Source organism: Haemaphysalis longicornis, unplaced genomic scaffold, assembly GCF_048455015.1.
Source record: "Haemaphysalis longicornis isolate Haplotype H1 unplaced genomic scaffold, Haemaphysalis longicornis Haplotype H1 scaffold_10, whole genome shotgun sequence".
NCBI lineage: Eukaryota > Metazoa > Arthropoda > Arachnida > Ixodida > Ixodidae > Haemaphysalis > Haemaphysalis longicornis.
Genome location: NW_027526204.1, coordinates 43,431,482 through 43,503,043, shown reverse-complemented (window position 1 = coordinate 43,503,043; position 71,562 = coordinate 43,431,482). Strand labels below are relative to the sequence as shown.

At 47.8% G+C, this 71,562-nt stretch overlaps 2 protein-coding genes across 2 annotated transcripts; one reads left to right on the top strand and one right to left on the bottom strand.

Annotated features, from left to right (window-relative positions):
* The first annotated feature begins 484 nt into the window (after nt 1-484).
* LOC144157714 (uncharacterized) lies at nt 485-3,916 on the top strand. The gene is made up of 3 exons (XM_077688494.1): nt 485-617; nt 2,102-2,176; nt 3,590-3,916. The coding sequence occupies exons 1-3, from the start codon at nt 536-538 to the stop codon at nt 3,838-3,840; spliced, it is 408 nt and encodes a 135-aa protein (XP_077544620.1). The 5' UTR covers nt 485-535; the 3' UTR covers nt 3,841-3,916.
* A 20,070-nt stretch (nt 3,917-23,986) lies between these two features.
* On the bottom strand, nt 23,987-53,893 carry Arl8 (ADP-ribosylation factor-like protein 8). Its single transcript, XM_077689285.1, has 5 exons — nt 53,663-53,893; nt 53,474-53,554; nt 44,500-44,735; nt 37,557-37,627; nt 23,987-24,183 (listed from the first exon to the last, which is right to left on the bottom strand). The coding sequence occupies exons 1-5, from the start codon at nt 53,783-53,785 to the stop codon at nt 24,134-24,136; spliced, it is 561 nt and encodes a 186-aa protein (XP_077545411.1). The 5' UTR covers nt 53,786-53,893; the 3' UTR covers nt 23,987-24,133.
* Nucleotides 53,894-71,562: the final 17,669 nt, after the last annotated feature.

The following is a 71,562-nucleotide window of genomic DNA, read 5'->3' as shown; positions in this document are numbered from 1 at the left end:
TGTGAATTGCGCAAAGAATGTTTAACTCCATTGCGAATTGATCCTTCATCCGAAAGGTATGTAAGGTGGCAAACGTTATGAAGGTTTCCATGAGGTGAAACGCATTGCATCATTTCTTTATGTGCGCGCGCATGCGCATGCACGCACCGTTTCGATTGATTGATTATGGGGTTTAACGCGCCGACGTAACGCGCCGTAGTGGAGGGCTCCGGATTAATTTTGACCACCTGGGGATCTTTAACGTGCGCCGAAATCTCGTACACATGGGCGTTTTTGCTTTTCGCCTCCATCAGAAAAGCGGCCGCCGCGGCTGGGAATCGAACCCGCGTCCTCGTGCTCAGCAGCCTTAGCCACTGAGCCACCACGGCGGGTCACACCGTTTCAAGAAAACAGGGAGGCGCTCGCTGGCATTTGCTCGGAATTTAAAACGAAAAGACCATCGGTAGCCAATTCAAGCCGCCGGTAACAAAATGAGCGGGTCACGAGAGAACGAGGCCACGCATGCTTCATAATATATAATACACGCGCACGCAGCATGCAGCTGTCGGTGCTGTTTTCGATGGTGGTGACGGTGCTCTACCTGTTCATCATCGCCTTCCTGATCATCGAGAATAGAGGTGAGTGCACGCAGCACGGAGGGAATACGATGCATACGATTACTGATGACCTACCCTGGAGCGCAGGAAAGCCGATGTCGGAACGGGAAGTTCACAACTGCGCTGCTATATCAGTCCGCATCTCGACATTTGGGCCAGTACTGGTTTCTGTAGCTGCCTTATCTGTATTGTCACAAATCCAAAGACGACGCAGTTGTCTTAAAGGAACACAAGTTTATTGGAGCGAACTTGTGCTCCCCTAACAACTCAAAGAATACAGAGGCGGCGAAGCCGCAGTCAACAAAGTGCGAGCGTCGGCGAGTCGAGTGCCGCGACGTCCGCTCTGCGGTCGTTTATCTCTCGGCGCGAGGGCTTCTCGATCAGTCTAATTGCATCCAGAACATTGTGGATCATCGAAGATTATTCTAGGCTGGCGGCGTTAGTTCGCGACACTCTCTCTATCAAAGGAGATAACGCGTGCGGCATAAAGAATAGAACATGCGCTTCGCTTGGCCCACGGATAACAGAGATAACATAGCCTGGCGCAGCCGGACGGCAAAAACAAAACACAAACAAAGAGACCCAAAACGTGGTTCCTGGCAATATGACGGCTCTGAAGCTCAGTCAGATTTAGTAAAAAAGTCGCATAGTTTTGTACGTCGAATTTGATGGGATCTAGAGCGAGCTTGGGGTTTTCTAGCCACGGTCGGTATACTCCTGCCTCATTGTGCAAAACAGTGATTAAATGGGAATGTCAACGCACCGGGGCGAACGCCGTTTCGGGCATGTGCGTACGTGCGTCTGTATCTGTGTGTTGAGAAAGTTCGCTGTTTTTCCAACGTTTATTTGTTCTTTGAACACTATTGCCTCTCGAATAATACGTATCCTCTGATAAGCGATGGAGTTACGAGAACGGCTCCTCACAGCTCTGCTTTATTTTGTCGCCAAGCTGAAGCGACGGTTTCGAAACCTACATCACTGCAGCCTCGCAGAAATCGGCGGAATTTGTACAGGCCATGTACACGTGTTGCTTTATGTATTCAGTACAGTAACTAATCCAGCACGTAAGAACTAGAAGAAATCAGAATAAATTAGGAATTAATATTACGGACTGCCTCATCAAACCGTGTAAAGACACCCATGGCGTTGGTTCAAGAAACATTTTATTCTTTTGGTATCCTTCGCGTTTTAAATTGTTGTTTGTGTGCGATATACATCAGGGCTAAAGCTGCGTGCACACTAGCGTCAAACTTGCCGTGCCGCCCTGCCGTCGGCCGCCAGCGGCGTCGCTCCGCAGCCTTCACCCGCAGCGCGGGCGACGCCGCTGGCGGCCGACGCTAGGGCGGCACGGCAAGTTTGACGCTAGTGTGCACGTACCTTAACATACGCAGTGCATGAAGCATCGCCGGCGGGGAAAATGCGTGCCCCAAACTTACTAGCTAATGAGCGTGTGGAGTCCCTAGGGCCGTGGAAGCGTGCTACATGTTCCCTCTCACTTGGTCCAGATCTGCCACGGGACGACGGGCAGAAGTACCAACCGCTGCTCAATACTGCGGTCTGGGACAAGAACAAAACCACTGGTAAGTGGTATGCAGCTTGGCAAGCTTTCTACTTCCTTTTATAACACTACGCATACAAAAAAAAATAAACGAAAGTACCGGGTTTGTAACTTATAAGGAGCCAATCAACCATTTGTAGTTCTTTTTAAGCGAAGCATATCTGGCTAGGCAGATAGGTGGCGATGGGTGGAGTTAGGTGGATATAGGTGGAGGGGGGCGGATATGGTAAGCGAATATATCTACTTAGGTCAAGTAGAAACTCCGGATCGCAACCATGAGGTAGAGGTAATTAGAAGGATAGGAATGGGGAGGAGTGCATTCGGCAGGCATTCCCAGATAACGAATGGCAGCCTACCACTGTCCCTGAAGAAGAAAGTGTATGACAGCTGCATCTTACCGGTACTCACCTACGGGGCAGAAACTTGGAGGCTCACTAAGAGGGTTCAACTTACATTGAGGACGACTCAACTAGCAATGGAACGGAAAATGATGGTGTATACGTTAAGGGACAAGAAGGGAGCGGAGTGGTTTAGGGAACAAATTCGTGTTGAGGACATTTTAGTAGAAATTAAGAAGGAGAAATGGACGTGGGCAGGGCATGTAATGCGAAGGCAATATGGCCGTTGGTCATTAAGAGTAACTGAGTGGATTCCTAGAGAAGGTAAGCGTGGCGGGGGGCGACAGAAAGTTAGGTGGGCAGATGAGATCCAGAAGTTTGCGGGGATAAATTGGTCGCAGTTAGCACACGAGCGGGATAATTCGACAATAATGGGAGAGGCCTTTGCCCTGCAGTGGGCGTAGATAGGTTGGTGATGATGATGATGACGATCTGGCTAAGTTCCATGTTTTCTTGATGTACGAGAACAACAACTTCCTTCCTTTCAAGTCAATTACTTCTGTCATGTGGTCACACGTACGTTGGCCAAACTTGGCGATGTGTAAATATATGATTGCGAGAGCACTGAAGATCTATAGGGTCAAAAGATGACAGGGAGGCTCACACTTGCCACAGCATTGGTTCAAGTGTGGCTGCTCACTCATTTTTGGTGATGCGTCCATTTACGTACGAACCGGACAGCTTCGCTGGTCGTCTATCTGCCTTTGGAATGTCTCCTAATTTTTTTCTACAAACCCTTGGTTCGAGTTAACCCCATATCGTCCGTTTCTTCCCTCGTTCCTATCACTCGAGCGCTTCTCAGGTCATTTCAAGGAGAAGCACGTAGTAGATGGAATGATTGTGCACGGTTGAACGCGCCGAAGCACCACTATGAGGAGGCGCGCCGTAGTGGAGGGTGCCGCATTAATTTTGACCACCTGGGGATCTTTCAAGTGCGCCGAGCACGAGGACCTGCCAAAACCTACCTCCAACACACCACACCCGAGCCACGCGTTGTTGCCGCGTGTACGCCTGACAGCCGCGGTGCCCGTTCGCAGATGCGGGCGCCAACAGCACGACGCCGTCGAACGAGAGCACCACGGAACACTTCACCTACGAGCGGCCCCGCGATACGTACACCGTCAAGATCCCGTTCAAGTTCCCCGCGCGGCGGGCCAAGAAGGACTCCGACGACGGCAAGGGCAGGCGCTCCGGAGGCGGCAAGGCACGAGCAGGCCACGTCACGAGTCGGCCGCTGGACAACGCCCTCAAGCGGACGGTGCCGCGCCACGGCGACAAAGGCCTTTAAGGCCGTCCTTTATTTAGCCCGGGCTACGGGCCTTCGGGAAGAAAACGTACCAATTAAAGTTGGCGACGGAGTTGAAATTCACCGCAATTGGAAGGCGAGATTGGTGACATTGTATCGCGCCTTTCTGTACTGAGCACTGTGCCATTTCGTTTCGTCTTCGTTGTCCGCAAAATTGTGGCTCTCGCGTGCGTAGAATTAAGAGAGGGGGGGGGGGGGGGAGGCACAAAAAGTAAGTGCTGTGTATAAAACGGTGGCCATGGAAGCCCAGGTACGGTCATCTATTTTACAGAATTGGATATTGTTAACGGTCGCTAGGTGTTTATTCGTCAAACTGTAGCGCGCTATACATGTTTTGTTCTTCCAAATTTGTGCTAATAGGCAGAACAAGATGGTGGGCGAACTAGAATATGTTTGTTTGCGAACACTGTTTGGCCTCAACGACCTTAGAAACGCTTTATTGTACTTCTGAAACGCTTTTGAAGTCCTTATGATTGGTGCCCTCAGAACAACTGAGCAAATTATCTTCACACACGTAAGGTAAGATTAAAATTTGCTCAAAAGGTGGGTGCCGTCCCTGTGTTCTTGAAGGTCTGGTCACTTGGATTCTATGTCGGCACGTCAAACGTGCAGCCTCCATTGGCCGGCCATTTCAGGCGATTTGATTTGGGCACACACGTGTCACTGCTGCTTGGTAGGACAGTCGACTCCCGGTAATACGAAGTCCACAGGGACTGCAAAAAACTTCACTTCCAATTAAACAGAAAGCACACTATAACAGCGTTGTCATTAGTCCGCAGTAGGTCTCCCTTCTTGATTTCATTCATAACCTCGACTGTCGTTGCAGTTCGAGCGCCTCAGGCTTCGATTTTAGAAGTCAGAACTATCAGGACAAAGTGTCTTACACGAAGCTGTGCGCAATAAAGAAGGTTGAGGACCTAAGAATAGAGACAGGCGCATACGCTGGCGCGATTCTCAGCTAACCTGCTGCTTTACGACTGTGAGCTGCCTCAGCTGCGATGTTTTGGCGCCTAAATGTTTTGAATTTTATATAGATATATTACGGTCACCTCGATGATTCATACCCCTGTCACACGGGCAATTTCAATCGCGGTCGAGTCGATCCGGATCGCGCGCTGCTACACGGCAGTTTCGATTTTAGGGTTTAACGCGCCGACGCAACGCAGGCGACGAGGCACGCCGTAGTGCAGGGCTCCGGATTAATTTTGACCACCTGGGGATCTTTAACATGCGACGAAATCTCGTACACACGGGCGTTTTTGCTTTTCGCCTCCATTATAAAAGCGGCCGCCGCGGAGGGGAATCGAACCCGCGACCTCGTGCTCAGCAGCAGAACGCACCGTGGCGGGTACAGGGCAGTTTCAATCGCGATCGAGCCCGATCCCACTCCAACTCAATCCTGGTTCCCCAAGCACGATTGAGCTTTCCAATCACGATCGGACGAAAGCGGCGATACTCTCGTGACCATTGAGTAATGGCACAGAAGTTGACAACTTCAATTAACGCCACAAATTGTGTCAAATAACTTCACCCAAATAAACCTGCGATAAAATTTATATAGTTAGGCGCAACGTTCCTAGGCGCCGGCCGCGAAATACATTTTTGGCCCCATCTAGCGTGTGTGAGTGCAGCCGGTGCAACGTCGGGATTAAAACGTGCCGCGCAGCTTCGGCGATGCGTCGAGCGCGCACGAAAGGTCCATCGCGCTTCGCTTCAGTCTGGTTAAAAGAGCCCGTGCGACAGGGGCATAACAACTTCCAATTAACCGATATATTTCGGTTTCGGCTTCGAATTGTCGAGCTATTTGTTCTACTGAACTGCATGTAAAATTGCCGGGACCAGAACATCACTTCGAATTAACCGAAAATTTTAATTAAGCGACTGAATTATCGAGAGTCGACTGTTCGAGAGCCAAGGTATTATTTGGGGTGTGCAGTAAGTCTCGGTTTTGAGAGCTTTCAGCGCATACACCTATACTTCACGGTCAGCCATGGACGGTGACGTGAAAGAACCCTGATAAGGTGGTTGGAATCCTAACCCTGATATCGAAACATTTTGTCTGCTTTGGCGAATCGCTATGCGCAAGTGCAACTTAGGGGAAATGGGTAAATTGATGCGCAGAGTGCGTGACTATTAAAATAATCTAAAAAATCAAAATCAAAGCCCCTGTCTAAGAGAGAAAAGGTCAGAACGCCAAGCTTTGTCCCGTGCAACCTGAGTGAAAGTCAAAGTGCAAAATCCAAGCTGCTTTGACGATATCGGAATGGCGGAATCGGCGGATAGACGTCTGCTTCAAAACGCGAGGGACTTACGTTTGATTTCAACCACGGGAGACATTTTTTTTCTTTTTTTCGGTTGAGCCGCTTAATGCCCCCCTCCCCCCCCCCCCCAAAAAAAAAAAAAATACGGCGCAGCTTGCACTACAGTTCATACCACAAGCTAGCTGCAGCACTGTGGAGGCTACATTGTTGTCAACAGTGCGCCCACAGAGGGCGCCTAACTCACCGTGAAGGGGGTCCTGAAAGGACATTCCCTTCTCCTCTCTCTGCAAGTGGTACCGCAAGGCCCCGGCGCCTTTTGTCGCTTCCTTCGCGGTGAGCTATAGGCGCCCTTAGGGGGCGGGCTGTGGACAACAATGTAGCCTCCACAGTGCTGCAGCTAGCTTGTGGTATGAACTATAGTGCAGTGGTTCTCAACAATGAGGGTACCGGGGACCCCTTGCGGGTTTGCAAGAGCGACGGGGGACCCCCCGATGAACTATCTTGATTGTGTCATAATGTCAAATAATTTACACTTGCAGCTTAAGCCGACAACGTACTTATTCAATGCCCGCCTTTTATTTCTGACTATTACGCTTATGCGTGTCAAATTTCCAACAATTTGCTTTTGCAGCTGTCACCCATCCTCTTGCGTGTCTGGCTTTGCCTCATAGCTGGCGTGTCGTGCAAAAAGCCAACGCTAGAACATGGGCTACGCGGAGAAAAACGTACCAGCCATGTAGCGAAACCACCTTTCTTCCATTTCCAGCAAGGTATAGCAAAAAGGAGAAATGAATGTGGGGTGTAAGAAATTGGGGTAGGGCTTCGTGGATCCCTGAAATGCCCTCTCGTATCACCTGGGGTCCGCGGACCCCTATTTGAGAACCAGTGCACTAGTGGTCCAAGGCTGGCGAAACAGCGCTAGCAGCCCCACCTAGCTTATTCTTGGTCCGGCTAAGTTTATGCGAGGTTATGCCTGGAGACTCGGCCAAATATTCTGCCTGGTGTCGTCGTTAGCCCCCCAAAGAGCAATGAACACTCGGTCATTTAAGTATGTGCAATGCACGCGGGCTCGTTACTCCGGATCTTCTGAAACTCGCTGACGTTTCGCCGCCGCTTCACCGGCGCGATATTCGGGGTTGCACCGAGGTCGTCACATGCGTTCTCGAGTAGCGGCGCGGGGGCCTTCACGCCGCTGTTTCTCCTCTTCGCGAGTGACCGAACTTTTGAGGCCCCATCCCTCCCGGCTGTTGCCCCTCGCGTGGATTTCCGAACTTGCCGCTGAAAGCTCTCCATGACTGGCAGGCCCGGATCGTTTTGTCCGCCGCCTTTCGCATCTCTTCAAGGTGGCCCGCGTTTGCACGCGCTAGAACCCGCGGCAACCGGCTTCGCGAACTTGGCGTCTGTGCTCCACACTTCAAGCGCGAATACATGTGAACTGGCGAGAAAAACAGTACCCGAGATATCACGCCACGAACGCTGGGCAGAGTGTTCTCGAAGGTCGAGCTGGTTGACGCCGGGCTTTCCTCACGAGGCGCATAGTCACGTGCGCTCAGTATTTTTTCTTTGTATTTTTTGCTGATAACGCCGGACGGCGAAAGTAAAAGCTCAAACAGCTCCGCAGTTAAAATAGCGAAAATGAGCGAACTGCGTAACGCCCTGCATTTCCGTAGAAATGCAGATTAAAATAAGGTGGCGCCTTTAAATAACGTAAATTGAGATAATTGGCTGGACAGAGTTACGAAAAGAAGAACAAAACAACAAAAAATAGAAATTTAAAAACGATCTCACAAAATAAAATATATGCATCTCCCCCTCAAAATAAGAAGACTAAACAAAAGAAGACTGCGAAAGAACGCTGGTAATATGCATAAAATAGCGTAAACGGGCCAACATTGCAGTGCGTCTTGAGTTTTCGAAAAAAAAAACACATTAACAAAGTAAAGGCACTTCATCGCTGTAATGGTATACATTTACAACATCGGCAAAAAAAGAAACCCCAAAAAGATAAAATATTCCAAAGTCTTTCGCTACCCATAGGCTGTAAAGAACTCGCACTCTAGACAATTAAGCGGCATAAGAATTGTATACGCATTAGAAGACAGTTATCTCAATTTCTGCAGATTCTCTAAGTTGCGGTTCCCTGAAACACTCAACAGAGACACTTGACAATGCCAGCGGATTACTGCCCGTTGGCGGGCATTCAGCATACGCGGCAGCTGGGCGACAGGAAGCCTCTTTTTTAGTCTACATTACATAATTTGCACGCATTGTTTCACTTCAGCTAACAGCTTACTCTTTTGTACAATTTTACTGGTTAAGCCCGCTGGTAGACCTTTCTTTCCTTCTTTCCTTGACAATAAATTCATTCATTCATTCGTATACCATTAGTTAGGTTTTCCTGCATATGGCTGCAGAGTCGTGGGTCGAAGCTAGCCCAAGAACCTACGCAGACCTTTCCTTTTCGCGATTTTCAAGCGACCGTTTTGACACAATGGAGGTCTTGTTTCACGCACGCGCCTAGTGTCCAGAGATCTTATCAGAGCTTTTCGGTCGACCAACCAGTCTACAGGAAAAGCATTAGTTTTTAACAACGAAGCTGTTTAGCAAATCGCAATTTTTCGTGTCCGTAGTTAAGAATGTCAAGAAATTCCCGAGCGCGCGCACGTGAGAGCGGGCCTCGCGGCGACCGCCCGCAGTTAACAAAACCAAAAAAAAAAAAAAATGCCTCTACTGGGGTACAACTGGGTACAACTCAAGAACGGCAACGGAAGTTGCCGGTGTGCCTCATCACCGCAGCCGGATGTTAACAACAGGGAATATTTTGAACATGGCGTGAGCCGTTTCCGTGATTTTTCGGACTTATTATGCTTGTAAACTATTGCAGCGACGACAAACTGCATGAGAAAAGGTAGACGATATCAGGCATTCATAGCAGACTCCCTTGGAAACGCACGCGCCCGTTAATATCCAGGTCCGTCGCTTCGGCGGAGTGGTACCGTGCATGAGCGACTGCCATTCTTAATTTGTTCCCGAGTAAATATTGCTCGTGTGTAAGTGCCTAGCGATGACCGCGCAGCGCCCCCTGCGCACGTTTGTCGAGCCAAGCTAACTCACTTAAAAAAAAAAAAAAAAAAACTCCAGCGTTCGCCGTAATCGTGATAAAACTCGCTCGGAACGAGAAAGACGCGTCATAGCGTTCCGCCCTCCAAGGTACAACGATTATCACTTCAACAAAAATGAAAAAAAGCTCACATTTATAGCAACAGTGATTGAGTAAATGTCATTGCGGCAGCGAAGAAGAAGCAAATGGGCTGAAATCGTGGACCTAAAGTTCTTCATGATGGCCGTGAAGGTTGCGTACAGCTTCACTATACCTTCAAGTCTTACGCGTTAGTGTGAGCTTCGTTCATTTTCTTGACGGAAGGACATCGGTCCCACTATGAAAGCTCTCACTTTAAATACAAAAATTGCGCAGCTTCTACCAGCGGTGCAAGGCTGAAGAAACAGCGGAGCTGACGGCCCCTCTCCCTTAATCGGAGACCCAGCCGTTGAACTTGCCGCCGAAAGTTCTCCATGACTGGCAGTGGCCGGATCGTTTTGACCGCAGCCTTTCACGTCTCTTCCAAAGTGGACCGCGTTGGCACGCGCTAGAACCTGCAACAACCAGCTTCGCGAACTCGGCGTCTGTGCTCCCTACTCCAGGCGCGAACTCCCGTAGACTGGCGAGGAGAAGAGCACGCGATAGATCACGCCCCGAACGCTGCAGGGCAGAGTGTTTCTCGTAGGTCGAGCTGGCAGACGCCGGGCGCTCCCCGCGAGGCGCACGATCACGTGCGCTCGGCTGGACTGAGTTTTCTGGTAACGCTCCACCGCGCAACTAAGAGCTCAGCTGTAAAAATCCCTGCGGCTCAGCTCAGCCAACCCTGGATCTGTATAGCGAAAGCGTGGCTTAGGCTGGTTAAGTCTTGGTTATCTCTTGGTTAACCTTCGATTTAGCTGTAATTATTATACCAGTCGTCCAGAGCCCGCCTTTGTCTACGATTGTGGTCCCACGCATAGGCGTGCGCACAGGGGGGGCAGGGGGGCGGGCGCCCCCCTAATCAGCTTGGGGGTGGGGGGGGGGGGGGCGCCAAATTTGCCCCATACCTTTACTCAATCGAACCTGTCCCGCAGGGTTACGACCACGCATGTGTTTTTACGAGAATAGTAGCCGAAGAATCCTCACGTTCCGTTCCAAGAGCTGTTTACTTTTACGCACGGAAAGGCAGGGACCAAAAGCAGGCCGTTGTGAGAAACACGTTATCACTTAATTTTCATTTTTGCTCTATTGCGTAGCTTGTCCTCTTAATACTTTTCATCGTAAATAACGTGCGTAGCACCGAGAAAAACATCCGCGTAAAAAGAGTTTAAGAATAGACAATATAACTTAATAAATTCTTGCGCATTTAAAAAGCTACCGTTTGCACAGTGCACATGGGAACCACGGTGCTTGAACCAGCCAAGCCGGGAAGGTCCACGCCGCCTCGAACCCAAGTAGTAATCTCCGCCCGTGGCGCTCTATAATTTCATAATGGAACGGTTATAATAATTTTATAACTATTCCTCGTCTTTGCACTGCGTTCTGACCGTTAGGCCTTCAGTGGGAAGAGGTCGGGAGTTGCCGGAGGGGGTGGGGGGCGCTGCGGTAAGATTTCACCCCCCCCCCCCCCCCTTCCCCAATCGAGAAACCTGCGCACGCCTATCATCCCACGTCCGGCGTTTTAGGAGCCGAACGGCTCGCCGGCGATGTCCGCGGGGTGGTCAGACGCCGCTTGCCGTCGACGGCTCAAGGCCTCCAGCGCCCGTGCAAAGCTCAGTGGAAACCGCCCGGCCTCGCTCTCATTCATGCCCAAGCTCGCATGCACGCGGCGAGCCATGCGGTCAGGCGCAAATGAGTTGCGGAGAACGCATGCGCCAAGCCGGCAGCGGCGCGGGAAAACGCGGCCGAGCGGGTGACGCGATGCGTTGCCAAGGGTACGGCCAGAGTCCTTCAATGCTTTACATTGAAGGACTCTGGTACGGCGCAGCTGCGGTCAAATGAAGGTCAACTTTACCGCGACGGCTAAACCGCTCCAGATGATTAAGTAGTAAAGCTCTGCTTCAAAACACACGCAAATTACAGTCGTAGTCAAATGAAACGCCAACACGAAAATGTGAACCTGAACCCAGAAATAGCGCAATTTCTTTCCATGCAAGTCAAAATGACGCGTGGCTTAGTTACAAAAACAAAGTTGGGAAATGTGAATTTCCAAATTTACCAATAGCGTGCCATTATATGAACTCTACCAACAGTATTTTTCAATTTTGCACGTTCCGATTCATATTTCCGTGTTCGCGTTTTATTTGCCCATGACTGTACATACATCGTTTTCGACGAGAGTTTGGCACCAGACGTATCGTTACTCGAGTGTTTACGATTGACCGCGGCCAACATGCACTGGTTTTCTTCGTGACAGTGACAGGCTTTTCCGCACTGCGCCGGTGACGTGCGGTCAAGCGGCAAGAGAGGGGCACGCTTTCGGGCGACGAGTCAAATTCTCTCTCTCTCTCTCGAATCCCCTTCGAACTGGGCCAAATCCGCCCTCGCGCTTCTCTTGTCATTTAACGTGGTCCCGCTCGACCGCACACTCTTTAGTTACGAAAGCCCAGCTACGTACTGTCGTAATTTTTGAGCCCCCGTTTTTTGGCAACTGATGCGCGAAGTTGATTTTGTTGAAGCCTATAATGTTCATTTTTTATGCGGGACATAAGAAAACCATTAACGTGTGTAGCTTCGCGCTCCTAGACAACCAAGTAGAGGTTTCCTTAGAAGAAGGCGTTGACAATGCGCCACTCGTGGACCTGGTTTAGGAAGAATGCACATTTACGATGCACTTTCACCAATTTTGGCCTTAGCTCTCTGTATTGGCTTATATTAGCATATATTTCACTGATCCAATATTTGTGATTGTGGTATGCGCGAGCCACAGCGTTCGCAGCAAAGCGCCTTTAAAAATAAAATTCGTGCACTTGTTAGATTAGGTTACTTTTGTGTGTCTCGAGCTGCCCCTATAACGGATGATGCTGGAAACTTTTATACAAGCGGAATGTGATATAACCGCTCGGAGTTTCTACCTAAAACTGACATGAATATCCCTGAAATAGCAGTTTTTTTTTTCAGCTTGTCAAACCAAACACCCTCTGCAAGGGTGAAGTACCTAAATTAATAAGGGTAGCCAGCAGCTCGTTTATTTTTGTTGTTTAGCTTGTTCAGTGTCGTTCCTTTGTTTCTCAGTCGGCAGGGCTGTAGTGTTCCAAGTGCAACTGTGCGATCCTTTACCCTTTGTGTGTTCGCCCAACAAGTACGCTCGCAGGGAATGAAGAGAAGTCTTTCTCTGCGACCATCGGTCACGTCATTTGAGAGGTCAATACCCAATAAAGTATGAATGGAAACTGCAGTGTACTGTGAACTGCTGTTATATTGGCCAATATTAGGTGCACATCAATTTGTTCCACGTCTTTGCGCGCTGCCACAGTGGTGGGGACATGTCAGCCAACAGATGACCGTCCTATCGTAGTGGCTTTATGATTCATCATTGAAGCACAAAACAGTCGGGGCGCACAGACAAAACACAGGACAGGCACTGACCAGCTCCTGTCCAGTTTTTTTTTTTTTTCGCCTTTGTCCGTTTTGACTGCGAAGATGAACATTTACCAATTTGACTGTTTTTATAGGGACCGGGCAGCTGGACGGGTGGCGCCACCAATCGGCGCTCCCCTCGTCAGTGGAATGAGCCGGTGCATTGGACTACACAGCCTCCCGTTGTTTTTGTCGTGTTTGCTTCGGTGCTTTGTAGGTTTTGGTGGCGTTGTGAGCAGACATGTGAGATGAAACGAAGTCTAGACAGATGTGTTGGGTTCGTAGATGTAGTAATGACTACGTAAACTTGTCGGACGCTTCTAAAGTTGGGTATCGGCTGCAATGGCATGAGCGCTTTTTGCAGCGATCTGCACTTGGCTCCACCCGTTCTGAGTACGAATAAAACTATTATTAGTAGTATTATTTTCTTCTTTAATGCACTAACAGCTACGCAAACTTATTGGATGCTTGTAAGGTTGGGAATAGGCTACATTGACACGAGCGCTTTTTGCAGCTCTCTGGGCCTGGCTCCGCGCGATCTCAGTAGGAATAAAAGTATTACCAATATTATTATTCATTTCTACCATTTTAAATTATCTTCACTGGTTTCAATTACTACGGTTTCCACGCCAGCCTTAGCGCTGGGATACCTCGATACGTGTGCTTTAAATAGAAAGGCACCTGCATACGAGATGGATTACCGTGTAGCCGTAGAAATGTTGCGGTAGTTTACACTTTCTGTAACCGTGAGCTTTGTGCCTTCGGTTTTGGTGAGCGACACTGTGACAGCATGGGAGTCTGAAAGCCGAAGTGGAAATCCTTGCGGTGGTCATTTTATCAAGAGCCAAAGTTATTCACCAACTCAACAGCCCAAGCTACAAACCATCCACCATCCCTCCTCCCCTTCCCGTTTTACCACCTGCGTAGAATAAAGGCTGGCACCGATAGTTTAAAAAATGTGGCAGCGTTAATGTCGGCCGGTGTTTTTTAATGCTTAAGTATTCTTTACAGAGTACCTTAAAAATCGTGTAATGCTTGGTGAAGACTCCAAAAACGCGCGATTAGTTGCCTCAAATATGGGTGCATCAGCCCGAGTCCTCCAGCACAGACACATTTCCGACACGCTGGACAAAGTTTAGATTTGGAGAGGGGGGCATGGAAGTTCAAAATTAAACAGCAAAATCATCTAGCTCTCCGTCTAATGATTATGATGGTTGATCGCAAAGCTTTCTTCTTGCGAAATCGGATGGGAAATGGTCAAAGTCAAAGACGCTGCGATCAAAAGACCAAACTGCGTGCTGGTCAAATTCGACGCTCAACTAGTCAAAGTTTAAATCCAGAAGGCAACCAAGGAAACCCATACGATAGAGCTTTGCGATAAACCCTCATCGTCATTAGACGAAGTGGTGTATGATTTTTCAAGCGTAGGTGGCAGCTTGTAAACCGACCGCAGCATTTAGTTGTGAAGCTGAGTACAGGTTTCGGGCACCCTCCTGTCTTGCGTCCTTCAGCTACGCAGGAATTGGTTTTTGAAAAACCACCTACCAACTAGCCAGCAACCATTGCAATTCTTGTAAAGCAATGCTTCTCCACGACAAGCAATAGCGTTCTACTATCATGCGGTATTTATTCTATCAACGATTCCCGATGACTGTAGTAAGAGCATTTCTGTGAAATTAAACATGTTTCAGCCGTAGGTATTGAAGTTACGGAAGCGTCGTCCATCACAATTTCTGGTTTGAGGTAAATCTTAGAAGACACCCCCCAACTTTGCCTTTCGCTTGTGCAAGACGTCGACGCCGTTTCGTCATCAACTGCCCAAGGCCAGCGCCACAGCATTCCTAGATCGGTTGTACACACCGACTTTGTGGGAGCATTTAGCTGCAGTATACTCCTCGATACACGAAACTGCATGCAGGCATCAAAAAATTGCATGAAGCAACAAACTTTCACTTCCAGCTTGACTTCCTGCTTGGCGCATTGAGCGTCGTCTGCTATTTGTAAATACTGTGTATGGGCGTAAATCACACACATGGCATGCCTCGTAAACGTCACATCCACGCTCAAGATTTACCGATCTGAAAAATGCACGTGGGGTTACGTACGCTTTAAGCCGCACCGCAGAAAAACGACAGAAAGCCATGCACAGTTACGCTGCGCTGACCGCCACCGGCATTCCACTGACGAGCGGTTCGCCACGGGCGGCGCTGTTCGCTGAAGCGACGGTGGTGCCATACAACGGCCGCCCGGTCCCTATACGCCTCGAGATTCGCGATCGCTGCGCCGCCTGCCGCCGCTTCTCCGCGGCGTTTGCGGGATTAGCGCTGCGTGGGTGATAGGTGGTCATGCAGTGTGTTGGTTCTCTTTCGCTTCTCTTTGCCTTTCCGCGCACTAAACAACTTGTTATGGTGACGTCTGTAAGCTAACTGCACGTTTAGGGTGCTTAAAAAAACAGCTGCGTCTTGGTAGAGCGCTCGAACGCCAACAAGAGCTACCCGGGGAGGCGGTTCTGCGCGCTTCTTGGCCGCTCTTGCGGTCGTCGGCGACGGCAGCAGCATATCACCGCTGTCACCTTCGAACACGTCAGCACAAGTGAATTCTATTTATTGTCACCTCGTTTAGACCTGACATTGGCACTGTAATAGGTTGGTTCGTTTTGCAGCGCAGACAACAAATGCGGCTTTGCTTCGAATATGTACGTCGTAGAAAAATATGTTCCGGGGATGTGACAACCCAATAGCTGACAAAAACTTGTGCCTTTTATGGGAATATAAGCCAAGCGAAAATGTTAAGTACACTCAAAGGCTGTGCATTGTCAGATATGTGCCCACTCATGCCTTATAGTAAGAAACAAGGTATATGTTAATGAAACCACGGGAAAATGAATGGTCTGCAAGTCAGGAATAAATAGAATAGTCGTACGGGAATGAAAAAAACAAAAACGAAAGCAGCTTCTGAAATGCTAAAGACGTTTGTTTGAGCAAGGTAGTATTCACCAGACCAACTAGATGCGAAATGCACTGATATTTCGCTAGACATGGGTGGGTGGGGTGGGGGGGGGTGAGGAGGAGGACGCTCAATGTTTACAAATGCGGAGCGAAATCAACGAATGAATGTTTTAGTAATCACACACACAAGCTGCGTGTTCACTTTTCATTTGTTTTTCGCCTTCAACGAACGGCTGATCACTCGGCGGACGCATTTTTTGAAGAACACAGGGTAGGCAGTTTACAAGAAATACGAGGTGTCGTTGAAAGATTTGATTGATTGATTGCAGGGTTTAACGCGCCGACGCAACGGAGACGATGAGGCACGCCGTAGTGGAGGGCTCCTGATTAATTTTGACCACCTGGAGATCCTTAACGTGCGCCGAAATCTCGTACACACGGGCTCGTTGGAAGAGTGTCGTGTCTCTGATTTCGGTTTATGCTAGATTCTGCAGTCTCCCTGTGTCATACGACGATGTTTCGAAGAAGAGTTTGGTCGCGGGCGAGGATTACTCTATAAGCCCATTTTCGCGCTTCTCGTGGAGGATAAATGTAACAGATGAATCTTTGCGAGCGCTCACCTCCGGAGTGTAATTTTGCATTATCCATCGTACTTCTTTGATACATTGCGAAATTTATGCCGCATTGGCTTGTTCAGGGTACTGATCAATATCTGATATGTGATATTGGCAGGCGTAACTTGCGTGCTGTCAGGTATGAGTGCTCCGCTGGATTTTGTAGTGCACAAAGTCGATTTACATCATAGTGTGTATGGCCGCAACATGACCATCGGAGGAAACACTGCTTACGGAGACACTGCCACTAAATTTCAGGGCAGCGGAATTGCAATCAGCTACATGCGAATGCTCGCTTCGGGACGCCGGCCTGTGACACACGCCCGGCACATAGATCTTTCTAAGATCGCGTCATAAACGTTTACACTCTCGTGAACACACCAGGCTTGCAAACAGAGTGCCTGCTCCACGTTATTCGGTATTTCGAACGCGGACAAACGGTAAATCGCTGTCTTGAACGAGCCCCAAAAGCAACGGCGACAGGGGGGAGCGGGCCGGGGACTCCCGCGCCTGCTTTCGAAACGGCCCGCTAGGGGGATTTCAGTGGCGCCCCTACAGGCCGCGCTCGAGGCGTATAGCGAAGGCTTTCTTAGTGGGACCGCTGGCGTTCTGCCAAAAAACAATGCATCCCCATACATCGGTTGGTCGACCGAAAGCTCGAGGACGAGGAGGAGGAATAACCGTGTCTCAAAAACAGTCCACCCTGGGGAAGAGTCCTCATTCCAGGACCCCTCGAGTCCGTCCGGCTTCTTGGGCTCTCTGCACCAGCCAAAACTGGTCGTCAGGGTCCGAGCTGGACAGAACTATCTCCCAGTGCTCAGGGGAGGGCAACGTTTATAGAACCAAGGTCAGTTTTAAAACTCTCCGCCTCCGCCATACCAGCAATACGGCGCCCGAGCGACCCACAGCGCCAGGTGGCGTCGCCGTCGCAACCGGCTCCTTCAGCCGCTGGGGAAGCACGAGCGAAAGCAGCGCGGGCCGCATCTGTACTGCCGTTGCGAGCGTTATTGCGAAATATGCCGATCACCGTGTTTATAACCTTTTATTTACGCTTGTAAGTGGTAAGTCTAGCCACATGTCACCGGTGCTACGGCGCTCAATCGGCGTCAACCATTGCGCAGTAGCCGCTTGCATTTCAAAGGCCGCGCTAGAGTGTACTAGAAGTTTTAGAGTGGCCCGAGCGGCGGCCTCTCCCATTGCTACGCCGGGTCGACTTTCGCGCAGAAAATAAAACCGGTATAGCGGCGGCGCTGCTGTCGTCAACAACTGAACAGCCGGCGCTCCCCGGCACCAGCTCCCAGCCTGCGCGCGGCAATATTTGCGTTGCTCGCTGCGGTGTTTTGCGCTTGCGAAGCTGATTTATTTTGGATTATGAGGTTTAACGTGCCGGCGCTACACAGGCGATGAGGCAAGCGCTACTGGAGGGCTCCGGATTAATTTTGACCACCTGGGGATCTTTAACGTGCGCCGAAATCTCGAAGACACGGGCGTTTTTCGCTTTTATCCTCCATCACAAAAGCAGCCGCCAAGGCCGGGAATCGATCCTGCGCCTTTGGTCAGCTGGCTTAGAAAGTAGACGCAGAAACGTTATGACTCCGCTTGAGCAAACTTTAAGCTAGTACGACCCGCCATAAAATTATCGACCTCCCCTCCTCCCTCCCCCCCCCCCCCCAACGATACTTTCTCATTTTGTATGCGTTTTCTGAAAACGTTAATTGTTGATATACAGTAATCTCTCGTTAACTCAAAGTCGTAAAATTAGCTGAAAATTTTCAGATAAGCGCGGAGTTTCGAGTTAAATCAAATGCAGAAAATTTGTAGCCAGGTCCCTGAAATAACAGCTATATATATAGTGCTGCTAACAAAAGCACTATTGCACAGGGGAGATTTCGTAATAAAGGCAAAATAATTCGCAAGAAAAAGAAACTTTTATTATTGCAGAAGAAAGAAACAGCTGTGTTGCGCTCGGCTGATTCGCGTTCGCATCTGCATCCCAGAAAAGCGTACCCGAGAATTCTCAACGCATCGCATGAATTGGTGGTCGCCACCGCTACATTCTACCTTGTTACAAAGCAGACGCAGCATGTATGTTGTTTCTGCCGTTGTAGGCCCTTCTGGAGGCTCCTCCCCGTCCGCATGATCAGCTGCGTCGTCCACAGCTATCTTATCCGCCAAACAGCATTAATTCCTGTAACGGGGACGCGTAGTCCGCGTAAACTTGCACTTCACGACCGCGTTCGGCGGGTAGTGGGAGTAATCATTCGAACGGGGACCTTATCAGCTGCCTGCAGCGGACTTAGCCTCGTGTCCTCTCTTCCAGTATTTCGAGACATCCGTGGTCCTCCGAAAAAACGTTTTGAGATAAAGCGGGCAAATGCGTACCGCCTATGGGAGGTAAACACGGTGAGAAAAAGTTTCGAGAAGATATTTTGAGATATAGCAGAGTTCGAGTTAACGAGGGATTAATTTGACGGAAAGCACCAGGAATGTTCTTCCCTTCCCCTTCTTGACTGCGCATGAAGCAAAAGCGGCGGGGCGCACATTCTATGCTGCAAAAAGTTTACTGTTTTTTACGTTCCTATTTGGAACGAAAATACCAAAAGCCTTCTTCTGGGATACCCCTACCGTTGATGCGTGTACTGTCGTTAGTGGGCTTATTTTATTAACCTACTTTGTCGCAGGCACTTGGTAAGAAAGTGGGTACTGAAAACGAAGTGCCAAGTCTGCGGGACCAACTACTACTCCCTGCATGCCAGGGGACGATGCCGCTGTGTTTACTACCTCTTGTAATTTGGGGGGACTTCTGAATCCTTCCGCGCATTTTTTAAAGTTTATTAGCGATCTCTAGGACGTTTTTACCGGTTGCTTCAGCGACAAGGAGCTCCACCATGACAGCGTTATGGATGTGCTGCAGCCCTTATTCACAACAAACACCTTAACGGCGTTGGTTGCGACCAGCACGTGAGACCTTGACCGCAAATTTGGTTTGGTTCTGTATACATTTCGACTCGGATTCATTTCTACATAAAATGTTTAAACAAGTTCCGTGATTACATGCGAAAGTGGGAGCAACACCTTAAACTTAGCCGTCGCTAATGATCGAGGGCGAGTTATGAAAATGCATTGACCAAAAATGTCAATTTAAATCTCCATGTTACCGTTTTTCCTAAACCTTTACATGTGTAGACTTTGTGCATGATTTCCCGCGTTACATTTCATTTGCTGGGCTATTGAAAATGAAAACAAAATGTGTATTTGTTCCAGTTCCGTTTATTTGAACCTCCATGTTAGCCTTCTTCAACCTTTACCTCTATAGTAGACGTGTTATATTTCATTTTTGTCGCGGTCAATATATCTTCTGATATATGTTTTGCATTTGTTTTATGTGCGTGTAATTGTACTCTCAGCATACTTGCGAATTAAATTTGTGTTAATCTGATTCAACTCCTTTCTTGATCGAATCAGGTGAAAGGTGGTGCCATTAATAGAACGTTGCGGGAATAGTTCTCTGAAAGACGGTCATTGGGACAACTGAGCTAACTGAGCTAACCACTCTAAAAAGATCTCTCGCTTGCGCGTGTCATTTTCTGTTCGGCCACCACGGTGACCCGTAATTATCCCAAGCGGGCCACTGCTTAAATACTGCTATAATAACAACTTACGCAATAAAAAACAAACGCAACAACTTACGATAGTAACCCACATAACTGCAGTCCGAGCGTAAATTGCAAGACAATAACTAAGAATTTTTTCTGAGAAGCTATCATCCCAGTCCTCATATTTTTTCGTGTCATGTCCATCAAGAAGCCCAATAAGGACACAATCATAAAGCAATCATAAACTGGTTCATATTAGTCAATTCAACGCAAAATACGTTTTTATAGGACATTGGAATAGCGAAAATGTCGCTGCAATTACTTTATTTATAATTCGTTACGAATGCTGCACTGAAGGAAAATCCGTAATTTTCCTTGTTGTCGAGCGGGAAAGGCAAAACTAACGCAAAATGAGCTGCAGCGTTTATTTTTCATTTCGTTATCCACAGTCCACTGTACCTACAGTACATTTCAGCAATTGGACGACCCGCAGAAAAAATTTCCAGCGCTCCACGCGTAAAGCGTTTCCTGGCCCGGCTGGGCGCGCGGCCGTGCGCGCGGCCAGCCGCCGCTTTCGCTTTCAATGGTCGTTGACTACAGCGCCGCCGCTATTTTCTGCGCGAAACGAGCACCTCTCCGGGCGGCCGGTCGGGCCACTCTAAAACTTCTAGTTCACTCTAGCCGCGCGGCTTTGTGGCTGCACTTCCGCGTTCGTTTAGAGCATCGTCTGCCATTTAACATTTGCGTTTCTTGTTGAGGCGGCTGCATATTCTAACCCTCTAGGCAGGAAATGTGGCTGGTGCGTTTTGCAGAGACATTAGTGAAGGCTGGCAAACATATCGTCATCATTTCGTTAAAAAAGCTTTATCGGTTGAATAAAAGAACCAAAAAGTGGATATTTTTTTTTAGTTTCAATGTAACGAGATATTTTCACGGGATATCCCTCTTGGCGAAAAGAATAGGCTGTCAAGTATCAGCTTCGCGTGGTAATGGGACGACGATCGCAGTGCGCCCGGCACAAACCGTAGCTCTGTCTCCGCTGCAGTGCCTAGTAGCTCTGTAAATAGTGCAAATACCGCTAGCTATTATAATCTCCTCTACCTCGTGTCATTCCTTCGTGCCGGTAAATGAGATTATAGTAACTGTATTTACGCTATTGACAGAGCTTCTAGGCACTGCAGCGGAGACAGCAGCTGACCGAAATAGTTACTTCTTCCCCGATTGAAACACTTTTAAACGAAAAGAAGCTATCCCCCTATTTTCTGAACAACAACAACAACAACAACAAAAAACCAACATAACTTCTATTGTAATCTCTGCCAACATTCTTTCGCCAGCTCGCCAATGAAAAACGAACTCCTTCCATGTCTCTGAACGAAGGTTTACTGCTCGCTGCCAGCACGTCTAAATTTGCAGCACTTTCTTCGGCTCCACCGTTAGCGCTTGTTTTGGCTTTCTGTGCAGACGAGGTCTGTGCAACAATCTGCATGTTTCGGCGTGGAAATTTCTTTCTATTCGCCGGTGGTTTGGACTAAGGAAAGGAAGCAGGTTTGGAAATATTTTCGGGACACCTCCTTCGACGAGGCTCCACTTTCCTCACTCAGTTTCTACTTTTTCACTGTTAATGAAGTGGGTGTAGCTCTTTGCTATGTCCTCAGGGTAAAACTTCACGCCACACGCGCGATTTGGCTGAGAGGTTTCGGTCGAGACACGCATTGGCACGGTACCATATATCTACACGAAGGCCGAAGTAACTTGAAGTGCGAGAAAAGCGCCTTGCCTTTGAGTTTGGTTTCCCCTGTAACCACCCGTGCAACCGGGCGCCGGCATAGTGCTCGCCTAACCATCTACAACTGGAGTGCGCACGCACGCACGCGCACGCAAGCACGCACGCGCGCAGACGCTAGCCGCACAACGGCAAGTGTATCCCTCAGAACGTGCTGACCTCAGCCACCCGGTGCTCCGCGCGGGAGCCGGGTGCGACTGCAGCGCCATCAATGCGGCATGGTGCGGCGGCGCCGGGAAACACTTCGAAGTTTTACAACTGACCTTGGTTCTATAAACGTTGGGGGAGGGGAAAGGGCAGGGGGTGTAGGTGGGGGTTCTTATAACAGCCCACATGATATGGTAGAGGGTGCCCGGAGCCTCGCAGAAGCGGCATTGTGAGGAGTACAGGGTTGGGGCCAGAATGTGAGCTCTAGTGGGGTGGGGAAAAGTGTTTGTTCGGATGCCTCGGAGGTGGCGCTCTTGTTCTTTAGTGAGGCTTTTGTGCGCAGGGGTCTATAGCGTTCGTTCCAGGCGGTAATGCTGGGTGATTTCGTGGAACGACAAGAGGGGGCGAATTAGGCCTCTGGACACACGGCGCATGCATGGTCAAAATGGTTACTCAAAAATCACGAAAAAAAGAGTGCTTCCAGACAAGACAATAATGCATCGATCATAAAGAATGCCTTCATCTCATAAGCCACGTATCGGTAACATTTAGGCCGTTTAAAGGTGGGTTTCTTTAGAGCGCGAAAAATCGTTGCATGGGTTCGGTCTTCATTTGCAATTTGAGTCTTTAAAGGTTTGAGTCTTTGAGGCTGGACGTACTTTTAGTGAAGGTTTTGCTGCACTTTTGACGCACTTTTCACGCGAGGAAGCTTTTGCATTTCTCTGAACTTTCTTTATGATGGAATGGCAACGTTTTTCAACATGGTTTTACGGAATGAAGATAGATAGAAGATTCATTAACCATGGGATGGCATGGATGAATCAGCCGCCTCGGTCCAGAAAACCACTCAGGGCTCCGATGGATGGAATGAAGAGAGCGCTCACAAAGAAAACTAATTTTCAATGCGGAGCGTTGTCATCGGCATTCCTTTCACTGACGGCATGCAAGACAGACCACCGAAGGTTTAGTGTAGAATGTAGAAAGAGTTTGTCCGTTCCATTTTCTTGTTAATGTTCAGTGAACTCCTTTCAGTTTCTGCACGAGGGAGGAGTTGGGTGGTGTGACAATGCACTCACCTGTGATTGTGGTTGTGGCCAATCAGCAGCACCACATGGATTGGCAGGACCTTCCAACTCTGTTGCAACACCCGTTTTGGAGGCATAGGTTTTGTAACGAAACCAAGACCTTTGGGGTTTTGATAAGGGGCACCTTGCTGGATGCGCAGCACCACATGGATTGGCAGGACCTTCCAACTCTGTTGCAACACCCGTTTTGAAGGCATAGGTTTTGTAACGAAACCAAGACTTTTGGGGTTTTGATAAGGGGCACCTTGCTGGATGCAGGCTCTGCCTGTTCTCTGATCTTGTATGCTAGTAGTTATAAATAATTTGCGCAATTTCGGAGTAGACCATCGGCTGCCAGGTGCTGTCAGTAATCGTAAGCGATCGACTGGTCCAATCGTCACACCTGTTTTAACCGCTCGTTACACTGATGCTGAAGCGCTTGAGGTCACTACACAAAATGCATGTTGCCTCCACGCAAAATATTTCAGAAAAGCCAAAAGCAACAACACAGCTTCTATAAGTAAAATTTTGCGAACTTTTTAAATTATTCTTTTATTTTTCTTCAGGCTATAGTTGACTGAAGCACACTAGCAAAAGGGTAAATGTCTCCTCACTGGAACTAGCTAAACATTCACTCTGATTCTCAACTACTTCATTAATGCATGCCCAACGTCATTATGGCATAACCACTAAGACACAGCACAGTTAGCACAGCACAGCAGCTTGATTTTTTACTCGCAACTTGGGCACTCCAATTGCATTGAATAGGAATGTTGTGTTTAAGCTCACCCATCTTTCTTTGCAGAGCCAATGCAGCATAAAAAGCAACAACAAAAAACATGAAAGTCATGTTTCGAATAACTCAAATCTCAGCAGCCAAGGAGGCCACAACTTCACAAGTAAGCTACCACACGTGGCAAAAAGAACATTGGCTTTATATCAAGTTTCATTTTTACACAACTCAAAAAAAAAAGGAAGCAATTAAGAGAGAGACAAATGCCCGCCAGAGAGGCATCACCTGAGGACCACGTCTGCCGCAGAGACGGACAGGGCAGAGGAGAAAGTGGGTGCCGCACGCAGGAGGCGCTCCTTTTATTAAACACGGGCAGGGGGGAGGAGGAGGAGGGGGAGAGGGAGCAGGGTCTATGTACAGAGGGGCCGAGGCGGAGAAGGGAACCACCACGCTGGACTCCCCAGGGCGTCAGTGACTGGACGACTTGGAGTGCGAGATGAGCCACTGAAGCGTGATGTCTGCAAGGGAAGAGGAACAAGCAAGCGCCAACTCAGGTCTCAGCAGCAGCTGCACAGGAGGGCACGCTGCACTAACGAGTGTGCTCGTAAACTGATTCACTATAATTGATTTGATTGATTGTGGGGTTTAGAGCGCCGACGCAACGCAGGCGATGAGGCGCGCCGTAGTGGAGGGCTCCGGATTAATTTTGACCACCTGGGGATCTTTATCGTGCGCCGAAATCTCGTACACATGGGCGTTTTTGCTTTTCGCCTCCATCAGAAAAGCGGCCGCCGCGGCCGGAAATCGAACTTGCGACCTTGTGCTCAGCAGCGCAACGCCTTAGCCACTGAGCCACCGCGGCGGGTAACTGATTCACTATAGCTTCTTCTCAGAATACCGAGTGGTTTGGCAGTGTTTGCAAGCATTGTCATGAAATGAAAGTTTGGGGACTCCTTGGGGCCTGAAAAGGTGTCTTTAGTGTGTATCGCAAATGATGTCCTCTCGTCAAAATCAACAGCCAAGGGGAGGGGGGGGGGACAGGGACAATTTCCTCCACTTGTATCCACCACTACTCAAGATTTGATCCTCCAATTTCTGCTTTGTCAGTCTTGTTTTTGTGACACAGTGAAGTCCAAATAAAGCAACACAGCACTTCCAGATACACGAGTTGATTTAGAACCATTGATTTGCATACCGTAAACGAGGCATTTACTGTATTTATTCGATTATATGGCGGTCATGATTATAAGTCGAAGGTGCAGTTTGGAGAGTCCAAAAAGAAAAAAAAAAAGCGTATTTCTGAGATTCGAATATAAGGCTGCGTATGATTTTGAGACGGCGGATTTTGGAAAAAAAAATATCGCCTTATATTCGAACAAACATGGTACGCAGATAAATTGTGGCCTCTGTACGAGAGAAAACAATTATACACTCTTTTAGCCGTTTTATAAGCGTGCAAAATTGGCACAATCTCCCTGCACAGTGATTGTCTAAAGAGATGGCATGGAGCAGCGACTACATGGAGAGCTTTGCAAGTTTTACCCCTGTGAGTTCACTCAGCTGCACCACTAGTTTCCCTCTGGCCACTTCACCGATAAGCCAGTCTCCCTCCCCCCCCCCTCCCTTCCTCCCTCCCCCCACACGCACACACACACACACAGAGAAAAAAAGAAAAGGCAGAGATGGAAAGACGGAGTGGGAAAAGTGCAGTGCACAGAGTGACACCCCAGCTCGCTTCACTTAACCCTTTGAGGGTCGAATTTTTTCGCCAAACGCGACCCCCCAGGGTCTATTTTTGTTATTGCCGATTTAAATTCTTCGGATGAATCTATTTCGAGAAAAAGTTATAGTAATTTTTTTAGGGTGACCATAAAGTGACAAAAAAAATCATTTGTATTGTTACATATATGTATATATGCGGTTTATTCATGAGTAACACAAGAAAAATTCGAATAAAAACGAGAGAGTAACAAGCCGGCACCTTTTGAGTGTATCAAAATCAGATAGACATCAGCTTCGCGGGCGCAAAAAGCAGGAAGCGCCCGGAGGACGATATGGAAACCAGCCGCTGCGCGTGCCACGCTGGATGCAGGAAGGATATACAATGCACCGCTCATATATATATATTAAAAAAAAAAAAAGGATAAAGAATAGAGAGAGAAAAGAGCCTCATCAGTTTCGCAGGCAACCTTGGTCTGTGGCAGGCGCAAGAAGTGAGAGGCATCCGGGCGCCAGGTGGGCAATACCCAGCGCGCCCCCTAGTTAGCGGATGCGCAAACGATAGCCAGCGCGCCGAAGTAAATCACAAAAAAAAATAAATAGAAGAGCCATCGGCGCAAGAAAAAATTTGACATATTGCCAAAGTGTGGTGTCACATGCCAAGCAACAGAAGTTGGCAAAAAAGAAACATCCCCCTCGCGAGGGGCACGATCAAATGCAGAGCATTTCCGCGGGGGGCGCGCCTGCAAGTCGTATGGATTACGTATTGGTTGTTGTTGTTGTAATCGTTGTCTTCCAGCGTAGACATTGTCGATGAAGTCGATGGTGAAACGTGCCGTGAACCCCCTGCCGCGGCTATGATACAACGTGGCGCGGCTATGACGCAACACAATCCAACACAATCCACTTTAATCCAATCCAAACCAATCCAAGCCAAGCCAATTCAATGCAATGCCCCTCGCGAGAGAGTGTTATAGCGCCGAAATCGCGCCATCACACAAACGCGTGATGTTGACGTCACGATCCCGCCACAGATGTTAGCGACCGGAGCGCGCGCGAACGACATGTGGTTTAAGCGCGAACTGACCGCGGCGAGAGAGCGCGATGCGAGCGCCCCCACCTGTTCTTGCGCGCAAACCGACTGTTGCTCAGCACGAACCCAACGCGGCGAGAGAGGGTGTTGCGCACGTCCCCACCTGTTGTGCGCCCGAACCGAACGCGGCGAGAGAGGGTGTTGCGAGCGGAGAGAAGGCGAGGAGGACGCGGGGGAGAGGGCGCACCTGTGGCCGACGGTTGAATGAGTCAAGGATATAAGGTGCGTTCGTAAGCTTCTATTCTGTGTTGGCTTTGTGGCGCAGTGGGTAGAGCGCCGTGTACCTTGCGTTCCGCCCGCAGAGTCGTGGGATCGAAACCTGGCACCGGTAAATATTTTTTTTTTTTTTTGTGTAGGGGGAGCGATGCGGACTACGGACGTCAACGCGGGTGACATCGTGAGTTACTGAAATGCTCTGCATTTAAAAAGGCGCGCTTTTCAAGGATACAAGCAATGCCGTACATCTACGTCATTGACTATTTTGAAAGTGTTAGCTGATGCCGTACAAGTACGGCCATGACCCTCAAAGGGTTAAATGGTTAGAGTACAGTCTACGCTCGTTACAGCGGATCCGGCAACAACGGACTTTCAGTTACAACAGACCATTTCTGTTGGTTTGTCTGGTCCCCATGCATTTTAAATGGAGTCCACTGCGCTCATAACGGACCCGGCTAGAGCAGACTATCGGCTACAACAGACTAAATTTTAGGCGAAAATTGTTTCGACTGAATGTTTATAGCGGACCAGAGTTACTGGATATAGACAGTTGTGAAACTCCCCATAGGCCCCATGTATCAAAAGCCGGTCTTCGGTTGCCCCCCTGCGCCGGGGCAAGCACGGGGCAAGTTGACTAGCCTGTCTGTCGGCAGGACGTTGAAGCAGTACTCAAGTGCTTGCGGCTGCTGCCGTAAGTCATAAAAAGAAAAGCCGCAAAAACACAAGTCAATTTTACGTAATTATTGTGTTTTAATTTAAAAAGCAATCTTTATTTTACAGAAGAATTTTGAATAATAATAGTTTAGCGAAGTTTCGTTTTCATCTCCTAGGTGCCGCGCGCGTCGACTTGCCCCTCAGCTTCCACGGAGTGGGGGGGCTAGCGCCGCCCAGATTCCGAAGCGGAGTTTCGCAACTGTCTATATTGAGTAACTCTGTAGCGGACTTCTGCGGGGCCGACACCCGATTTACTTTTTTTTGTTTATTTTGGCGAGAAAACTGTTATGTCTGGCAACATTGCTGGCAGCCGGGTCGTTGGCACAGCCAAGCCAAGCCAGTGCCAGTGGCTGTTTTTTGTGTGTGTGTGTGACCAGCGGCATAAGCGGCAGGGTAGCTGATTTCACTGTCGGATAAATTAAGCGTAATTAACACTGTCGAACATGGGAAAAAAACAGGCCGACATCGCCAGAAGTACAGGCCTGTCTAAGTAGATGGTCCGCTCTACCGTCAAGAACAAGGCCGCTGCCGATAAACGTGACTCCAGTGAGATTGAAAACAGGGCTATCGAGTTGTGCACCCGGAGGCGAGGGTGCCCTCGTCAGCTATTGATGTAATAAAAAACTCGGGTTCAGTGAAGTATGGTCTTTATTATTCCCATGCATGCATCGTTCCCGTTACGTTCGGTGAAAAAGGTAAGAAATGCCTCAAGTAGGGGGGTTGTTTCCCATCCATTGTGTGCAATCTGCCGGTACCGTGCGCAGTCCAAATGGTCTAACTTCCAATTTCACAGCTGTCCGTCATCAGATTATTTCATTACAGCTGTTTCAATGACCAGACTAAAATCGTTAAAAATGTGGAAGCTGCCTCGGGGGAACATCAGGCAGAGATCCGGTTTGGTTGACAAACGGTTTCGGGAAAACCTGCCTCGTCGTGGAGGGATTTAAAAGAGCCTAGCTAATTCAGATGGCCATGACTGATGTTTTATAGCTGGTTAATAATTGCGCCTAGTTATATTCTTGCTTTATTTGCTCAGCTTATCATGCGTCTTTACACGCTTGACCGCATGCACTAGGTCTTTTGCAAGTGCCGGTGCTAAGCTATGGAAACGGTGTTTACGCGATTGTTTGCCCTTGCGTGAACACTGTGCAGAGGTGCTGCAGGCGTGTAGAAAGAACAAAGTGATTGTACTATGCATATGCAATATCGTCAAAGTACCCACTTTAGGGCTCATCCCCCCCGGTCGGATACTGCATACTTCAGCCGGACGTTTTTTTCCGGATTCAGAGGGTCCGTTGTAACGGGCGTAGACTGTACTAAGAAAAAAGAAGCGCAAGCCCAAGTGGCAGGACAAAGCTCAGTGGGCAGTGCCTACTCGTGTAACTGGCACTGGATAAAAAAAATGGGGGGGAAGGGGGGAAGAGAGGGGGGTGCACGGGAACTGCAGCTGCAGTTCCTCACATTTTGTGCAAGTTTTCGCAACAACTGAGACTGTTTGTGTCTGTTACGCCATTCTACATATTCAGATGGGTTGGGACATTCGCGAAGCATGTTCGCATTCCGGAACAGCTCTTAATTTTTTACCAGAACAGACACCACTGAGCGATTTATGCTCCACTGAAGGGAAACAAGTGCAATGCAAGCACAGCCGTTCATTTTTTTTTTCATGTTGTTAAGCGGTCTGCTGTCTTCTCTAGTTGGCGAAATTGCGCCAACTGCACAGGATCAAGAACCATACAAAGCACCACAAGGAGGGCTCAATCAATGGGGCAGACACGGCTTAGATCTTTGGCAAAAACAAGTCAATTACTCATTGCCAAGCGTCGATCACAGCTCGGTTACCAGCGCAAACGAACACCAAACCACATCTGTGAAATCATTGAGGCGTATGCGATGTGATATTCCGTTGTGAGATCGGTACAAGCCAGGCACTTCTAGTGCGATGCACAAACTTGAATAAACGTGTTGCTATGTGGCGCCCCAACCCTAAACCGACCTCGCAGATTGATTGTAGGGTTTAACGCGCCGACGCAACGCAGGCGATGAGGCGCGCCGTAGTGGAGGGCTCCGGATTAATTTTGACCACCTGGGGATCTTTAACGTGCGCCGAAATCTCGTACACACGGGCGTTTTTGCTTTTCGCCTCCATCAGAAAAGCGGCCGCCGCGGCCGGGAATCGAACCCGCGACCTTGTGCTCAGCAGCGCAACGCCTTAGCCACTGAGCCACTGCGGCGGGTCCGACCTCGCAGATACCAAACCACTCATGCTCACACAGAGAACGCATACAGCTGAACCCAAAAAAAACTTTTACAAGAAAGAGAGAGAAACTGCAAACTCCCCGTCGGGGGTGGGCTCCGCTGCGCGACACGCGCACACTTGCAAAAAGCCGAACTTTTCTGGAACGCAGTGGAAAAAAAAAAAATATATATTTCAAGAATTTTCGGAGCCGAACGGGATGAACAATTTATCAAAAGTTTTGGGACTACTGGGACTCAAACCTTGGTTGCTCGCACTAAAAACCAGAATTCTACCCCTAGGCAATCCTGCCAACCTGGCACTTACGTGACCTGTCTAGCCTACAGAAGATCAGCCTTGATTTCAACGCCACAATAATTCTGGAAACCAAGCAAGTTCAAAATGACATCTGCTAATGAATTTTGTGGAGAGTTCACTGAGGCGAACTTTTGCTGCCTTTAAAAACTTGTCAGAGTAAGGCCGCTAATGGCGCTGCACAGCGGTGTGAACAAAGTTGCAGTGCTTGGTCGTTGCCGAATGCAGCTTCCCGCCGTGTGCCACGCTCGCATCACGTACAAGCCATGCAAAATCCGAAGTACTCGCTGTTCTTGAACGGCACAAAACATGAAAATTCCCTAGCATAAGAGCTCAGGGAAAACTGCGCATACAGTTTGACCTCGCTATAACGAACACTGATATAGCGAATTATCGGCTGTAGCGAACTAAATACAAACTTTGGTTGGTCACGCTTTATTTCAGTGACACTTATTCTTTTATAACAAAACTTAAACAGCGAGAGCTGCTCACGATATCAGATATAACAAAGAAATATTTGACTAGGAGTCTGAGCAGCTACCTGAACAAAAAAAAAAAAAAAAAAAAAAAAAAAAAAAAAAAAAAAAAAACCTCGTGCGAAACTGCAGAAGTGAACCTTGTTCTGTTCTAATTTCACGTATTCATGTTCCAGTTCATTGAGGTTGAAATGCAACAAGGAGAAAGGTAAGGGTTACCTTGCTTATAGTGGATTCCAAGCCTAAAAAAATGCATTCCTGTATTAAGTGTATTAGCGTGAGTGAGATTTTCGATTTGATAAAGCCGATTTTTATTTTTAGTGTTACAATGAATATCGGCTATAACGAACTAATTTGCAGTACCGATACTACTTTGTTACAACAACGTTCGACCATATTTCTTCTTCGGCTTCAACAACGCTGTGTTGTCAATGGAGTTAGCTATATAAAACCAACCTACACGTTCACTGAACTCGTACAGCTTGGACACAACCTCTGCTGACCTCACCTGGCTACTGAATGCATGATGGTAGCTATGATGCGGCGGTGCTGCCTAGCCATTTCTGTTTAACTGGGAGAGTCGGTAGGTACGCCTCTGCTACCGAGTCCAAACAGTGCGGCCCCTTTAGCTGTTGCTCAAAGCAATAGTATCAGTGTTCAAAATACCGTGTTTTCACGCATATATCCCACGCCAAAAATGCGAAAAATTAATTGGCAAAGTAGGGGTAAGGATACCCTGCGGGGTTTTCCCTTTAGTGCAGCTTCACGGCAATGCGCGTTGTGCCCCGTGAAGATCCTACGGAGTAACACTGATTAAGCCTTCCATGGCAATGAATGGAAGGCAAGATGACCTTGTGTACAACCATGAAGACTGCGGCTCAAGTGATAACTCTAGCGAGAGCAGTGACACTGTGTGAATTGAAACGTTTGCCTTGCAGTTAGTGTATTCTACTCGCTGAATATATACTTTTTCTGTCTACATAGTATGCGATGCATTGCTTGAGCAGTAGCTTTGGTGCAGCCTTTCCTGTATCAAATGTGTGGGCAATACGAGAGGATTTTTTTTCCTTTTCGGCGGGCTGAAAGTGGGGAGGTGCGGATTATATGCAGGGGCGGGTTATACGTGCGAAAATACGGTAATACACCGGGTGGTGCTGAGTGCAAACAGGAAGCGGCAGGCCTGTACCGACAGAAGAGCGGAATCTTGCATCTGACATGGTGTTGCAACGGCGTACAATGTGTGTCAGCATGCAGTCCACTTCCCTGTCCACACAGGAATGGGATTTCCTGCATTTGCAGTCGCAAAGGGGCACTGATACACGTACGCGACGTTGCTGTGAGTGTGTTCTTAACAATGTTCTGTGTTATCACAGAATTGTTTTTGCACTGCTTTTCATTGTTGCCGTTGATAGCTGCGTGCCAAACAATAAACTTTTACTTGTGAGTCAGTGCAGTTGGGTTTGAGCCCTCCTTCCTGTCGTGCGTTCAAACAGTTACTCCGTTTTCTCGTTACGCTCACGTGTGCACAACAAGGAAGTGTCCAATGCGCAGCTGAACAGAAGTTATCAGAACCAATAACCGAACGACTCATCACAGATGTTCTGCAGTGAGGCATCACTTGGAACCACTTTCGGTGCAATGCTGCACTTTGGAGCAGGATGGCTGAAATGGTGCAGCACTTCCGGCCCTGATAACTCATGCTACTTGTTGACCTTTTGTATCTGTGGGCCTTGCACTGTGGTCCATCCCAATGCAGAGGCAATGACAACGGCAATTCATTCTGCCGGACATTTACATGCAAGTGTATACAAAGTAAACCAGTGAGGCAGAAAGCTGGTTGAACATGCGCAATGCAGCATTCTGTCATAGATGCACCTCAGCCCAGCCAATTCCGCCGCCCACTCCTAAACATGCATGGAAGAAAGAGTGCGTTCACCTAACTTGCAGCCTCAACAACTTATTCCATTCCCTGCCGATTCTCAGGGTGCAGTTCACCCCTATGCTGCTGCTCTGCACTACCAATCGCTCACACTAGGTTCTAAGAAACCAACTTTTGTGAGCTTTTCAAATTATTTTCGTCTCTCCGAAATCTCGAGTTACATACAAAACTTCAGTACTACCGTATTTACACGATTGTAGGTCGACCCTTTTTTTCAAATATGACAATCCAATGTTGGGGGGTCGACTTAGAATCGAAATGGAACCGTTTACCAGTTTACCGCTAGTAACGGCAAGAGAAACGAGAAATCGGGAGTGCTACGAGTTGGGGACAGCTTTGCACCCTCTTTCCCATGGTTATGGTCTAAAGTATGAACCGCATGGGGCGTTTTCTGCTCACGAAAATGCGCCGCGCTGACACTGCCGCGAATGCCACCCGCGCGCGCTACGCGATCGGCGGCGGCAACATGGCGGCGTCACCAGCCGCGAAGAGGTGCGCGTAGCTTCCGCGACCGCTTCTAACCGCACTTTAAGATATCACTGAAGGCACAAACAAAGGCGTTTGAGCAGGAAAGGAGAAATGCGGTCGAAAACGACACTAGCATCATCCGCGCCGCCACCGTGGTACAGTGGTAAGCCTAAACATCTCCGGCGGCGCCAGCCAGCTGTCCCGACTCCCGAGCGCTTTCAAGCTGCCGGCATGAAGAGGCCGCCTCCCCAATGGGAGGCGCGCTCTTCGTCAGGCTTCTCCCACTGCCGCGCTCGTCACGCGTAATACCGAGGTAAAACCAGTAGAAGCTGCCGCGCGCGCTTCTGGAATCGTTGACGCGGGCGTCGCCGCGCACGAATCGCGTGCAAAAACGCGTCAAGCAGCGTTTTATTCGTCTTTAATAAACAAAATGAGTATTAGCAAATCCTTTGATTCAATGCGCGGCGCTAACGTAGCCCAAATCATATCAGATTGTTCAGTACACTTCCGAACGCGATGGTGGGAGGTTAGTCGCTCAAAAGAACTCGCGAGCGGCCGCTTCCGTCAGCCGCCATGTTTGTTTTGGTATCGCGCGGCAGTGGCGGCAGTGGCCGCTGCCGGTTGCTTCGATGGTTGTCATCTCGCAGCGAATGTTTTTTCCCGCTCAACCCACGGCGCATGGTTATTCCGGGTGCCTATACAAAAGCTTTTCTTTTTTAACAAATACCGCGCATACCGCGAGCGCACCACTCTTGTGGAGAGCCGCCGTGTGGGTCGACGGAAAAGCTTCTCTTTGTGATACGATTTTCTAAGCGGCGCTGGCATTTTTTTTTTTTTTTTTTTTGAGAGGTGCCATTTTTGGGGGGTCGACCTACATTCGAGTCGACTTACAATCGTGTAAATACGGTACAATCCGGTGAGGATCAAACGTTTCACAGTAACCAGCGTTATGACTGACTCATGCCATTTTAGTAACATCTCAGTACTGTGAATTTGTATTCTAGAATCTGTGGAATCGGAAATTATGTCAGCATCCTTGACCACGAATGAAGCTGTGGTCTGGCCGTGGCATGGTGTGCTTTGTTAGGTACACTGCACTTATTTTCATGGGTGGACAATTCATGGAAGTAGACGGAGATGGATAAGTGAATAAAGGAGGGTGACAGGACATTAATTCAGGCTCACTATAAGATCTACTGCAACAAAGGGGAATGTCCCAATGCTTCTAGTGTTCCGTCTTTTGCCTCCATATACTGCACAACCACAGTGGCAGCCCCTGAGATGAAGCCCACACAGCATTGCGGTACTTCGGTGTTCAGCTGCTTTGAGCTACGGCTGGTCGGAAGGCATGGTCTTGAAATGTGCGTGTCTACTCCATTTGGCGCTGTTGTATGAACAACAGCTTTAATGCAGTGGTTCTGTTTGATGGGGGAAAAACAAGAACTTGTTTCTGGACACGCAACGTCCCATAAGCAGAAAGCGTAACGAGCCCAACCGGCAGCCATTCTGCAGAGCTTAAAATTTTAAAATAGCACCATCGATAACTCCACAATTAAAAGGGCAAAATTTGAGACAGCGCAGCTCAAAAATCTGTCCGAGGTTATGTAAAGGGGGCTGGGAACAGCATGCAAGAGCACCATTGGCGGATCCAGAGGGGGGGTCCGGATGTCCTGACCCCTCCCTTAATTTTTGAATTTAAACCTCCAAGAAGATGACCACTCAGGTTGCAGAAAAAGGTGAATTGATGACTTGTATTCCTTGTGTTTTTGCTTTCCCGAAATTTCAGTGAATAAATAAGGCTCCTCCTCCTGCTCATCATCATTATCAGCATCATCATCATCACTGATAGAAGCTGACCCCCCTCTCAGAAAAAGCCTGGATCCGCCCCTGAAGAGCACCAAAATATTCAAATTCGAGAAGAATAAAAAAGCATCAGAATTTGTTTTTATGCGTCTCTTTCTGGCGACCACAATAATGTTTCAGGCTTGAGAAAATTTTCCCTGTATCCACTGAAGTCTGTTATAGTGAGGTTTCACTATACAATCGCACTGTGTTCTCCCAATCTTGCTGTGGGATTGAATTTATAAAACCTTAGCCATGCAAAACTGGAGCCTGTGATGTGTGTAACTGAACACTGATAAAAGGTGCATAAACTCGCCAATTTACAGTATTTTCCGGTGTATAAGTCGCGTTTTTTTCTGAAATTTTCGTTGGTGCGTCTTATCCACCGGTGCAACTAATGCATGGAATAAATCCGGTACGTGGCGGCTGCGCATGATCCCCGCTCGAAAAGGTGCCTGTGTGCTGCGTGATGCCAGCACTCGTTAAGATACACTGTATGGTCTAAATGAATGAATTATTTGTTAGTGAGACGGAGGAAGAAGGCTTCGATGGTTTTGCCTAAAAGACATCTGTAAGTACAAGCCATGTGTGTGTATCAATAAACCATTTTTGAGAAGTTAGTTCTGTGTAGACTTTGGATGGTATATGCACGTCTAGCACTGTTTACCGGGGGGATGCATTCAGAGGCGGCGGCCCCCGCAAACACGTACTTTCGCCACATTTTCTAACGAACCGATCCTCTACGAGTTTACCTCATTAACAAGTGCGTTTGGTACACCGGTGCGTCTTATACAGCGGTGCGACTTATACACATTTTTTTTTTCCCATAAAAACTGTTGTTTTGAGGGGGGTGCGACTTACAGACCGGAAAATACTGTAAATAAAGACTCCCCGTAAAATAATTCGGCTACTGCAGCAGTGTACTAATACTGTGTAGCGCTTGCACAACATTGTTCCAAGCTCGTACACTCTTTTTGAGCAATCTGGATGCTCCAACTAAACAGGCGAAGTTAGGGAAGTTTGAATGCCACCAGCTGAGGAGTGCGCCGTCGGCAAGCAGTGACGAGATATTTTGCATGCCTCACACTGCTGTAGCAGACGCCATGCTAAGAAAGCCTCAGCACCCTGAACAGATCTCAGGGCTGCTTTTATCTCGTGTTTACCGGAGGCTGCACTTGATTACTATCTCAGAACACATCGTTCGTGAAATGTAGCTTCAAAGCAACAACATACGTCTATTAATGCATACTACCTAGCTGTGTGCCCCAACGTGCTTTTGTTATGACTCAGCAATGCAACTTGTCTATTTGGAAAGCAACTTCATTTTTTCCCACCTGGATTTTTACCAATTCTCTAATCAGGGTACATGCCTACTTTGAACACAGAGTGCATGAATGAAGGCAAAATAAAAAAGAAAGACAGGTGGATCGCACAGAGTTGAGAAATGTAGACGAATACATCACTCTTATGAGCATTCCTGAAGTATCAAAGAACAGTAACACGGGCCAGTTGGTGCATATCACTTAAACCTTTGAGTTCTGTTGCCAGGACTTGCCCTTAAACGCAACAGCCGTAATGGTCCGATGTTGGGGTACGCCCAACTTGGGTGTTCGTTATTTTTTTTTTTTCACTGCAATGCGCCCACATTCTTTGCATACATGGTGCGCCATCTCTTGAGAGATGAGTGAACTTTGTTGATGTTTTCTTCTTTTCGCACTACGCTGCAGCACGGGCATTCTGGACTCCAAAGCATTCTCATGTGCATGCTGTTCGCTGAGAAGCATGGGCGCTTTCTCATTGCGTTCTGCGGTTCTGCACTCAGTGAAAGCGATAATGGCTTCAGTGAGGTAGAGAATTACATGCCTCTATCAGATGCGCTGTTTGTAGCGACTGGAAAACAAAAGGAGGCAGGAACGAAACTGTGTGTTTTGTGCAAAACCTGCAGTAACAACCCTAGCCTGCGCCCAGGAGAATGCTTCGAGCCGTTTCACACACTGCTCAAATGTCGGTGAAGGAGTTGCAAGCAGAATGCAAGAGGAAAAATAAATATCCTCCGAGTTTTTCTTGCAGAGTTTGCAGTTTTCTTTGCGGCGCCAGAAACTGGTAAAACTGTTGTGGACAGGACAGCTGGAAAGTGGGCAAAAGTTCTGCACCACAAAAGGTTAAGCAGAAAAACAGTGCAAAAGACAGGACGAAGGAAGACTATACACATGCAACACTGACTGCCAACTTAAAGTTTCATTTAGAAAAGAAAAGGGTTTTATATATGTGCACAAGATAACACACACAAAAAAGACAGAACTAGCGATTACGAATTCAAAGAAATATTTGAAGCATTAGCCACACACCAAAAAGGAAAAGATTGTCAGAAACTTTTCAGAGGATTTGGTAGATTGTAGGGTTTAATGCGCTGACGCAATGCAAGCGATGAGGCGCGCCGTAGTGGAGGGCTCCGGATTAATTTTGACCACCTGGGGATCTTTAACGTGCACCGAAATCTCGTACACACAGGCGTTTTTGCTTTTCGCCTCCATCAGAAAAGCGTAATCGCTAGTAATCACTGGTTTCGTAATCACTAGTTCCATCGCTATTTTGTGTGTGTGTGTGTGTGTTTTCGCACACCCTTTGTTTCTAAATAAAGCTTCCAGTGCTGCACGCATCTAGTCTTCCTTTGTCCCGTCCTTTGAGCTGTCTTTTGGTTTAAACAAGCGTTTTTCCCTGCAGTACTGCTCTCTCTCTCTCTCTCTCTCTCTCGAGAGAGAGAGAGAGAGAGCAGCATGAACACTCCTCTCGCCCCATCAGGGCTCATGTGCCCAGCAATCAGCCACGTGGAAAGCAGCTCCTCGTCAACCCATCTCCCCTCGGCCACTCACCAATGTTGTCCCGCTCCTTGCACGAGATGGAATAGCAGCAGATTTCTCGGTCCTGGATGGCCGACAGGTTCCTGCACGGGAGTGGCACTTTGTGTCAGCGCATACCCAGCAGCAGTGCGTACATGTTAACTCGCAAAAGCCTGGTCATGACGCAACCCAATCATGTCGAACAAGGAGTGGGTCCAGTGTCACACATATAAACACGTTTCAGTGGCTGCAAGGCACATGTAACCACGCTCTGTTTATTTGTTCCATCACTTGTTCTAGACTTTGTTTTTGTGCAAGAACGCTGGCTGCAGCCGAGCAAGTTGCGTTGGCACACTTTCAAACACTGAACGGTATCTGACCAACCAGCTGTGCTATCCAGTATACGTCTGGCACCATTTCAACATGCAATATACACCACACAACTCGAAAAACGAGACACTCATGTGCCAAGCAAGTTACACAAACCCGATCTTCAATTGTACTAGTAAGCTAGGTTACTGCCTCGTGAACACCCAACCACCGAGTACACCATGGAATGCAATAACTACTGTTTGGGTACACACCCAAAAGTTCACCACCTCCTGAGACAATCACGGGACAACATGCATGAGGAAAGCAGGACATCCAGGTAAAAATAGCAATTAATGATCGGCCCTGCAAGATGGTTCAGTGATTCCACTCAGCCAATTTCTCGGGCTTTTAATGTACACTCCATGCAACCAGAGCGGCCCAGACAGGGCCTGGAGTTCAAAAAAGAAAAAAATTGCCACCATCTCTTTGTAAAGATAGTTGCGGGAAGCGTAAAAGCTAAAAACACATCCAACCTTCCCTGCGAGTGTGTCCAATCAATTGTCAAACCATCAAAGACCCAAATCACAAATGAAGAATGAACCCATGCAAGGATTTTTCGTGCACTAAGTAAGTGTGTCTACGAATGATCTAAATGTACACCAGTACGTGGTTTATCAGTCGACCAACCGATCTATGGGGAAGTGCATTACTTTTCTGACAAGACGCCATCGGACCCTCTTTCCCTTTAACAGCGGCAGTCAAAATAACAACCCAATCCTAGCCTGGATTGATTAGCTATCCATGTAGCACTGCATGACTGCCATGTTTTGTTGTTCTCCCATAATTTACATCAAGCTGCATGAATCTTTCAATGGAGCATTTTGTTACAATTTGTGTAATTTTTTACAACTTACTTTGTTTCCTCCTGCAAAAGCAACTTTTCATGCCACCTGCTTTCTGCTTTTTTTTTTCATTTTTCATTTTGTTGTAACACTAAACTTGAATAACCTAACTATGCCGCACTTTTGTGCCTACATGCTGTTACTCTACTCTTGCATTCTGCTTTATTGTAACCACCCTTTCTACTGTACCCTAAATAAATAAACAGGGTAATCTTGTAGCCTAATCATTGCATCCAGACACTACCAAGTGATTGATTGTGGGGTTTAACGCACCGAGGCTACACCGGGGCTATAAGGTGCACCATAGTGGGGAGTTCCAGATTAATTTTGACCTCCAGCTGGGATCTTTAACAAACCCCAAAATCTTTGCACCCAGGCGGTTTCATTTTTAACCTCCATTACAATCTACCGCGGCTGGGACAGAACCTGCGTCCTTGGGCTCAGCAGCACAATACTCTAGCCACTGAGCCACCGGTGTGGGTCACTGTCAAGTGCGTTGCCGAAATAGACCGTCTATCAGAGTAAACAAACAAACTGTTCTTCCTTGTTTTCCCACATCAGGACTGTTGTAGACAAAAAATCACGGGCCATCTCCACTAATGTGAAACCTGGGGAAGGGCGAAGCATGCAGTGTACAAGTGTTTCCTTGGCACCTTGGCATTTTCACCCACAGAGATGAAACTGTTAGGGGGTAAAGGTATGCAGCTTTCCTCTAAAAGTCTCGTATGTTTGAAGCACAAAGCATTCTAAAACACCCGGACACTGGAAAACGAGTGTCCGGGTGTTTTAGTACCGCAATTACATGAAACACCGATGCCAACAGGAGACGCTAACAGCCTGAGCCCGTAAGGGGCTTCACCCCTAATAAACAAACATGAGAACCTTGACCTTTGACAAAGAAGCTGCGCTACTTTGCTTTGACAAAGAAGCTGTGTTCATTCTTTTTAGAAAGGCTAGCGCCCCAGTAGCCTGATATACACCCCTTATATGCCCCTTCGCAGTCAAAGGATGGACCATGGATAGCTTTTCACAAAACAGTGGCCACATTTTAAAGAGGTGTTCGTGTGCGTGTGTGTGTGCATGGGGGAATTTGTAATGCAACTACAGACGCTAGCTTGTACCATATCCCTTTATCAAGCACGCTGTGAGCACACCACCGAAAAAGCATAAAAATTTGGCACGTTACTTCCATGCTGTTCCAGCGATTGCAAACGAAAATAAAGAGCCAACAAGCCCAAATTCTAGCTCCCTTTGCCTACACGGTCATTTCTTACAAGAGCATGAGGTTACCCGCCCTATGCAACCCAGCTTTCGTTTTCTTTCCTGCCTGCAGTCAGCTCACTCTGGCCAGACACACGCACTCAGCTGCATTGACAACTCAGCTGGTTCACGCCACTGGCCTACACAACCCAGGCCTCGCAAACTTAACACTGCCAATCTAGGGCACTAATCAAGAGACCCCATCAGTGCATGACTACCAAAGCAGCCAGGAGAAATCTATACAGCCACAGAGGTGCTAGGAGACGTGGTTTGGTGCCTTCACAAGTTGCTACAGCACACAGAGAATCAATGTCGCATCATCACAAAGGACTTATGGGCACGCACTACATCACGGATACATCAAGCCAGCGAAAACAATTCAGTTCAAATTTTTGCAATTTAATGTGCCGAAGCTATACCCGCGCTAAGATGTGCGCCATAGTGGAGGGCTCTGCATTAATTAACACCATCAAGGGATCTTTAATCTGCACCGAAACCTCGACACAGGTGTTTTTGCGTTTTGCCCCCATCAGAAAAGCAGCCACCACGGCCAGGATTGAATTCGTGTCCTTGGCTGGCTCAGCAGCACAACAAACGTTATTCAACAGCTTTTGTGTTGTCCTGTTGTGAAAGTTCCCCATCCGCATGCTATCTTTGCTCCCATTTTTTAGAGCATATGTTTTCTTTTTCGTTGTACACCAACTTTTATTATAGTTCAATCGATTCCGCCTTGATACTGACAAGCGGTCCGTGAAATATAGCATTGATTTTTAAAACAATAAATTAAACGCGCGAGAGCCAGTTTAACTTTTGCAAGAACCATAGAATAAAGAACAGGAGCAAAAGAAAGAAAAAAAAGAGCGCTCTATGTGCAACTTGAACCCACGAAATCCAAATTTCCCTTACCTCGTTTCGGCAATTAAGCAAAGAAAATAGACCCTTCCTGGCCTCTGCTCTTGGAAACTAGTGTATCTGACCCAAGAACATGGAAAGCTTTTCTCTAATAGTGGCTGTTTGAATAGCTAAAGGTCCACAGCTACTGACTGCAGCATCACGTATACCAGAACCAAGACCTCACTAATGTGGTTTGCCTATGCCCTCTGAAGATGTATGCCTTTTGAGGTTACTAAAAAGATAAATGGTCTCTTTTATTAGTCTCTCCAAAGCAGGTCTGAGCAGTTCCTAGGCAGCCTAAAAGTGCTCTCACAGTAGATATTTTATGGGAAAATAATATACAAAGCTACCTCGGCGAAAATTCTTGGTAGTTCAAAACAAATAAAAGAGGCCTAAAGAAGAGAAGTTTACCACCAAGTTTTTTTTATATCATGATTGTTGAGGACCTTGGCTTAGCAAGTTTCTACACCTAACTGCAACTTGTTCCCACACACCATGTCAAAGTTGATTGATTGTAGGGTTTAACGCGCCGACGCAACGCAGGCGATGAGGCGCGCCGTAGTGGAGGGCTCCGGATTAATTTTGACCACCTGGGGATCTTTATCGTGCGCCGAAATCTCGTACACACGGGCGTTTTTTGCTTTTCGCCTCCATCATAAAAGCGGCCGCCGCGGCCGGGAATCGAACCCGCGACCTCGTGCTCAGCAGCGCAAACCACGTCAAAGTGTTGGAAAATTTGTTTGCGCAGAATAATTTTCATTTTTTCACACAACTACGAAGCAAGGCCATTACACCATGCAAGGCTGCACAGGCCACCGTCAAATGTGGCATCGAAGAACAGCTTTCATTGAGGGTCAATGAATAACAAGCTGCTTTGTACCTTTGTTCATTGTGCTCTAAGAAAATCAACACATACACACACACAAAAAAAAAGAGAAAAAAAAAAGGGGGACTGTGGCCTGAACTAATGAATGCAGAACAATGGCTGTCAGAGACGCATTGACAGCTGGAAATGTTTCCCCACCCTTTGACTCGCGCGAGCGTGAAACACGACCTCACAAACACTGCCACTCTACCGGTCATTTGTTTGTACGGCTTCAAACACCCCGCAATGAGCCATTGTGTTTCCTGCATCCCGGGTCCTAATGCCATTTTTGCATGCTCTGATTCTCCGCCGTACTGAGCATGCCTGCTCTGAAAGCTCACTGCTGCTTGTTGTGGGAGTGCTTGCCTATCCGTGCCTCAACCTTGCCAGTATTCATACAAGAACAATAAACAAAACACAACAATAAGTGGCCCGTTCATTCAAGCCTGCTGACTCTAGCCCAGAGTTAAAAGGGGGACTCACCTGTTAACATAACTATGGGACTGACTATTTCATGTTCCGTGGGCTCAAAAAACATCATGCACCGATATGAAAAGCTCTACAAATACATATCAAGGTTCACAACAGCTTAGTTTGCTTATTTTAAAGATATGTCATTACTGTACCGAAATTAAAAAATAGAACCCTCACTTGCTTGACAGCCAGTGCCATCTAGTGAAAACTGACTAAACCAGAATGCGTTTCTCGTTTATATTTTTATCTCAGTAAATAAGTAATATATATATGTCTAAAAGTAGCAAACTAAACCATCAGAAACATTTCGGTGAATTCGTAAAACATTTCTTATCGGCACCCGATGTTTTTAAGGTATGCGAGTCATGAATTAGTAAAACTCCCATAGGAATGTGAGCAGCAGTGGCCGCTTTTCTGATGGCGATGAAAAGCAAAAATGCCTGTGTGTACGAGATTTGGGTGCACGTTAAAGATCCCCAGGTGGTCAAAATTAATGTGGAGCCCTCCACTACGGTGCGCCTCATCGCCTGCATTGCGTCGGTGCGTTAAACCCTACAATCAATCGGTAAGGGATGTGATCAGGTGAGCCCTTTTAACAGCTACATTTTTCTTATTTGTGCAAAGTCTTGGTCAAAGAAACTGAATACAGAAATCACTAGACGAAGGCTACTGACAGTAGATACTTGGGATGTCAGTACACGCCAATTACAAGAAAGCAGCCGGACGTATCGAAGACAACTGTCTCTTTGTGATGAGACTGAAGTTTTACATCAAAAGAACTGTGAACACTGGCTTTTGTGATAGGACCATGAACTCAGTGACAACTTAGTGGCAAGGTTTCAAGCTCCCTGTTTGTTGTCAGGAGGTCTACAGGAGTACAATTCAAGTGTCTGCGCCAAAGCTGCATGGCACTGTATAATGTAGCTTTAGGAAGGGGGGCAAATGTCCACCAGTATTCATCTGTTCAATGTGAATGCATTTCTGTATATTTAATAAGCACTACATCCAAATGCAGTTGGTCAAACTAGTCAGTTCAGGGTCACCAAACGAATAAAAGATTGCAACTATGTGTCAAAAAAGAGACATTCGGACAGAATGGATGGCCGACATCGATATAAACCGTTCACAGATGCTATGTCTCTTCAGCCTCACATTTATGTGCTTTTCGGTCATTCGAACAAAAAGGTGATGAGTCTCTGTTCTTTGTTTCGTAGCTAAGTTTCCTAAAAATGTGTTATGAAAAAAAAAAAAAAAAAAGAAGAAGAAGAACCTTTGCCAGTCTACCACTCCAGCTGCAAAAGAAGCATTACTATTAGACTAATAGACCACCTCCGCATACTTTTCTGTTAATACAGAAGGACATTATAATTGTGTGGTCTCTTCCCTTTTCACAAAGTTTTTTAAAAACAAATATAAAGAAGAAACTGAGTGGACAATGGCTCAGCAAATTCAAGCACCAGCAGAATGCTGTCACAGGCAACTAGGCCACTTTCACATGTGCAGTGTTTGGTGATGTGGACTGAGTAGTGACAAGTCCACTGTCTACTGCTTTAGCAGTGAGGACGCTGCCATCTGTTACTAGCCAACGCTGACAGTGTGGAGGGGTTCATACTAGCACTGTGAGACGAATACTCCTGATATAAACGAACGATTTCCTGGTCAATCCCCACCAAGGATGTGTCAGTGTTCATATAAAAAAACTGTCTTCAGATTCTTGGCCAATCTCCCAGAATATTAGGGGTCCCAGAAAGGACCCCATGGCTAACAATGACAGTTTCCTGTAACCAATGGGCAGCCAATTCTGGGAGAACGCAGTACTGACAGCTAGCAATAAAGTGGATGCCTCATGACTATCCCCCACCCTACCACTGAGTGGGAGACTAGTGCCTTCCCCTTCTCTCGTCCAGCAAACTTATTCCACAGAAATGCTGACGTAAAACAAAAAGTTTTCTAAACCCTTGGCCAATCCCCCCATCCCCCCCAGGAGTTACATGTGCCATTGCATAGCCAACAGTCATATACCATTTCTCTAAGCTTGTGGGAAATCATCACCATTGGCTATGCAATGCTGCATGTAGTTCCTGGGGGATTGGCCGAGAGTTTAGAAAGTGGTTGAGTGGTAGTGGGGGATAGGCATGCACTGTTGTGCCATGCTTGCCAGTTACACCGATTCTCTAAGGTTGCAGGGAATCAACTGACAGCATGGCACTGCAGTGCGTGCCTATCCCCCACTCCTCTTCTATGCCCGTTCCCCCTCATGGTGGCTCACATCTGGTCGATGAGGTCCCGCTCGTCCAGGGCCCCCGGCAGGTCGCGCTTGTTGCCCAGCACCAGCACGGGGATGCCCTGCAGCTGTGGCTTGTCCAGCAGCTGGTGCAGCTCATTGCGGCTGGCCTCCATCTTGTCCCGGTCGTGGGCGTCCACCATGTACACGATGGCGTTCACCCCCCGGCAGTAGCGCTCCCACATGCTGCGGAACCGCGGCTGGCCCCCAATGTCCCAGATCTGCAAAGCGTAGGGACAATTATCAATTGTCGCAGTTCAGAGTTGGCAGGAGAAACATGTCGGAGGCCAAACGGAGAGCAAAAGGTATTTCATTAAATGAGGAAGCATTCTCGTTGGTTGCAGTTAAGAAACAGTACGTAAAAACGTGGCAGCAAGGGCTGTGTCATCCTTGCAAAATGCTGGCGAAACGACCACCCAACGGCGGCGACACATAGTATTCATGTTGAAGTTGCGACTGCCACTTATTTACAGTCGCAAATTAAACAGAACTAAACACAGCCACAAAGTTGCCTCAGCGATAGTTGTCACGCTATCATTTGTTTTCCAATACACGTACTACAATGCGACCCTTATCCCTTTTCCACAACTGTAAACAAGCCTTTGCAGACTGTTACCGTCCATCCTCGCGCGATAATGTTTTTTTTTAGTAACACCAGAAATTTAACCGACTGCACAAAAAGCACTCCAGAAAAGGTATTCTTCAAATTCGTATCATCCCTAAATTCGCATCAGACGTAACTGTGCGATCGATGTTTTACAACACAAAAAATTTTTTGCGAGACATCACATTTCGCAAAATTTCAGCAAGATTTGTAAAGTTTACAAATTTGCAAGAGTTGGCTAGTATACAAATGAGTGCCACTTTTCTTTTCCCTTTCTGGCCAGGCGTAGATCATATCCAGTGATTAAACTTTTTTGCCACGAGTTTGAAAAACCTCGGAACTGTCACGACTATCAAAGCAGTCATGATGCAAACCTGCCGCCGCCTAGTTTCAACTACCCAAATGCATTCATGGACACAGCAACACCGGAGCATTTTTCTCCCCCACGAGTGCTTTAAAGAGCGCATGCGAAGGGCACATACTATGAATACTTCAAAGGTTACGGAAAGGTCCAGGACAAATAGCGTGTTTGTCCTTGTTGCCGATAGTGTGAGCGACACCAGGAACACGCGGGTCACTGTAAGTCCACAAGTCCGCATTATCTGATCATTGTTCTCCTCACGTGCGGTGTTTATTGGCCAACCTTAGTGCTGCCATGCACACCTTCTCACCTTCGATGCGCACAGGAGTGGCAGTGCCACCCACATCACATTTCAGCCAAACTGGCAAAGTTACCCGAGTATCCACCATTATTTTTAAAAGCACTTCCACGCTTAATTAACCCCTTCCTTTGTGCCCACATTGGACACCTTTCAAAGCCCTTGACCGAGACACCTTGAAGCCGTGTTTTTCTGCTCTCAACGTGTATAGCTATGGTCGCCCACTTTTGCACAGTACCCACATGGTGCCTGATAACTCATACCTAAACTACTGTTACACAAATTGGGCTCAACCCTATGTCCCCTTGAAAATTGGCCATAAAAGCAAATGCTAATGAATGGTCCCATAATGATGCTGTAGCTTGGAGACCGATTCCTCTGACAAAAAAAGAAGAAGAAAAAAGAAAGCTTGATGCACGAAGCTTAAAAGGCAACAGGCCAAGCAAACATGTCTCTGCGGAATCGCCCAATTACAAAATTTTTATTTCAGTAGTTGCTGGCAGAAACCTGCTGGGAAAGAATCTTTGAATGTCGATTGGAACTGTCTGAACACAAGCGTAGACAAAAATGGAAACTTTCGTACAAAGTCTAGAGCAAATGCATTATCGACATTATTCATAGCCGCAAATTTAAGCTACTGCCATTCACACCCCGACTAGGGTGATGAGTTGCCTAAAATTACCACTTTCTTTGCGAGTCCTATCTTAGTGTTCCTTTTTGGAACTTGCCATGCCCAAACTAGCCCAACCGCACATTCCAATGTAGTTTTTGCCCTGTTTGCAGGCGTTGGGCAAGAAATACCGAGCTACATTTTGCTACTAAGTAATAATGTATTGGTCACAGAAAAAACAAAATCCGAATTCTGGAAAACTGATAAAAACACAATTTCTGCCTCAGGTTTATATTTCTTCTAGCTTTCAACTCCACCTCTTCCTCACAGAAGAAAAATAAAAAAGAAAATAGAACAATATTCTGCTTTGCTTCTAAATTTCCAAATCCTTTTCTCCTAGACCCTGATTTATAAAGAAAAAATGACAAATTTATGCTCGCACAAACTAGGCTTGGGTTGGCCAATTGCTTTGAACTCATCCACTCAGTTCTCACCAGATTATTAATGCCACCCCATTCATAACCCTTGCTATGCTCCAGTGGGTTTTCAAAGGAAACAACCTACATCACCTTCACATGTAACGGACACCACTTAGCGAATACATGGTCTATTTAAAAAAAAATTAAAATTTGGAGGGGTGTTACACCTTCAAACAACAACCATGCTGTTATGCGCACCGTAGTGGAGGGCTATGGATTTACTCAGACTACGCAGGAATCTTTAATGAGCACGGAGATCGAAACACATCGACATTTTTGCGTTTTGACTCCACCAGAAAAGGCGGCTTCCACGGCCGGGGTTAAACTTCCGTTCTTGGGATCACCAACATATGGTCTCCTCACTCTCACCACCATGGCAAAAGAGATGCGCTGATACCGAGTCATCAAATCAAGCTATTGCCCACTGAAATTTCACTTAGATTACCCATAGTGGAGAGCTATAAATCAATTTTAACCCTCTGGGGTTCTTTCACGAGTGCTTAAGTCTTGCACGTAGGCATTTGTTTTTCCACATTCACTAAAAAAAATGCTTTTCACAAGCGAGGAACCGAACCCAAGACTCACTGCTCGACACTACAATGCCTTAGTTGCTGACACACAATGGTAACACCTCCACACCAAGAGGTGCTAACTGCAAGCACCTTAGTGATGAAACTTGTCAATCAGTGCTGCAATGCAAGACTGTCAAGCTGGACTTTGTCAAGCTTGACATCCCGTACAACACAGTGCCATAAACTTGACCCTGTGTTTGCTAAAATATTTCGACACAACGAAAGGGCATTTATTTCTTGTCACTCCTATAATAGGGTCTAAAAGAAGAAGTTGGCCCATAATTACTACCAAGGAGTAACAACAGGTTCCCAGGAGTAGCGGAAAAGTGCCACAAAAATTCCTAGAGCATCACTTTTTTTTTTTTCCCGCACGGGAAAGAAAAACAAAAAGGTTCACTGCAATAATCAAGAGACAGTATGCTTTCAAAGCGCATGAATCAACGACTGGAAATGCCAGACACACAAATCCTGAAATTAGATAATTTGTGTTAAACACCAGCTGTATGAAAGATATCGAACTTTTTGGTGGGCAGAACAATAGGTGTCGAGATAAAGCTCACGTATTTGTCCTTTCTGACCCAAAATTGGATACTGGAACAATGTAATATCCCCTTAAAACTTGTAATGCAATATCCCTTTCAATGTAATATCCCTTTCAATAACTGAACTGTACAGTTCAGCAATAGCGTGCGCAATATTCCATGGTGTTGCAGACAATTACAAACGGATCCTTCTACTTTTATTCAGACGAACTATCCTATGAGTGGCTTGCAGCTAGCTGGCACGTGGGAATGTCATCTGGAAACCTGTCACCAGCACGTGATGGTATAATACGAGATGACACGACTGCAACAACAGCTGCCCGCTTTACTTCCAAGGGCACTGCTGCAGGCGTTGGCACTGCGGTTGCGAGCAAGTGTGCCAAGCTGCTGCAGTCACAAATGTTGCTTTGTGCAATAAGCTGAGGCTGGAGATTGAAAGAAAAAAAAAAAGCAGAAAAAAAAACAACTTAAAACGAAGCAAAGGTGAAATGAGAACGGAAAGCTCTTACTTTTTAGTTGCTGAGGGAAAAGTAAGTGTACAAAGATTGGGCCCACACTGTTCTCTGTATTCAGCAAGCTTCAAACTTTTGGACACAAACTGCCTATCTCACCTGAGCACACTTTGACGAAAATCTTGCAGAAAAGAAAAAAAAAAAATAAAAACATCGTGCTAACGTGAGTGCTCTGCCTCTTGGTGTTGTGACTACACAACTGTAATCAACAAAGCTACCGCAGGATTCAGGAATATGTACCTTGCTCCAGAAAAACTCGGGAATCGGCAAATGTCTAAAACAGGGCAAACAAAGAAACCAAGATGCAATCCTGCCCAAGCACACGCTAACTTTCCCGATTATATTACAAATCTCAGGCCATTTCCGCCTTACCATAAGTCCTCACCTTGCATGAAATTTTATAAAGTCGGAGAGCACCGAACCGCCTCTTATGAGGAGTGGATGCGAAAGCATTGATAAACACAACAGAGTGCTCCTTCAACTGAACGCATAGGCTCTGCCGCCAATTGGTGAATCAGCCGTGATACCCTGACGACACCTGCCCTTGTCACTGGCCAATCTCACTGATTGGGTGTGTTGTCAGGTCTGCAATCAGCTTTGACAAGTGGTTACTGTAACGCTGAGCCTAACAACGTGCAAGACAACGTCAAACTCATCAGACATGTGGCTGAGTGCACTAGTTGTCAGTAAACCCACTCGGTCTACCTTCACACAGCTATGCTCGGGTACACCTTAAGGACACAAAGGTTACTCTTGCGCCCAATCACCACAGCCCGCTGTTCCTCCGTGCAATCCAGAGTCCGTTACTGCAAGCATTTTGAACGTGACACGAGTCATTTCCGTGATTCTTCAAACTTACTTTGCTTATGAATTACTGCAGTGGCAACAAACAAGCTACGTGAGAAAAAGTAGACTGCGTCACACATTAACACGCAATCTCCTTTCAAAATGCGCGTGCACATGTTGACAGACCATGGTAGCTATTGCCGTTCTTAACTTGCATTTGAGTATAGGGCAAAGGAGCCAACATGGTGCCAAGGATGCATACTTGGCTTGCCTTACGGAGGCCCCAAGTTAGATTCCTCTCCAGTCCAAACTTTTCCTTATTTTCTCTCCAACTTTATGACTTTACGTTGATCCTCAATGCCCCGTCACCCATTTTAGAAGCCATTCCACGGCTACAGTTGCCAAGCGGCAGCTTTTCTGATCAATGGGCCATTTAATGCTTCCACATTAAAACCACAGGGAAGGTTTTAGATCCAGCATGAATGACACATGACGAGTAGCCTAGGAACTACACACCAGTGGAACCTTACGACATACTTTGTGTCCACACCAATTGATGCACAACCGAAGCATGGGAAACTGGGTAGGTGGACACGTCTCCAGGGCAAGGCAGGGTTGGACGTAGCCCTGCCCAACGTACTGTCTCTGCACGGCCAAGTGTAGTTACGTGCAGCACTGTGAAAGCTGTAAGTGTACTAACCAACCAGCAAGTACGACAAACACCTCCACGTTTTCCCGGAAGCAAGAAGAGTCCACGAGTGCCGGTTGAGGGACTTTCACAGCAACGGAGATAACAGCCGCTGCAAACTGCCTGCCATAAAGTCGGAGCCCGCTAGGCTGTAAATCGGCTTTAACGGTGAGAGTCGCCGCCATTGTGCCTCCGTCGTGGTTTCAGTTTGTGTCCACCCCGCGTGATGGCAATGGCGCAAATCCGAGCAGCACTCTTCACCAGCTATTTAACTGCAACCAAGATACTGCAGTCCTCAAGGCAGCAAAAGGGCTGTAAAGTGTCGCACTGCAGCACTATCCTAAAAAATGTGGTTAGATAGGTTTAAAACGGTGATTTTCATCGCTTACTTGTTGAAAAAACCCGCCGCGGCGGCTCAGTGGCTAAGGCGTTGTGCTGCTGAGCTCAAGGACACAGGTTCGATACAGCCGCGGCGGCCGCTTCTTTGATGGAGGCGAAAAGCAAAACTGCCCGTGTGTGCGAGATTTCGGCATATGTTAAAGTTGCCCAGGTGGTCAAAATTAATCTGGAGCCCTCCACTACGCCTCATCGCCTGCATTGCGTCGGCGCGTTAAACCCTGCAATCAATCAAAACTTGTTCAAAAACATAGCAGTGGTATCGTTACGGGGTCAGCTGGTCACAGAAACTACTGTTGAAAAACAACGCTACAGGCACATAACGTTGGAATTGCTCATTTTTAAACATCCGGCGTTCCTGTAGTCCCGTGAAGATTTGAATGCAGTCTTCCACTGGCAGATGAGATAGCCACAGATGTTCGTTTGCAGATTATCATTACCTACTGCTTGAATTTGTCTTGAAGAAGCACTACCCACTGCTTGAATTTCTCATTTGTGGATTGGTTGAGCATTGTTTTGATGGCACGACTGAAATGTGTACCAAGAGGGAGTAACCTTCGGTATGTAGTTGCTATAGGTTGTATTCACTGGCGTGGCACGCATGCCAGCAACTATGTGTGTCGCCTTAGCAACGGGTACACGCAAGCTCGGCACAGCAGTGCACGCATGGTGTCGTCCCAACGAGCTCAAAAGCCCTACCTCGATGTTTAATACGGTTCGACGCAGCATCCTACAGCCTACCTGTTGCAAGACACCAGTGAAGTCGTCGGCACAGGTCAGCTGAGTGCCAGCTGCCGTGTTTTGGTATCAGCAGACGCATCGGCCACGGACTGACTGCTCATCCTCTCGGCGAGCGCTTCCCCTTTGGCCCCTTGCCGATAGATGTCGCTAGTCTCCCAGCCAACAATGCTCTCACTGCTACACTACCGCCGTATCCCAATCATCGTGCGCGTGAGCCTCACAACTTCTTCGGAAGCAGTGTTTAATTTCTGTAATGAACGAATCTGCCATGGGCAAGGTGTGGACGCACATTGCCCATATCCGTATCCACAGGAAACTGCACTGCAGTGTAGGCACTTTGTACGTCAAGCGCGCTTTCTTTCAAGACCGTGGCTCCATTCTTTGGCGGTGAGGATGAGTTCTCAAGGGCGAGTAGAGCATTGCCACGCAATGTTGCTGCGATTATTCGCATCTGTTGACGCCACAGCCAAGAATCGGGAGGTAACAGAGCAGACGACGGATGCCGGGCCCAGTTTTTTTTTTTTCTGCGAGATGCGGATGCACACGCAGACATGGTGGGCATGGTTACGGTAGTTTTTAGTGTTGCCACGAGAAGAAATTAGCTGCTAAACTTTTATGTGAATGCCGTCTACACAGTAACCTGCTCCATTCTGCAAGCCCTAACACGCCCCTCTTTTTAAATACCATTGCACGGAAATGGTGTTCACATAATACACATTACATCGGAATGCCCTTGAAGAGGCATGAAAGTCAACACTTGAGTAATGGCACATTCTGGGGTGGCGTGGTGGGAAAGCTTTTCATGGTTAATGGAATTGGTAACTGCTATAAAGATTATACCACCATCGTGACCGTGCAAAGTGCCACAGTCACTACAGGCACGCACAGGTAAAAGACGGTACCACACTGTTTTAAGACATATATCATTGTCAAAGGTTTTCTCTCCAGCAAAAAAAAAAAAAAAAAAAAAAACACTGAAAACAACAATGGCAAGATTGTTCGACAGCCAATCTTGAACAACATCTCATGATAGCGGAGCCAAACACTAAATTATCTCCAGGACCCAGAGCCCTATGGACTGAAGCAAGATAACAGCAGGCACGTGAGGGGTCCCAAATCTGTCTGCATACATTCACAGCACCACAGCTTGTTTGAAAACACATGCAAGAAGGGCTCGTTTGCATCTGAACTGTCTTACTATCCAAGACAATGTTTCTCCTCTTTGGAAACAATGACCACAACACTAAACGAATGGTTCTGTTCTATATTGCGAGCACTGCTAATCAAACACGCAGCCTTTTTTGGTCCACCCAGAGACAAATTGGTTAGGAGTGCAGCATCACGAGGAAATGGAAAGTGCTTCCAACAGAAATGAAAACTGGCATCAGGCAAACAGTCAATACACATGCCCCAAAATGCAACAGAAATTTGATGCTATCAAAGCAACACAATCGGCTCAATTTTGCTTATTCATTCAAACGGCACCCCTGAAACAAACTAGGGCTCCCAACATCAATTTCCGTGTTCCCTGCAGCAACAAAATGCCACAAAAATTCGAATCTACCTTCGATATCACATGGTGCAGCTTGAAATTTCAACTTGTTTTCCATTTCACACGCAAATCTAGTTCGTTAACCTTTTGGCGTTGCCAGGGCTGCCATGTTTTTTTTTTCTCTAGTGAGAAAGAGGAACGACTGTAAAGACGGCCTTTACCCGAAACATACGGAGCTAGTATCCGACTTCGAAAAGGAAGAAAGAGGGGAATTCGGTCCAATTTGCTTCACTTATCAGCTGCGCCAGATTTGGGGGCATTTTACGACATGTGATCGGCGATAACGCTGTTTCTCCTGAGGCGACAACTCAGGCGTACGCTTTTGTGACTGAGCACTAGGCACCAAGTTCGATACACGAGTGCAGCCTGCTTAGACAAGCCACGCAGCTCCGGTTCCTGCGTCATCATAGTCTCCTGCCAAGCGACTGACACAGCCCCGACACTGCCGCATACCGGAGCTGCAGCCAAACAGCATCGCACCTACGCTTAGCCGCGCGACTTGCATCTCGAAAGTAATCGACCAGCTCCTCTCGTTACATAAACGATTCGGGAGAGTATCGTGGGTTGGCTGGGAAAGTTTCTGTCGCGGAGAGACGTAAGCAAACAAACAAGTGGCGCAACCGTGTCCCAGAAACCTCTTCGTCGTGTCGGATCGGGGAAACCAGGACGGACTGAAGTCCGCTTCCGTGCGGGGGCGGATTAAAACGAAACCTCGTGAGCGCACGATTCCCCGATGGATTGGTAAAAAAAACTGCGCTCTCGATAAAGTAGCCAGGCAAACAATGCTGATCCCTCGAGATAAGCTGCGGCGTCCGTACCTTGATGGTGACGTTCCCCTTGGTCACTTTGCGCATGTTGAAGCCCACGGTGGGGATCATGTCCTCGCAGAACTGGCCCGACTGCAAGAGCAAAACGCTGGCTCAGCTGAGCGCCCAGCGACCACCACCACAAGCGGAGCGGTGGGGGGCTACCCCCACCATGGCGGCCCGTAGGCGGCTGACGCTTACGGCAATGACGTTCACGAAGGTGGTCTTGCCCGAGTACTGGAGGCCAACGAGCGTGAGCTCCATCTCCTCCTTCCAGAAGAGGCTCTTGAACCAGTCCAGGATGCGGTTGATCAGGGACATCATCTTGGCGGCTGGCGGCGACGGGCGGTGCTCGCAGTCGCAGACGCCCGGATCAACGACGCCGATGACACACACCGCCGACACCACCGCGCACCGCCCACGGTCCACGCCGCCAGGGAGCGCCAGCTGACGGATCTTTGGCTGCGCTGCGCCGGTTTGGTGGTAGCGCTCGCTACCGTCCGGCTGCGTCTGCTGCGGACGGACTTACTTTGCGTCTAATTAGCGCGTGATTAGTTACTTGACGCTGTTGTTACACCAGGGAAAGTGACGATAAGGCCGCAGTGTGTTAGTCGTGAGCTGCCGATTATTCAGCACGCAGTATTGAAGGAGAAGGGAAGCGTAATTTATTCGACGCACCTGTTGCAGGTTGCGCGGGAAGTGCTTAATTAACAAAACCTAGTTTATTCTAACGCCGCTGGCTTTTCTTTTTTGCCGCACTGCGCCGAGTTACGCGCCTTTCACATTTGGCTTCCACGAAAGTTTCATATCGATCTTTGCATCCATCATCTCGGTTGAAATCTCTGAATGCAGTATATATATATATATATATATATATATATATATATATATATATATATATATATATATATATATATATATATATATATATATATATATATATATATATATATATATATATATATATAAAGAAATTGAGTGCAGTCGAACGTTGTTATACCGAAGTAGTATCGGTACAGCCAATTAGTTCGTTTTATCAGATATTCGTTGCAACTGTACAGGTAGAAATCAGCTCTAACAAATCGAAAGTCTGGCTCACGCAAAAATACTTGATACAGAAATGCATTTTTTAGGCTTCCAATCAACTATAAAGAAGGTTACTCTTGCCTTTTTCCTTGTTGCATTTCAACCTCGATGAACCGGAACATACATGAGTGCGTGAAATTAGAACAGAACAGAGTTCATTTGACAAAGCAAGTCTGCGTCCTTATTTATTTGATGAAGGATGCGATCTCCGTCTGGTGGCTACTCATAGCACTGAACAGGATGAAGTTTTCCACAGTGTCCACGAACAAAAGGACCTTTATACTTCTGCAGTTTCGGGCGACGGGGAACTTTTTTTTTTCAAGTGGCTTCTCCGACCTGGTCAACTATTTCTTCGTTTATCCGCTATCACATATGGCTCTCACGGTTTGAGTTTTTTTAATAAAAGAATTAGTGTCATTGAAATAAGCCGCGACCAGCCAAAGTTTGTATTTAGTTTGCTCTAGCTGATAATTCTCTATATCAGTGTCGGTTCAACTGTATGGGCAGTTTTCCCTAAGGTCTTGTGCTCAGATTCTTCTCAGGTCTTCTCAGACTCCTGGTCAACTATTTCTTCGTTATATCTGATATCGCGCGCGGCTCTCATAGCTTGATTTTCGTTATAAAAAAAAGTAGGTGCCATTGAAATAATGCGTGATCAACCAAAGTTCGTATTTAATTCGCTATAGCCTATAATCCGTTATAGTATCAGTGTTCGTTATGACGAGTTTAAACTATATGTTGTACGAAACATTTTTTCTACGAGTTCGAATTGATTTGGACAACACTTCGGGACTGCATGATGTGTAGGTATTCGTTTCAAGGTTGGTCCGTCTTTAGCTTTTGAATATTTGTTTTTTCAAGAAAATAAATTAATCTCTACCAGACGCGAGCTAAAATTCGTAAATATGGATGACGCGCGACCTCCTGAATAAAAATTAAAGAAAACGTTCCACGTATAACCCGTTTGTTATGAATATTGTGAATATTATTGGGAAAATATTGTAAATATTAAAAATATTCACAATATTTCGCTACTCACTAAAAAAATAGATAATGAAGGCTAGCACTAATTCTTATAATAACCTATTTTCAAAATCGAACAGCTACTTTGCTGCAACTTGAAAAACCTCAATGCAATTTTTCACGTTGTTAAATCGGGCACTGCAACTTCGCAAGTTAGAATATTTGGTATGCCTGGTGTCCGGAATAGTTAATAGAATGCCGTTAAATCGAACGCCGTTTTATCGAACGCCGTTCCACCGAAGGAAAGTCCGCTTCATCGAAGCCGTTACGTCGAACGCCCTCTTTTCGAATCGGCAAGGCTCATTTCATCGAAAATTGAACACTGTTGCTGTGAGCGGATAAAAAATTTTGTGCATTAAATTAGATTTGCCCTTCAAAATTTTAAACCTACATCTACACTTAGTAAAGTAGCACGGGCGCCTACCGGTACAACTTACTAAGTTTTTGGACGTAGCGAAGATAAAATGCGTACTCGCCAGGCGACGTCCTGTCAAAATGAAGAAACATATATGTTGTCGAGCACGACGCAAAGTTGGGCGAGTTGGTATTGATACATTATGAAAGAAGGTGCAAAGGGAGATTGTGGAAGCTTGGGAAATTAGCCGGGAGGGCTCGAAGTGCGTTGGCAATCCTTTGCTGAGCGTATACAATGAGTTGGCGTTTGTGGGGCGACACGTGCTGAGGTAGCAAGCTGGGCGCCCCATAGTTCGTATTTATATGTCTGTGTACTTTTATTGATGTTTGTGTGTGTGTGTACGTGTGTAAATCAGTTTGGGTTAACGCGGTGCCTGGCGCACTATATATTTCTGCTTCTTAATAAAGTTTTGAAAATTCAGTTGCCAGTAGCGCGTCCTTCTATTCTGCGTCGGTGTCTTTTTTCTTGCCTTATTTTATTTTACATGTTGTCGTCGACCATTTTGAACATATCGGAGACAAATTTCTGCTCATATCATTGGGCTGTGGTGAAAAAGTAATGCTCCTGTTCCCCCCCTGTCACCTTGCGCAGCTCCTTCTGATGACGGCGAGATCGATATTTGCTACACCAGAAAAAAATGTGCCAGGATGTCAGTGTACCTTCTGGGGATTATTTCTCGTGCTGGGCTCATGGAAGGGCTGGCAGGTATCCCAGAAGGAAACTCCCGGTGTGTGTGGGCTCGGGCTGTGGCATGAGCCGCCTCATTCCCGTCCAGCGATGAATGAGCGGGTGCTCATGTTTTAAAATTCCGGGTAAATCAGGTTGGGTAGGTGTAATTTTTGTAGATGTCGATGAAATGCGTCCAATTTGGAAGTTGCGACACGCAGTTTAGGAGTCTGACATGACGGTGACATATTATTTGTCAAGGGTAGCTCCAAGGACAATGACTGCTTCTTCGGCGATGTCGATGCCCTTGCGCAGTAGGTATAGAGCAGAAGATAATTCCCCCCCCTCCCCCCTGGATATTAACTTTCCTGATGGCGTGGACTAATCGACTGGTGAATACTGATACGTCTGCGTACCTAATGCCAGGCCATTTTCCGTACGCAGTTCGAAGAGCTTTAACTCTTGCCTCGCGTCGTGCTTTGTTGTGGATGGGATGCGTGTTCCTTGGTATCGGGGCGACCGTGATGTACTCTCTAACATGTAGAGGAATGCGTTTTTAGTGTTATTCTCTGTTGCGATTTCATAAGCTGCAGTTTTCGTAGGGCGTGCCTTCCCGTCTGGGTGAGCTTTAGGCGTTCTATTTGGTTAGTTTTGTGAGCTTCAACCGATTCCTTCCGAGTGTTGTGCAGACCATAATTGCAGTAATATGTCTGTAGACGCAGTTAGGGGTAAACAGAGAGAAAACCCGTAGACTTTTTGTATCAGGATATTAAGTTTTTCTTCTTCGTTATTTTCTGGAAGGGGTTAGACATGGCGTTCTATACGAAAGTCTACTTGTTATTAAAGGTTACGCAATTGTAATGGTGTCCGGTTTTGTCAGGCCATATCAGCGATTGGTGACACGGCGGAAGAGATGTAAAACTTGATTAATTGGGGTTTGCAGGCTATGAAGCATTGCCATAGTCTTGTAATAGCGTAAGTCCTAGTAGGCGGATGGTTTTATTCTTGGGATTGGTGGTGGTGGTGGTGGTGGTGGTGGTGGTGGTTGTGTGGGATCAGGCGGGGTTAGCCCGGCTGGATATGCCGGCAATTGCTCCGCCCAAGCTCCTCATAATTAGTCAATGAGAGGGTCCTTTCACCATGGGTTTGCTAGTTCCGCCTCCCGAAGGAAGCAAAGTAGAAGGCGCAGCACGTCTCTGCGCAACATCCAATGTCCCCATTGTGAAGACGATGTGGCCGATGGCGTTGTGTGGGGCTGCCAACTTTCAAATGGCTGCAGCACACCGCTTGACATCATGCTCTGGGCACATTACATATTGGTGTACAGTCGCCAAAACTGTTAACAACAACAAAGAACGGGGTGCCCGCGTATGCACAGAGTGGCAGCTTACGATAGCGCTCGGGCTGCTAAGCCAGGCTGTGCGCATGCGCTGAAGCACCCGAGTGCAGTAGGGCAGCATCGTCAGTGCCGATAACCAGGCGCCAAAGATGCGGCTGTAGCTATCGTGAGCTGCCACTCTGTGCGTAGGCAGGCACCTCGCGTTTTGTTGTTGTTAACAGTTTTGACGACTGTACAGGTGCCGTCAAAAGTAATTGGAGCACGTGAGCTGCGACCGAGCCGCATAGGAGCGCCGTGTAGCTGCACCGGCTGTAAACAAAAGGAACAGAACACGCATGCGCGCCTGCCGACGGTGATAGCCCATCTATCCTTCTCAACCCATTTATTTTAACACTTCTTCGAACGTTATTTACAGCATACTGGTCTCAGCGATGGCGCTGATAGCAGAGGCCGCATCTAGCAGCGTCGCTCACACACTTTCAGCGCACAAGAGCTGCTGGAGAAGCGTCGCAATTGCATGGATCTGGAGTGACAATTTTTCTTTCGCCGATACCAGTGTGCTGCGACAAACACTCGGAACCGGGTTAGGAGAAGTGGGTTAAGAAGTAAAGAGGGGCTATCGGCATCTTTAGGCACGCATGCGTGTTCTTCTCCTTTAATTTACCGCTTGTGCAGCAACACGGTGTTCCTATGCAGTTCACAGATCCCGTGCTCCAATTACTTCTGACGGCACCTGTACATACCCTATCACTGCACATGACGAACATGGAGGCGATCGCACGAGGCCCACCTTGAATAGCCTGCTGCGGTATTCGCTGAGCCCGTTCGGATGCGGTACAGCAATGTTGCCTCCGATCTCGTAAGTCCCTTTGTGACGCAAGGATGATGATAGGTATCTCCCAAGGACTTGAAAGGTTCGACGACTGTTCGCCTGAAGTCATTCCAGTGATCGGCGAAAACTTTAGCAGTTGGTGAAAATTGCAGCGCCTTCCGTGCCATCTGATCAGCGGTCTCATTGCCCTTGACGCCAACATGGGAGGGAATCCATTGAAACCGCACATTAAAACCATTGCTGCTGAGTTCTTTCACAAGCCGCGAGGAACGCTGACAGACCTTTTTGTGGGTAATCCCACGCTGCAAAAGTTGTAGTGCTGGTTTTGAATCAGTCATAATTACAACCTCCTGCGGCTTATATGACTTACGTTCCCTCAAAACTGCCATGTACTCGGATTCGGTGGAGGACACTGCATAATCCAGGCATGCTGCCCAGGCAACCTGGGCATCAGGAATGACATACGCCGCTGCACTAACCCCTCTGCGCGGATTGACTGAGCCATCCGTAAAAATTTGAAGGTGATTGGGATAAGTGTTCTCCAAATGTTCAAGAACCAAAAATATGGCTGCTTCCACCGGCGTGTTTCGCTTGACTCTCATGTGAGGAACATGTAGCTGACACACACACACACACACACACACACACACACACACACACACACACACACACACACACACTCACTCACGCACGCACAGAGAGAGAGGGAGAGAGAGACAGAGAGACAGACAGAGAGAGAGAGAACAACTTTATTGAATCGCCTGCAGTGAAGTTAGGTTACCTCCACAGGGGGGAAGGGGGGCAGGTCCGTCCCCGTGACGTGGCCTTGGCGTCGTCGCGACCGATTCTCGAGGCCTGCGCTCGGGCTCCGTCCACGGGTCTAGGAAGGCGTGTGCCCCCTTCCCCCGCAGCTTCACCCAGCCGCTGCATCTCAAGAGCCGTCGCGACCTGCTGGGCGGCCTGGAGTTGTGTGTCGTAGTCGTAGCTCCTCATTGCAGCCTCCAGCTGCGTTGAGATCGTCGTATTCTCACTGGCCTCACGTGGGTTCACAGCACAATTCCAAAGCATGTGAGGTGCCGTAGCTCGCTCCTTCTCGCACTGCCTACACACATCATTCTCATATACACAGGGGCAAATCCGCGCGGCAGCTAGCCCGGCCGACTCGGAGTGGAGACCGTATGACATCACCATAGACACGATGACCAACTTCAACGACATTGTGAAGTAGTACCGCCTGAATAGAAGGACTATGTCTCCCCCGCACCCAGGGCTCACCCGCGCAGAGGCAGTGTTATTCCGGCAGCTACAGATGGGATCCCTGATCACCCCGGTGCTAGCCAAGTACATTTGCCCAGTGTATATGAGAGTGATGTGCGCAGGCTGTGCGAGAAGGAGCGAGCAAGGGGGTCGAGACGTGTGCACCCATATGGGCCGGGAACCATTTGATTGATACGACACTGGCGCCTCCGTTGCCTTCCGTCTTGTGTAGGATGCTCGCCGCCGCCTTGCACACCCTGTTCTTGGCGTTGTTCAGTACTGCCGTACGGAAATCACACAACACCGTCGTGCAGGTCGGATCAGTGATGGCCAAGGCAATGGCTACCTCTTCTACTTGATGCGTCTTCACAGTGTGATGCTCCCCGTGGTCCTGGTCACCACAGTTGATGCCGCAACTACTGCAGCCGCGTAAGCTCCAGGATTGTCCTGATATTCTGCCGCGTACATGTATACTGCTCCGCCATCAGTTGCGTGGAGGTCGATGAGGGCTTTGGCTCTGGCGTGACGTCGTTCCTTATTCTGTTCAGGGTTCATGTTCCTGGGTATCGGGCATACGTTGAGTCGGCGGCTGATAGAGCCCGGCAGCGAGACGGCACTCTCCGGTCGGTGTGCCGTAGGAATAAGTCCCAGGTGCTGCAGAATGTGCCGCCCGGTCCTCGTTCCCGAGAGGCGTTCCAGTTAAGCCGTTCGTTGCGCTTTTGCTATTTCGTTCAAAGTGTCATAAACACCCAAGACCATGAGCTTCTCGGTGCTGGTGCTTCCGAGGAGTCCAAACGCAGTCTTGTCCGTCTTGCGTATAGTAGCGTCAATCTTGGCTCGCTCACAGAGCCGCCAATTGTGGAAGCCGGCCACGTAAGCAATGCGGCTGATTGCAAAGGACTGGACAAGGCGGGTGCGCGGCTCTCCTCCTTCATCCCTGCTCTTCGCGTAGATATCACCAAGCTAGCAATGAAAGCCGCTGCGGCTTTCGTTGCTATCTTGGTGACCGTCGCTTCGTTGACGCGGTTGCGTTCAAGTAACAGGCCAAGGACACGGATCTTGTCAACCTCGGGTATCACTTGTCCCCCTTCCGTACAGATAGTTATCCGAGAGCTGTCCGGCGTGGTCTCCGTGTGTTTCTTTCTTCTGTTCGCGCCCTGAGGCGGGATCACGAGCGGTTCCGGCTCGGACGGGGAACAGATGAGCGCGGTCCCACGTAGTTCCTCGATGGCGTCCACGGCGTGCTGGAGTGTTGTCTCTATGTGCCCATCGCTTCCTCCTGTTACCCACAAGGTAACATCGTCGGCGTATATGGTGTGACTGACATTCGCCACTTCCTCGAGGCGGTTGACCACGCCGATCATCACTAGGTTGAAAAGCAGCGGGGAGATCACCGAGCCTTGGGGAGTGCCAACGCTGCCGAGCTGTTTCTCCGGTAGTTGTAGGTCGCCTGCACAGATCTGCGTGGTCCAGCCTGTGAGGAAGTCTTTGATGTATGCGTACGTTCGCCGGCCCATGTTAACTCAGAAGGGGTAAACTGCGTTAAGTAAGACGCTACACAGAGAGAGGTACACAAAGACACACCAAGTCGCCCAAAAACAGGTCCTTCTAAAGGCCCATGTTAAGTCTGGAGACTTGAGCAAGGATAGCGGAGTGTCGGACTTTGTCGAAGGCGCTCTGGAGATCGAGTCCCAGCACGGCTCTGCTGTCTCGGGTACCCGCAGCGTCATCAATGACTTCGTGCTTCAGCAAGAGCATGACGTCCTGGGTTCCTAACTTGTCCCGGAACACTATGATGGAGTCCGGGTGAAGTTCAGAGTCTTCTAGGTAACGCTGCCATCTGTTCATGAGGACGTGTTCGAGGACCCCCCCCCCACACACACACACACACACGACGTAGGTGAGATAGGCATGAGATGCTGCCTGCGGGGCACTCAACACTCACTACCATTCCCTCCGCGAATGCCCCGTACCCTCCCCTTACCTCTGGGAGCAGATGTTGCGTGACCCGGGGCAGTCAGACCAAGTCCTGACCACCTATTGGGCCCTGGCGGTCGCGGAGGCCGCCTCCTCCACCCCCAATACCTGATCCCGATGGACGGAAAAAACGTATTCCTTCCTTCCGCTCCGCTGCGTCCGACAACCGCACGCGCAGCGGGTTGTGCACTCCCCGATCCATTTCTGTATTTCCGCACCCACTAAGGCACCCGTTCCCCCCACTCACGAATGCGAACTACCGCCGACTGCACGATCCAGCAAAGCGCGGATGGGGCTCCCCTCACTCCCGGCAAAAGATAAAGCCGCCGCGTGACGATAAAATTAGTGCTGCACTCGCTCCGCAAGCTTGAGCTTTGCTGTAATGTACCAGCTCCGCACAGGCGTTGTGCTGGTACGCATGAGGTGGCGAGTTCGATTTCTAGCCACGTAATACCTCTCGTGTATCGCGTTCCACTGGTAACCTTTGTAGGAAGGCTATTTATCACTTCTGTATCTCCGCATGTTCCGCTTTTATTGATACAGAACGAAAAACCAGCGCGCAGGATTCCGGTAGACCGGTGGCGACCCGTGCGATAACGTTTGGACCTCCAGTGCTGCGCGTTGCTCATCGGTGCCTCAATGCCGCGACCTCGGCCACAGAGGAAAGAAAAGAAAAAGAGAGGCCTCCACGTAACCACTACTGAAGTCGGAAACGCCAATTGTGATGGTCGCCCCTTCCTGCTTGTGTTTTCCGAGCACACGCTATATTCTCCGCCATCGCTCGCTCCCCTGTCGTCGATTCCTGTCGACCCTTGACTACCGGCTGGTTCGCGCAGTGACGTAGGCGTCGTTGCTAGGACACCGGGTGAACGTGAAAAAACTTTTCCACACTTCTCCCAATGGGCTGGTGAACGCTGGAACACCAGGCCTAAGCTTTTCTTACCCCTGCACTTCAGCAGCAACCAACTGGCCCAACTCTCCGCTTTAATTTTTCTTACTCCCATGGCGTCGCACTCTACGTGGGCTGCGCCCCTCCAAGGCGAGTGGCGAATCTCCACAACTCGCGCGACAGAGCCCTCTTATTGTTTTCTTCAACCATAAAAAGCCTCAGAGTTAAATTTTGGGTGACGAATTGTAACATGCTACCAAACTACTGTACGGAGGTACTGGTACCAAAAAGACTTCAAAGTGGAAAAAAAAACCCCTTCCTCCAGGAAGCATAGTCCACTAAAATTTTGGCCTGAAATGCCCTCACGAAGTTGATTCGCCACCGAACGGCATCCGGGACAGAATAAAGTAAATCACACTAGCCAAATTGCAAAGAAAAAAACATTTATTTTCTCCTATGCACGTTGAATGACCACTAGGTACATTTGGTCAACGAAGATATCGCTGCCAAGATATATACAGACATTCGGAGGGACCAAGCGTCCGACGTGACGGCACAAAGGAGATTATCTGTCCACAGTGTCCCGATGCAGTACGCACAACGCAGATACCTTGCAGAAGCTCTGCCGTCTCCCGGTCGGGGTCGTCGAAGGCGGTGAACTCTGACACGTAGCTGACCTTCGCTGCCGGCAGAGCGTAGACGACTCCCCGGGTTCGTTGCACTTGCCTCCAGCACCGCCTACACCTTCTAGAGGCCCTGCCGCCAGTCGGTCGGTGTCTTCGTCGACGTGCGTGCAACCGGGCGCCGCTGCTTCACCGTTCGGGGGCTGCTTCACCGTCGCCCTCCTGGGCAGCTGGGGTCGGCGGAGCAGGCTGGTTCCGGGGTGCGGTCCCTGCAGTAGCCTCCGGCCCAGCGTCCACGAAGGCCAGCCGGTAGCGGTACTGGGGCAGCCTGTGCTGCTCCCTCAGCTGACGCTCGATTCGGCGGCTCTGCTCGAACAGCGTCCTCAGCCAGGGCTCGGCCGCCAGGACAGCAGGATCGACGGCCGACCAGTCGATGTCGCACACGTGCACCATGACGTAGTCTCCGATGGGTGGAGCGTGCGGCCCCGAGACGAAGAACTGGTACGGAACGGCGTCCATGTGGCAGGCGGGCATGGAGGGCAGCGGCATGGCGATCACGGACGCGGCTGCTGGGAGAGTGACTTCGTGCCAAGGTGGTGGACGGCGTCTGAGGAGACGGGCTGGCGTCGCCGGCTTATCAACGCTCCCAGTGACGTTGACCACCACGTGGTCAATGGGGCGAGGGGAAAGCGGAAAAAGTAAGAAAAGAGGGGCGGCCAAGCCTGGAACCTTTCTCGAAACTGAAGAGACCGGAGGGAGTCACGGGGTTCCATTATTCGTTCCTATCTCTGTCCCCCCATTTGCGACTAAGTCCCATGACTTCAGCCCGCCCATCTTTTTTTTTTGCTTATTTAGGTCAGGTTTCTACAATGCTGGTTTATACAATGGTAAATTCGTTACGGCTGTTTAGGAGGGCGTAGGGAAAGTCTGTGTGATCAGCAGGTGTGCATAAAAAGCTGTTTTTTTTTTCTTTGGGCGGAAGGGGCGCGGCCAGGGCGACCTGCATTTCTTCAAGTTCCGATCGTCACGGGTGTTGAGGTGATGTACGTCCGTATTCTCGCGCCTATAACCTGCCCTTGCATACAACCCGCACCCCCACTTTCAGTCTGCAAATAAAAAAAAAAAGTTCATGAAGTTTGCACTACGCTTGAACCATAGCTAAGCTGGATGATTTTTTTTAATGTAAACACCGAAGGACTTACCACCAGGCATTGCATTAGGTTTGAAATTGTTTTTTTGTTGATTTGATTGATTGTGGGGGTTCAACGCACCGACGCTACACAGGTGATAAAGGGCGCCGTAGTGGAGGACTTCGAATTCATTTTGAACCCCTGGGGATCTTTAATGTGCGTGCGCCGAAATCTCGAACACACGATCGTTTTCGCTTTTCGCCTCCATCAGAAAAGCGGCCGGGAATCAAACCCGCTTCCTTGGGCTCAACGTCACACAACGTCATATCCGTTGTCGCTTTTCACGATGGTAGCAATAGTCATCGTCGGACACCACCTCCAGAGCTCGCACGCAAGATGTCAACGATCGCATCGCAAGAATCCTGGGTGATCATGACAGCGGTACCCCAGTGAACACGCTTCCGAATATTGCCCGCAACATACGCTTCTGAACTGATGCAGTGAACAACGTCGGAACTTAGCGTTGAAGACTCCTACATATAACAAGACAGCGAGGCAACACTGCAACATATAGTACAAATAGTACAACAGTACAAAGCGGGTTCAATAAACATTTTTTATTTTATGCAGAACCTGTTCAATGCGTCATTTTAACTGCGTGCCATTTCTGGGTGACTTTTATTACAAGTGTACATGCAATTATCATTTTAATATAATTAACAGGGTATGACGGCATATTCACCTAACTTTCTACGTCAAAATCTTTGAAACAACATTCGCTCACCTACATCATTTTTAAATGGGCGACGTATATCAGGCGCAAACATCGCTTTAACATTCCAAAACAAGCTCGTAATGCGAGTTTTCCGTGTGACGAATATTCCGGTTATACGAGAAGACCTCTTACGAAATTCCCTGTGACCAGTTAGCATTCCTGACCAGTTTACCTGTGACGAGTCGGCCTATGACGAGTGGACTTGTGACGAGTGGGCCTAGACTTTCAAAAAATTAGCAGGATATGTCTCCCGTGACACGTGTTAACACGAAACTGTGTGTTAACAAGTTCAAATGGCGTCTTAGTCACGCGGTTTCAAAAATTTGGGATAACCAGACAGGGAATCACGTGATAAGGAATAATGACAGGGGGCATATGTATAAATTAACGATTTTTAAGGGAGTCGGACAAAATGGTACCAAGCGAATCCTTTGACGCGGTAAAAAATCGTCCACATCTGTAGCGATTCTTTTTCAGTGAGTGATGGAAATAGCGGATTATTGCGAATGTTTTAGTGTTGTTTTAGAGTTTCAAGGTATCAAATAAAGCGCAACAAGATAACGGTGGTGGTGGTGACGATGTTTATTAACGGAAGGAACTAGCCCTACTTGGTCTGCCGGCAATTGCTCCCCCGAACAACACCTTTTTGCCGCTATGCGCGGGAGAACACCGGAATTCGTCGAGGTTTGTGCCCCTTAAAAAAACCCGAAAATCAGGTGCAACTGTCTTTGCTGGTGGTCCAATGGCCTAAAAGAACCTTTTGTGGTAGCCCTCTGTTGCTTGCTAGTAAGCAACAATTTTTTCTTGCGTAAGAAAAAAGGCCCCATTTGGTTAGAGCTTATAGATAGTATAGGTTTGGATCACTGAGTGTTATTGGTCTTGTTAAGTGTTTTCTATTAGGGGGTACACCAACTGCGGTGAAAAGCCATCAACAGGATACCATATATTCTCTGCATATTCTCTAATTTTTTGTGCTTTCCACCGAAAATAGACAATACTTGGCTATTATCATGCCTCTTCTTTTGGTGCAAGGTTTGGAAGACCGCTGGCTAACACGCTTTGTTCATTGTAGTGTTGCGGTAGCGTGAACTCGTGCTAAGGGCAACAGGTGAGCTCACAAAAGGCAAAGGTCAAAACAGCAGGGAGGAGGTAGATCAGGCGTCTGGATGTCTCGGAACACTGCCTGCCATCAATCTCTCCAACTCGCGGTGTCTCGCGACAGGTCCGCTTTCCTGGAACCAAGGCCGGATTTGGCTGAGTGACAAGGGATCGCGGGTGGAGTCTGGCCGGGCCTGGAATTAGTTGCGCTGACAGGGAAAACTTCTGGAGGGGGGAGGGCAGGAAAACGACTAGCAGTATCGAAGTGCTTGCTCACAACTAAGTGGATCATGAAACCGACTTCCTTGTTGTTGTTTTGCATGTGTTCCTTTTTGTTTCACTTGTATGCCGTGACGAAGAGATAAATAAAAAAAAGTCGGGAGCAAGGTGGATAAGGGGGAGAAGAAGAGATTATGGCCGAGTACAAATGTCGGGGGACAGAATGGGGACAGAAAGAAAGAAGGCAAACCAGTCATGATTCATGTCCCACGCCTGCGTTGCCGTCTGCACATTCAAATGCATTGATTTGATTTTATTTGATTCAGGTGTTTAACGCGCCGACACAACGCAGGCGATGAGGCGCGCCGTAGTGGAGGGCTCCGGATTAATTTTGACCACCTGGGGATCTTTATCGTGCACCGAAATATCGTACACACGGGCGTTTTTGCTTTTCGCCTCCATCAGAAAAGCGGCCGCCGCGGCCGGGAATCGAACCCGCGACCTCGTGCTCAGCAGCCACTGAGCCACCGCGGCGGGTTATTCAAATGCATAATGAGCACGCTCTTTCACCGGGTTGGGAGGAATAAAATTCCATTGTTTTACTGGTATAAAAAAAAAACGGGGCCTTGCAACGCACTGCATATGCACAAAAATTATGACAGCCCCAAGAAATTTGGAGCGTGTTCACCGTGAAATATCCCCAATGTTTTCCTCACGCGCACCTATCAGATCAGTTTTTCGGTAGTGTGTGCCAGCACGTGTTTGCCCTTTCAGCCCCCTGTTTTCTGCGAAGTGTAGGCGTTGTGGCTTTCCCTCGACAGTTCTACTGAATCACGGAGGTGGCGCTCGTTTTCCGACACTCCTCTCAAGCCACAGCACTGCTTCAGGCCGCGCCCTCGGTGTCACCCTCCGTCCCGCTGCTCCCCTCTCCCTCTCACCGTGCTTCCTTAGTGCTTCTTTTTTTGAAGAGGAAATGAGGCTGCAGGAATTTCGAACGGAAACGGTGAAAGGGTCGTCTGGCACCTGCAGAGCCACCAGCACGTGCACCATGTATGCCTCGGCGAGTCTTCTTCCATTGTCGCTGGCGTGACTTTGACAAAGCTAACACGTGCTGGCGCAAGTGCACATAAATGTATGCGTTATGCGTTAACATTAACGCCTAACGCACGCACTCTACCGAAAAACTAATCTGACGTGTTCGCGTGACAAAAATTTTAGGGATATTCCGCAATGAACAGATGGGGTCTGTACAGTTTATCGAACGCCGTTTTATCAAGTGTTTTTCCCGGCGTTTTCGTGTAACAAAACTTGCAGTACGTTTTTTTTAGTTTCATCTTCGATATGTAATTTGCAAATCTTTCCCCAGCGAGTCTATTTAACAGAATTTGTAGTCTTTATAGTTGTCTTTTATTTCCTTCGTGCATTTTGTTTTTGTGTTGCACGAAATTTGTCTCCACAAATTTTGTTCTGCTCATTGCGCTGGTGGTACTGCCATAACGAATCCCCTTGTATCTCTATTTGACCATCTGATCCGAAGCATATTGTGGTGCATGGACTAGAATGCCTCGATATTCTTCGTACTTTTCGGTATACATCGCTTTTTTATCTAATCTAATTATTTCGCCGCGTATGTTCTACATAGGTAAGGCACTTGTTGGTGCTTACTAACCTAACTGGAACGCTAGCAAAAGTCTCTCCCGATTTCTGCATTCCTAATTCTTAATGGGCACTGAGTTCAGTTACTAAGAGGTTACCAAGCCTTGTCCTACTGTTCTCGATGCCTTGGTTAAAACTGACGAGAAAAAAGTTGGTTAAGAAATTAGTCACCATACTACAGGCTAGTTCCTTTTCATCTCTGTCCCCCCCTCCCCCCTCGTTGCACCGCAGCATGTCTGGGGGTTTTAGCCCGTACTCTTTTACGTATTAATTATAAGACATAAAAAATAGCAAGATAAAAGTAGTAAACACCAAAAATAGAGAAACCGTGAAAGTCTACTCAATACAGCGCCGTAACCCAATTACCCAAAAATTAAAAATGTAAAATGGAAACAAATTGAGAACGAGCAAACAGAATCTAATATTGCCCGTGCGATTATCTGAACAAAGCACACAAAAAACCAACAAAATGAGCTGTCTGGTCTGGCGTGTTCCTTCAAGGTCACCGTAAGGAAACGTAAGGTTGGTGAATCTTAGGGGCATAAGAGAGTTCGCGCAGAAGTAGGGAATTATACGAAATCCTGTATTTTTATGTGAGCGTGATTCACAAAACATGTAAATCGTGAAGGGATGGATCGGCCAGTTGTCCAAGGTTACGAGATTCTCTAATGCGAGATGACCTATGACCACTTGCTCTACTTGACGAGTTCACCTACGACGAGTCGGCTGTGATGGGTTCTCTTGTGACGAGTTCTCCCAGTGTCCACCACCTCTACCGCGGCCTCACTTTCAATGTCGGAACCTCCCGTGTTCCATTCATATAGCACTAATCTTTCCGAAGTTCTTGGCACGATATTTCTCCAGAGGCAAACAATGTGACCACATGGTCCGCGTAGGAGTCGCGTGCGAACCACGTGACTAGAAAAATCGGGAAGGACAAGACTTTGGATCACGTAATGATGAACCGTGGTGCAAGGGTGGTCCGGACAGGTTATCGAACGCCGTTTTATCGAACGCCGTTTTATCAACGGACGTTTTATCGAAGCCGTTTTATCAAAAATGTTTTTGTCATCCTTTTCATTAGAGAAAATTTGCAGTATATTTTTTAGTTTCCTGTCTGTCTCCACAGCGGGTCCTTATTTAGCAAAATTTGTAGTTTATATAGTAGACGCCTTTTACTTCCTGCATGCTTTTAATGTTTTCGGGATGCGCAAAGTTCCTTTCCGTCAATTTTTTGTTCGGTTTATTGTGCAGGGGGAACTGCTATAACGAATCTCCGTCTACGTCCCCCATCTGATCCGCTGCATACCACGCCACTGTAGCGTAAATATGCCATAATGGCCATGATATGCTCCTTAGTTTATCATACTCGGCTTTTGTATCGGCACATAATTATTTTGCCGTGTGTGTTTGTGTAAGTAAGGCACTTCTTGGCGCCTGTTCAAACCCCTCAGTGGGGGCGCAAAGGCTAGGGCACGCTGTACTGCTGAGCCATAGGTCGCGGGTTCGAACCCGGTCATGGTGGCCGCTCTTCAGATGAAGGCGAAAAGCGAGAACCCCCGTGTGTCGAGATTTTGGCGCCCGTCAAAGGTCCCTAAAAGGTCGAAATTAGTCCGGAGCCCTCAACTACGGCGCGCCTCATAGCCGAGGCCTCGCTTCGACGCCTTAAACACCAAGTCAATCAAATCTGCGCTTGTGCGTACAATGTCAAAACTCCAAAACTCCAGAGAAAGCCTCCTCCGATTTCTGCATTTCTAGCTCTTTATCGGCACAGTGTTCATTTCTAGTGGGTTACCAAGCCTTGTCCTACTGTTCTCGACGGCTTGCTTAATTAAAACTTAGGATAAAAAAAATGGTTCCAATCCACGTTGTGAAGTTGGTTCCAACGCAAAGCTGTAAACGACACCCACAATGATTACCCAAGAGACCTCACTGGAATTCACAGACGAGGCTCTGCAAAGAGTGAAACCAAACACTCTGGCAGCCAGATCACGTGATAACGAGAGTCGGCGAAAGGTGTATATTTGGTAATTCCAACCTAAATACACCGAACACAACTAAGGAATATGGTGTACGGGGTTAGGGCTTGTAATATAGAGGCAACTATTGTAATACAAAAATTGTAACATACATGCTTGAGAGCTATCACTTAACGTGCAAAAAAATCAGAAAGTCATAAAATAAACGTGCCCGAAGACAAAGACAGGGAGGAAAAGACGCGTCGACATATATATGCCGGTTGCTGCACATAATGCACGGTCGAGACAATGTCGAAGGAAAGTACCTGCAGATTAGATTAGTGCAAAAGCCAGTAAACGAAATAAACGCTGAACATTAGAGTGAAAGCAGAAAGACCATACTTTCGATAAAACGGACGGAGGTGGTTCGATAAAATGGCATTATAGTGGATATTTTGTAGTACAAACAAGGGGGACATACATGCTTTAGGGCAATCAATGAAGACGTAAAAAATAAAAAAAAAAATGTAATTAAGCAAAGGTGGTCGAAAACACAGGAAGGACGCGTCAACATATATGGGCACGTTTTTGAATATAATGCACGGCAGACACAATGTAAAATTAAGCTAACTGCAGGTTGGGTTAATGCGACGGCCAGTTAAACAAAATAAACCCCGAACATTTTAATGAAAGCCGCAAAGCCCCACATTCGATAAAACGGACGTAGGGGTTCAATAAAACGGACATTTTTTTCGATAAAACGGTGTTCAATAAACTGTCTGGGAACCTATCAGGGCATTATAGCCTACACGCTACAATGGCGTGTATGCTGCGGATCAGATAAGTTCTGCCTGCACATTGAACCGAATAAGAAATTGACGGAGAGAAACTTTGCGCATCCCAAAAACATTAAAAGATGCAGGAAATAAAAGGCGTCTACAATAAATACTACACATTTTGGTAAATAATAACCGTCGTGGAGAAAATCATTTTGAATTACGTAGCATAGAGGAGACGAAAAAAAATATAATGCGGAATTCTCAAATGAAAAGGCTGAGAAAAACGTTTTCGATAAAACGGATTCGATAAAACGTTCGTCGATAAAACGGCGTTTGATAAAACGACTTCGATAAAACGGCGTTCGATAAACTGTCTGGA

What these genes read in the sequence shown, in the direction of transcription:
- Arl8 (XM_077689285.1), bottom strand. Translation starts at nt 53,785, where the DNA reads ATGATGTCCCTGATCAACCGCATCCTGGACTGGTTCAAGAGCCTCTTC. An exon ending in CCTTCGTGAACGTCATTGCC is followed by an intron (nt 53,555 to 53,662) that starts GTAAGCGTCAGC and finishes TTGCTCTTGCAG; the next exon opens with TCGGGCCAGTTCTGCGAGGA. An exon ending in CAAGGAGCGGGACAACATTG is followed by an intron (nt 24,184 to 37,556) that starts GTGAGTGGCCGA and finishes CTTCCCTTGCAG; the next exon opens with ACATCACGCTTCAGTGGCTC.
- LOC144157714 (XM_077688494.1), top strand. Translation starts at nt 536, where the DNA reads ATGCAGCTGTCGGTGCTGTTTTCGATGGTGGTGACGGTGCTCTACCTG. An exon ending in CCTGATCATCGAGAATAGAG is followed by an intron (nt 618 to 2,101) that starts GTGAGTGCACGC and finishes CACTTGGTCCAG; the next exon opens with ATCTGCCACGGGACGACGGG. An exon ending in GGACAAGAACAAAACCACTG is followed by an intron (nt 2,177 to 3,589) that starts GTAAGTGGTATG and finishes GCCCGTTCGCAG; the next exon opens with ATGCGGGCGCCAACAGCACG.